Below are 71271 nucleotides of genomic sequence, written 5' to 3'. Positions count from 1 at the left end.
AAATAACAGAAAACGAACCAATTGTATTTTATCTTAACCAACCTCACCCAATCCTAATCACCAAAACCGCCTCACAACAGAATGTTGTTGATTTTGCTAATTAAAAAAATCTAGGGGTAAGAAGTAAAACTTATCTATAATTTCAACCCCCAATTGGAATGGAAAATCCCCAAAATACCCTCATCTTCTTACCATTTCTTATTATATAAGCAAGTACAAGCAGAGCAGTACACAGTCACACACATTCTCATACATCGTCGTCTTCCTCCCAAAGCATCAACCTTTCACTAGAATTAGTACTGCAGAATCCCTACATTCATCTTCTCCATCAAAAGCCATTTCCCAGAAATCAAAACAACCCACTTCCATTCTTCAAGATTTCATCTTTGTCGTATCCAATGGCGACTTCTTCGTCTTCTTCCACCCGCCAAGATAACCCACAAAAGGTCCAATTCCCGTTGGACTCGGCCGCGTATGAAAACCTCCAAGAAATTGGCTCTGGCGACAAGGCTGTCGTCTACAAGGCCGTCTGCATCCCCATGAACTCTGCAGTCGTCGCAATAAAGTCCGTCGACCTCGACCAATCCACGGCCGATTTCGAGAGCAAGCTCCGCGACACCAAGACTCTGTCTCTTTCCCACCCCAACATTCTCAGCAACCATTGCTCCTTCACCACCGCCGAGCGCCGTCTCTGGGTGGTCATGCCATTCATGGCCTTCGGCTCTCTGCAGTCCATAATAATCTCCTCCCCTGCTTTCCCTCAAGGATTACCAGAGCCCTGCATTGCTGTCTTCCTGAAAGAGACGCTAAACGCCATGTCGTATCTCCATGGCCAGGGACACACCCACGGCGACATCAAGCCCGGAAACATCTTGGTTGACTCTGATGGGTCCGTTAAGCTCGCCGATTTCGGGGTCTCTGCTTCTTTCTACGGCGCCGATCATTCAACTGGGACAAACGACACTTCGGCAACGCCAACTGGGACAAACGACACTTCGGCAATGCCAGATAGGGTGGCGCCCTACGGAGATGGATGCAAGGTGGATATCTGGGCATTTGGGATCATGGCACTGGAATTGGCTCGCGGCTGTCCTCCCCTGTCTGGCCTGCCACCGTTATTGGAATCTCAGATTCTAAAGGTCAAGAACAGGTACCAGTTTTCTGACTACGAAAACATCATCAAAGATTTCAAGAACAAGGAGTACTCTGTGGCTTTCAAGGACTTGGTGGGTTCTTGCCTTGATCAAGACCCAGCGAAGAGGCCGGCGTCAGAGACACTGCTGAAGCACTTGTTTTTCGATAACTGCAGGGGCAAGGATTTTCTGGTGGAGACTGTGCTTCGGCGTTTGGAGAGCGTTGAGGAGAGGTTCAAGAAAAGAAATAGGGGTTTGGGTGACTTGTTGGGCAAGGAAGAATATGGAGGTGATCAAGCTAAAGTTGGACCCTAATGAAAGTGATCAGCAGGATTTTTTTTCAGGAAATTGCATTTGCAGAGAGTTTGCTTTTTGAAAAAATTGGTGAACTTTTTGGATGCTCTTTTCATGGTTTAGGAGAGAGAGTTGAATTTTAGAGCATTAACTTTCATGTATGAGATGTGCTATAAAGTGTTTAGACTCTGATTACATCATTTGGAATTTGTCATTTGTAAAGAAGCAAAGAATTAATGATCATTTGATGTTGGATTGATAGTTCTGTGTTTTGTATATCGTTTCGTCCAGCAAGAGAAAATCCTAAAATTTTCGGTGTAGGTCTTCATCTGTAGTTCTAGTGTATTTCTTGAAGTCCAGTTAATGCCAGGCCTTGAACTGGTTTGACATTCTTGCTAGCTGTTAGTGATCAAGCTTATTAGCCAAAACTTTATGCATAAATGATAGAGTTGAAACAATTCGTATCAAATCTGTACTCTGTTTTGGACACTTCTTGGCTCTTTCCTGGAAAGTCGTCTCTCTGTCCCGTAAATCAGAGTTTGACAAGTATGCAGAAATAACTCGTTACAAACAAAAAAAGAACAATTTCTGCACACATGAAAATTGTGATTGGATAGGATGCTATTTGCAATTGGAGGAACCAAGTATTTGCCTTCTTTTTTTTTCGTTATGGATACTATGGTAGGCCTAGCTCAATTGCCAATTGGCAATGACTATAGTCAATGTTTGCTACTTTGCCTTGTACACATACGTCCCTATCTAATGTGGTTGTACTATTCTTGGTTCAACTCATAGTTCTGTTCATGTATGCTACAGATGATCCAAAGAAAACAGAACACTTGCTCTCACTAGATGGAGCAAAAGACAGGCTGCATTTGTTCAAAGCAGATTTATTGGAAGAAGGATCTTTCGATGCTGCAGTTGATGGATGTGAAGCCGTTTTTCACACAGCATCACCTGTACTATTCTCGGCTACTGACCCACAGGTTTGTCCGTTCACTTTATGCTTCAAATACTCTATCATATGTTCCTGCGTGCACGTGTAGAATGAATAATTTCAAGACAAATGATGTGGAAACCAGCATGATATTTCTGTCCATATGTCAGGCAGAACTAGTTAACACAGCCGTGAATGGAACGCTTGATGTTCTAAAACCATGTGTGAAATTTCCAACTGTCAAGAGAGGGGTACAGTAATGATGAGCGGAAAACCTCTGACCTCTGATGTAGTTTTGGATGAAACATGGTATTCAGATCCACTTGTTTGCGAGAAGTACAAGGTATGTATGAATTTCCGATTCTTATTATCTTTTTTCATTGTTAATTTGTTATATTTCTGTGTCGCGCTGAAACAAAATCTAATCTAATCTAATCACCAAACAAGGTGTCTGGGTGCAATTATAAAAGAGATGGATAATGCTTAGTATTATCTGCCCCTTTTCTTTTTGTTCTGCAGAAAAAGCTGCCAGGGAATTTGCTAAAGGAAATGAGATTGATTTAGCTACAATACATCCGAGGTTCGTGACTGGTCCACTCTTACAGCTTCCATTTTTATTTTCCACTAATTTTTTTATTGAAGCAGTTGATTGGCTTATGTTTCACTATTGTGCAGGTACCCAATCGACTGTTTCAAACTGCAGATTCATTAATGTTATAGATGTTGCCTCTGCTGACATTCAGGCCTTTGAAGTTCCTTCAGCAAGTTGAAGATATTGTTTAGTTGGACATGTTGCAGACATTTTCGAGGTTCTGAAGATTTTACACGAACTTTACCCCCACTTTGCTTCTTGAAAAGTAAGTTTCATATGCAAAATGCCTCAAATTTGTGCCCGTTTACTTTACCACACATAATGTCATATCGTTCTGTAGAATTAAACACGGTCAAATCTGTTTGAAGGTAAGTTCTTTCAGAGAGTGAAATAAACATAAGATTTGGACTTGGAAACGAAATCTGTACCAGTTAGGAATTTCTTCCAATAATTAAAGATGCTTGTACAAAATAACTCAATTGTGTACACCGAAAGCTCGACATTTCTATTACAAGAATTATTTCTAAGGGATTTATTATTCTATTGTTTTTGGTAATTGTTGGCAGATTTGAGATTGGCAATACTTCAGACCCAAGATATCACGTATCCTCAGAGAAAGCAACAGGTTTGGGACTTAGCTTCCACCCATTGGAAATCACCTCTGAGGGACACTGTTGAAAGCATGAAGGAGAAGGGCTTCCTGCAGATTTGATTTATCCAACTCGGACAACAGTTCAAGTATCTTCGGCAACGGAAGTTTGATTTCTGCTTGAGTACTCCAAAGACATGATGAAAGTCATCTGTTTCCTGTTTCCAATGAAAATAATTTGGCCTAGCTGCCATGCTCGATCCATTGAGATTCAGTTATGCGTCACTTTGATTCATTGCTCTCCCAAAAAATAACAATGTCTTTCCTGTCAAGACTTTCTTAGTTTCTTAGATTGATCGGCAGACAGCCACATAGGTGACTAGATCTCAGTGTCCAAATTCACAACTTTAAAAGAATCTTTGTTAAAGCACCCCTAATTAAGGAGTGTCCAAGGACGTTTCCTCACGTGTTGGGGTTTTATGTTGTCAAATCGATGTGCACTCTAGTTAATTTGTTGCTTCCCCTTACTGTCCTAGAACATGATTGACATCTGTTTGTAGTAATGTTCTTGTGATTTAACAGAATACAGGAGTGTAACATGTTTCGTGGAGATAACGGCGGTGGTGACTGACTTTTGGCGGCTGGAGATTAGGATTTTTATTGTTTTTTTTTTTTGTTGTTGTTGTCAACGGGCCTAAATTTGTATGGGCCTCGCTCTGTAATTGGGGTTGTAGCTCTCCTTTTTGAGCTTGTCTTCTATTTTATGTATTGCTTTGTTGTGTAGGGTATTGTGTTTTGTTTAGGTTTAGGCCTTTCTAGAATTAATTGTAAGTTTTATTCTTGACCAAAATATATATATATATATATATATATATATATATGGACAATTTTCCAAATAAATAAATAAATAATCTTAGAAAGGCATGAAAAAACTGGTTTGTTGAATCATTTCTGATTAGGTGTTGAAATGTTTGCAAAGTGTTTGAATTTGAAATATCCTGCCAATACTAATATTTCTTCTTCCTTCATAATATTTTTCTATTTTGTTTTGTCAACATTCATAATAAACTATAATTTGCCATGACATAAGTTTTAGTGAGAGATTCTCTCTCATAGCCATTTCATGTCCCAGTGGCGTGTATTACCGTATAAGATATTGAAGAAAAAAAGGGAGATGGTGAAATAAATAAGAGTCCTATATACATGGTTCCTAGTCCGTATCCTGTTTTTGCTAGAATAAAACGAGATTCCTACTAAGAAGTTGTTGCTTCACTTCACTACTTTTAAAGAAATATTAGTTAAAGGACTCCTAATATTTCTTGCAACCATTTGGAACAAGTGCTACCCCTAACTTAAGATTAGTTCCTGCCCAACACCTGTTTAGTCAACATTCAAAATAAACAATGGCTTGCCATTACAAAAGTATTCAGAGCTGAAGAAGACAAGTTGGCAACATTGACCTTTAATTTCCAGCTGACCTTTCACCATGAAAAACACAATTCTGAACCAAATTAAGCTTATTAATTCTTAGCTAGAGAGAGAGAGAGAGAGAGAGAGAGAGAGAGAGAGAGAGAGAAATGAGTACCGGAGAATCAAAGACTGTATGTGTAACAGGAGCATCTGGTTACATAGCATCATGGCTGGTGAAGCTCTTACTGCAAAAGGGTTATACCGTCAAAGCCACTGTTCGCGATCCAAGTCAGTATTTCTACACTTGCTCATATATACTGTTCAACTTCAAACAATTCATTCAATAATTTCAGATTCTGGGTTTTGCATACAGATGATGCAAAGAAAACAGAACACTTGCTCTCATTAGATGGAGCAAAGGAGAGGCTTCATTTGTTCAAAGCCGATCTAGTAGAAGAAGGATCATTTGACGGCGTAATTGATGGATGTGTAGGTGTTTTTCATACAGCATCGCCTGCACAATTTTCAGCCACTGACCCACAGGTCTGTCCCTTCAGTTCATGCATCCATCAAAAAGTGTATCGTGTGTGTGCGCTCACGAATGCATTGAAAATCGATACACCTTCAAGAGAAATGATGTAGAAACTAGAATAATATTATTTCGTTTCTATGTTTCAGGTAGAAATAATTGAGCCTGCAGTGAAAGGAACACTTAATGTTCTAAAATCATGCGCAAAATTCCCTGCCGTCAAGAGAGTGGTTTTAACATCTTCTCTGGCTTCAGTAAGGTTGAGTGGAAAACCTCTGACCTCTGATGTGGTTATGGATGAAACATGGTACTCGGATCCACTTTTTTGTGAGACGATCAAGGTACGTGCGTTCCCATACTATTGAATAATTTTAGACAGATGTAAGCTTAACACAATACAAAGCAGTACATGATGAACTACAAACTCATAAGAACTTCCTTCTTTATTTGTTCAGCAATGGTATCCTCTCTCAAAAACTTTAGCTGAGGAGGCCGCCTGGAAATTTGCCAAAGGAAATGGGATTGACTTGGTAACAATACATCCAGGGATTGTGATTGGTCCACTCTTACAGCCAACTCTTAATCTCTCCGTCGAGTTTCTTCTGAATTTAATGAGTGGTACAATTCACCCCCTTTATGTTAAAACACTATTCCTTGTGATACATCCAGGGTTTATTCTGTTTTGTTTCTCTTTTGTGCTCAGGTATCGAAACACCTTTTATAAACTATGCATTTGTGGATGTTAGAGATGTTGCCTTTGCTCATATTCAAGCATTTGAAGTTCCTTCAGCTAGTGGCAGATATTGTTTAGTTGCACAAGTTGCTGATGGTCCCGATACTCTAAAGATTTTACGAGAGCTTTACCCCACACTGAGCCTTTGTGAGCCTGGCAATCCTTCTGGCTCCAAGTTTCAAGTGTCCAGGGAGAAAGCAAAATGTTTGGGAATCACTTTCCTTCCTCTGGAAACGAGTCTCAAGGACACTGTTGAAAGCCTCATGGAGAAGGGCTTCCTCAAGTTTTGAATTCTGCAACCTGCAGCAATTTGTTAATTTAGTGCACGAGGCGATCAAATAACTGGGAAATTAAGTTTGTTATATGCTTAAGTTTTCCAAAGAGATGCTGGACATTATATTTTTCCAGTTAAATCTTTTAATGTAATCTGCAGAGAGCCTCAGAGTTGCCTTTGAATCTTTCATAGATGGCTCATGTGTAATATGTAATGTTTCAAAATAACCCTAAATCAAAAAGTTCAAGTAGAAATTGTTTTACTTTACTGTCTTCAAAGAAATCTTAATTTGCAATTTCATCATTCTTTAACAGGTGCCTATGCGACATGCATTCGTACGAATGCCTGTCAATTCTTATGAACTTCGGGCGATGGCACAGAGCTGGTCCAAGCTCAAGGTTCAAGCTGTCCTTGCTCACTCTCTAGAAGGAAGGACGCAGCAGATTTCTCTGACTATATAAAGCTAGATGTAGTTCAAGACCTTCAACTCTCGCAAAAATTGATAAGTGAATTTTCAGTCGAATTCATTTTTCTCAACGCTTAAGAACGTACACTAGATCCAAACTAGGCAAATACGCCTCTAGTTTACTCTTTTGATGCGGTGTAGTATGATTACCAATTGACGCATCTTCCAACTGTTCATCGTTCTAGCGGAAAACCACACACCTTGAAAGGTACAGATAGCTACAACTTTATTAGTGCCCCAATTGGAGGGGAGTCCCTTGAACTTAGAGGTTGCTGCCAAAGCCAATGGGAGGCCAGGAGAAGTTCGAAGTTGTGTAGTTGGAATCATGGCCAGCCCTGGCTAAATAGGGGCCAACGGGCGAAATGAAATGAGGCCCTTCGATCATCCGCTGACGGCGAATTCTAGTGCCACCAGCTACCATACCTCTTCCTCCTCCATTATGTATCCTAACTCCCTCCCTCATGTAAATAACATGAAGAAAATTGTTAAAATTGTTTGCCAAATCTAAGTTCGTGGGACTGCAAGCAAAAGAGGGGGAGAGAAGGACTAGTTTTACATAACTCCAACAAGCCTTCATCTCCCACTTTATCTCTCTTCGAGTCAGATTCTACACAATTTCACGCCCTCTGAGATTCAACCCCTCTTTTGCTTGCAGGAAGGCAATTTACCCTTGAAAAGGAAGGCAATTTACAGAAAAAAAAAAAAAAAAAAAAAAAAAAAAAAAGCCCATCCCAGCTCATGAAGACTAGAAAACAAGTTAAGGGCTTTTGGATCCAGTTCGAAAAACATTGGTTGGTTTTGGGACAAAGTACAATTATCCAATTACATGTTTTTTTATGCCAATTTTGTCTGTTTAGATAAATACTAAAAAATGTGCCCGCACTTTGCTCCGGAGATTGAATGTATTAGTCAGAATATGCAAGAATAGTTTCTACACAAAGTAACTAAAATGATGGTATAGTACCTAAGAACCAATAAAGTGATATTTTGCTTGCTATACATGGATATGCATGGTATGATAAACATTCATTTGCAGATCGTATTGTTTCATGAATATTATACTCATAGTTTCAAGTAATCAACCCACTCCATGCGGGAAAAACACAGAAAAAGGAAAACAAAAAAGTAGAAGACAATAATTGAGCATCTGGCAGGAATAGCAAGCTTGTGAAAAAATTGCTAAACCGTCTTACAAATTCAATCGTCAAACGTTATACTGTAACCCAAGACAAAGATAAAGCATACAGTTTGTTTACAAATCGAAACGAAGTGCTGCCATAATGTGTGACTGAAAAAATGCTTTTTAATGCGGTCTTGCAAGAAATGAATGCAGTTCAAAAACACCCTAGAAATCTTTACCACCCCAATCTTACTACATAGAAGCATAAATGGACAAGATCCCTCCCTAGTTTTGTAACAGAAATTCTAACAAAGAATATCAGGCTCCAAAGGTCTTGACTTATCTTTGGCATAAATATGTACACTACAAATTTAGTTCGAACGAAACAAATACGCATGTAAAGTAAAAGGCATCAACGCTACATGCACTGCTTTACAACCATCTTAAGTTGCCGACACAATGCTTAAAATATTTGAGACTTAGATTTTCATACAAACATAACACCTCACCTAAACAATAACCGAAGTTGTGGCATCTGAATTAAGCAAGCAGACGCTTTGCATGGCTTTCTTCAATATCATCTCATATTCCCTTTTCATCTTTCCTATATGATACAATAAACCGTTCAAATTCAGACGTAAATAAGAGAATCTGCCACACTGTACTTTTACAGTTGCTAGTCCTGAACAATAACGCAAGTGTAACTGCTCTTAATCAAGAACTTCATCAAATAAAAAATAATAAAATCTAAAATCTAATGTAATATGTCAAAAACCAAAAAACCCTACGCCACACAGAACATTTGTGAAAATAAATAGCATCAAATGACTACATGTCAAAGTAGTGCTACGTCCACACTGGACAGTTCTTTTGTATACCGTATCAATTGTCAATATGATCACCGTCACTATTATTCCGTCATTCTCTTCAGATTGTGACTCACCACTCGCCTTTCATCATTTCCGAGTAATCACAACACACATTTCATAATTTAACCACCATACGCCTCATTATTACGTATAGGAATGGTTATTCAATTCTGAATCTCACCACACATCTATCAAGATAACATTCAGTCATCACACAACCCGAAGTTGTGTAGGAATGACACACCATCATAAATACAATCACGTTTAGGAATGAGATTGATATCTTTTTCATGATTTCATCTCTTCGTTATGAGTAGGAATGAGTCACATCCAAAACCATTCTCTTTTAGGCAACACCATCATGTAAACTATTTGATTCAATCATCATTTCCTAGATTGAGCCATATAGGCTTTCAATCTCATTTTTCATATATGTCGGTCGAAGCCTACAATTGGCAACCGATCAGGATATGGTCCCCCCATTGTAGATTAACCAAGCAGAACCACTCTTGAGAACATCATGTAGGGTAGTGACCCCCCATAACGGATTAACCAAGCAAAGTCACTCCTACAAATACTATAGGTAGTGATCACCCATCGCGGATTAACCAAGCATGATCACCCATAAATATGTATGTATGGCCATACCCAAGTAATAAGGATCACTCATCGCGGATTAACCAAGCACGATCCAAAGTATGGTCCCCCATTGTGGATTAACCAAGCAGGACCATCTATGTACCACTGCTACATGGTGCAGATTCCGATTATATCTCACATTACCCCATGTACTGGGTTAGTGGTCCTCTACTAGCCCTCACATATCACAATCATTTCAAGAATAGCATATATATATATATATATATATATATATATATATATATATATATATATATTTCCAATAGCATCATCAAGTAAGCATAGTAGCACACATTTCCATAAAATCATTTGGAAATCCATGTCATATCCACATAGTATATAACAAGGAATTTCATGGGTAATAACCATATCACATAATATTAATGTCACTCACCTGAATTATTTGCACTTCTAGATTTACCAACTCCGCTCCAAGAGACCTAATACAACACATAAATCCCACTTAGGAAACTTAATAAGATCGACACGTAAAAAGAGGCCAAGTGCCACTTGCACGTAAATCTAGACGCACGTCAACCATGAACAACACATCATCGTGATGAGCCAACTAAGCTCCATCAAGCCTCAACAACATTCTAAAAATAACGACACACTAGAATAGGGTACATTGACTAAAAAGCCAAACGTTGATCAAAGGTCCTCTAAGGTCAACAAACCTAGGTTATTCAATTCAGAAGATCCGCTTATCAAATTCCCAATCCATAAGTTCTCAAAGGTCAAAAAACTAATAACTAGGGTGCTCACAAAATTGCACGACGATCCAACGGTCAGATTGTTGTCAATTATGAAAATCGTACGACGGTACAATTATCCGAAATTTTGAATAATCGAACCATCGTATTGAATTTCAACAAACGGACTTTGGATATGGGCTCATGACATCGAGAACGTCAAGCTATCCAAAATCCATAAATTTTGACTTTTCCCCACGCGTCGCCGCTCGTGGTGGTTTCCAGCGACGGGAAACCCACTTTCTAGACTAACTCCAAATTCTACCAAAATTTATAGGAAGATAGAGCTCAACAAGAGGAACAAGTTTTATACCTGACACGAAGTCCAAAAATGGACGGAAGATGGTCAATTTCGTCAATAAAGCCGGCGGGTGCCTAAAGCTTCCTGGCGTCGATTGGGCGCCTATGGTGGTCCAACGGGGTCAAGTTTGGTTGGAATTTACTCATGGGATGATGGGCTACAAGTTCCAATTTGTGGAATCGGCGATCGCTTTGCCGATTCACCGAAAAAATGACAAGGGTGGTCGGAGCACTGTTGGTTTTCGTAGGTTTTTGTGGCCTTGCACCGCCACATACAATGGTTAATAAAGGTGATTCTTGGGCAGATTTTGGTAGGAGGGAAGTGAGAGCTTCAAGATAGAGGTAGTGGCGTCGAAAAATTCCAATGGAGTTGGCCGAAATCGGCATTGAAAAATGGGAGGTCGCGGGGATCAATTTGGGTGGGTTTTTTTGGCTTTGGATCAGGTTTCCCGAAATGGAAACCTGCTAATTTGGGCAGATAGACTTTGGAAACTTACTACTAATAGTAAGTCCACATGTCAAAAAGATCTCCTTACTTTCGGGGCTTATAACTTCTCCGTTCTAACTCGGAATTCAGATCTGTTTGCGCCTACGCGCTCGTGGAATTAAGCTCTACTTAAACAACTCAAGAGTTGACCAAAAAGGTTGAGAAAATAGAAAATGACTAAAGTACCCTTATTTCGGGAGAAAGGGGATGCAGCGAGGGAGAGAGATGGAGAGAAAGTGAGGAAGAGAGAGAGGGAGATCTGAGAGAAAGATGCCACGTGGCAGGCAAGGAAAGGGGAGAGCCGGGGGAACCAAAATCATGGGTGGGCCCCTTGGGCACATCATTTAACATCACAAATAATATTTTAAACAAATATCCCACAACCCAAATGAATTTACCAAAAATACCCTTTTGTTCTTGTAAAATCCGGGATGGGTTGTCACAAGGAATCTTTGAAAGGGAAGCTTCCAGGTGGCAATACACAGATTTTTATTATAAGAAAAAAGTAACCCCAATCCCAAATTAAGCAGCGAAATCACTTCATAATCCCTAAATACTGAAGAAGGAATTTTTGAAACAGAAGCTCATCACTGCTATCATAGGGCGTGAGCACATACGCCTTCGGAGGCTTCAAACAAAAGCCCCAAAAAACGAAAAATCAGGGTCTCCTAAAACTGAAAACAATACCAAATTAAACCACCACACGTAGAATCGCAGGCTACAAACACAATCCCAAATGGAAGGAAAGTGAAATGGAAGAAGAGTGGTGACAGAGAGGGAGAGATACAATCTCTCGACCCCACCCTCTCTCTGCAGCCAACACACTCATTCTCTCAACCCTACCCTCAAACTGCGCATCCAATCAACTCTCTTAGTCATTCATCGTGCATCGTGCGGTCATCAATCATTTGACTTTTTTTATTTAAAATTAAACACAAATAGTATCTAACAAAAACTGGTCATACAATGTACGATGAATGGTTAGAATGTGAAGATTCTTAGGATCCCAAAAAGTGGATATCCTCTTCCCCGAGCTGAAGAAGACAAGTTGGCACTTGGCAACATTGACCTTTAAATACCAGCTGACTTTTCACCATGAAAAACACAATTCTGAACCAAATTAAGCTTATTTATTCTTAGCTAGAGAGACAGAGAGTGAGACAGAGAGAGAGTGAGAGAGAGAGAGATGAGTACCGGAGAATCAAAGACTGTATGTGTAACAGGAGCTTCTGGTTACATAGCATCATCGCTGGTGAAGCTCTTACTGCAAAAGGGTTATACCGTCAAAGCCACTGTTCGCGATCCAAGTCAGTATTTCTATATTTGCTCATATATGATGTTCAACTTCAAACAATTCATTCAATATTTCAGATTCTGACATCTCCCGTGCATCCAATTATTTTCTTTTTATTGTCCTATTTCTTGTTTTTCGGTGCGAATTAAAACCTCATAGCGAGTTAGTTATTGTTTGCCACTCTTAGTTCAACTCAATAATTGTGTTTACAGATGATGCAAAGAAAACAGAACACTTGCTCTCATTAGATGGAGCCAAGGAGAGGCTTCATTTGTTCAAAGCGGATTTATTAGAAAAAGGATCATTTGACGCCGTAATTGATGGATGTGTAGGTGTTTTTCATACAGCAACGCCTGTACAATTTTCAGCCACTGACCCACAGGTCTGTCCATTCACTTCATGCATACATCAAATAGTGTATCGTGTGTGTGCGCTCGCGAATGCATAGAAAATCGATACACCTTCAAGCGAAATGAGGTAGAAACTAGAATGATATATTTCTTTTCTCTATATTTCAGGTAGAAATAATTGAGCCTGCAGTGAAAGGAACACTTAATGTTTTAAAATCATGCGCAAAATTCCCCGCTGTCAAGAGAGTGGTTTTAACATCTTCTCTGGCTGCAGTAAAGGTGAATGGAAAACCTCTGACCTCTGATGTGGTTATTGATGAAACATGGTACTCGGATCCACTTTTTTGCGAGGAGATCAAGGTACGTGCGTTCCCATACAATTGAATAATTTTGGACAGAGATAAGCTTAACACAATACAAAGCAGTACATGATGATGAACTACAAACTCATAAGAACTTCCTTCTTCATTTGTTCAGCAATGGTATCCTCTCTCAAAAACTTTAGCTGAGGAGGCCGCCTGGAAATTTTCCGAAGGAAATGGGATTGACTTGGTAGCAATACATCCAGGGTTTGCGATTGGTCCACTCTTACGGCCAACTCTTAATCTCTCCGTTGAGTTTCTTCTGAATTTAATGAGTGGTACAATTCACCCCCTTTATGTTAAAACACTATTCCTTGTGATGCAAGCGGTTTATTCTGTTTTGTTTCTCTTTTGTGCTCAGGTATCGAAACACCTTTTATAGACTACGCATTCGTGGACGTTAGAGATGTTGCCTTTGCTCATATTCAAGCATTTGAAGTTCCTTCAGCTAGTGGTAGGTATTGTTTAGTTGCACAAGTTGCTGATGGTCCCGATACTCTAAAGATTTTACAAGAGCTTTACCCCACATTGAGCCTTCCTGAGCCTGGCAATCCCTCTGGCTCCAAGTTTCAAGTGTCCAAGGAGAAAGCAAAATGTTTGGGAATCACTTTCCGTCCTCTGGAAACAAGTCTCAAGGACACTGTTGAAAGCCTCAAGGAGAAGGGCTTCCTCAAGTTTTGAATTTTGCAACCTGCAGCAATTTGTTAATTTAGTGCACGAGGTGATCGAATAAGTGGGAAATGAAGTTTGTTATGTGCTCAAGTATTCCAAAGAGATGCTGGACATTATATTTTTCCGGTTAAATCCTTTAATGTGATCTGCAGAGTGCCTCAGAAGTGTCTTAAGAACATGCTCAGAAGTTGCTTTTGGATCTTTCATATATGGCTCATGTGTAATATGTAATGTTTCGAAATAACTTTAAATAAAAAAGTTCAAGTTGAAATTGTTTTGCTTTACTGTCTTCAAAGAAATCTTAATTTGCAATTTCGTCGTTCTTCAATGTGTCTGCCGTTGCAGACGTCAGGCCACAAGTGCCTATGCGACATGCCTTGGTATACGAATGCACAACTGCATGTCAATTCTTATGAACTTCCGGCGATGGCACAGAGCTGGTCCAAGCTAAATGTTCAAGCTGTCCTTACTCTCTAGAAGGAAGGACGCAGCAGATTTCTCTTACTATATGACCGAGATGTAGTTCAGGACCTTCAACTCTCGCATAAATTGATGAATGCATTTTTCTCAAAGCTTAAGAACACTAGATCCAAACTAGGAAAATACACCTCTAGTTTACTTGTAAAAGTTTGGTTCAAGTTTCTGGTGTATTTCATATCTTGTGTGAATGTACAATAACACATAAAGAAAAAGAGGACTGGTTACAACCAACCATCCTTAGACTAAAACCTACAGACTGGATAAAGCTACATCCTAAAGGAGTAAGATTCTCTCCTCTCTTTTCTTTCTCTTTTCTTCCCTCCCTTCCTATTTGAACGATTACCGTTAAGCTACGTCAACATCTTGTATTACTTTTTTTATAGAAAGATAAAGACAAAATAAAGAATGTGAGAATAAGGGATGAAAGGGGATGGAAAGAAGAGAGAAGAGAATCATAATCCATATCCTAACAAAAACTCTTTAAAGGAAAACTAATGAAAAGAGTTTGAAAACTTTGAGTTTTAATGATAAGGACAAAATAAAGGGTAAAGTGAATAGTATCATGATTGACTTTTTAGTATAAAAATGTGTTTTTTCGTCAAAGTAAACAGTACCGAGAGTTTTTCGTTAAAACTCTCTTAATTTTAGGGATTACATCAAACACAATACTAAAGTAATCTACACGTGTATCCCCCAAAACAAGGGATTAAAGGTGTGCCAAACACAATACTAAAGTAATCTACACGTGTATCCCCCAAAACAAGGGATTAAAGGTGAGCCAAAGTTGGCAAAAGGTGCCAAAGGTGCCAAAGGTTGCATGATTTCTGATTTCATATCCGTCCAAAGTTGACAAAAAGGTGAGAAGCAAAGTTGACAAAAGGTGCCATGACTTCTGATTTCATATCTGTCTTGGATTTGTAAACTCCAACATTACTCCTTCGATGCGCTGTGGTATGATTACCAGTTGACGCATCTCGCAACTGATCATCATTCTAGCGGAAAACCACACATCTTAAAAGGTAAAGATAGCTACCACTATATTAGTGCCTTAAATGGACAGCCATTGGTCTGCTGTCCCCACTTTGTGTTTCCTTTGTGTTTCTTTTTCTAATATTTTGACATGTATCTCTTAACTTAACTCAAATTTAACACTATTAACTTTTTATAAAATTAAATAAAAAAACTAAAAATTAAAGTAATACAAAAATTGTCACGCTCCGATCCCAACATACGTCCCGGATCAACAAGTGATGTCACCAAATATCTGAATCTCTAACATACCCAGCCTCCGGGATATGTACAAAGCATAACTCAATATTCGAATTGCGTTGCAATTTTTGTATATTTCATGGCTGCATCTAACATTCTCGTTAGACTGCCTACGTACCTTAAACAATGATCAAGCCATTCGTAGTCCATCATTTCACTACACTCGAATATTCATCAATTAAATCGCTATGTCTCAATAATATATCACAATGCATAACATGCAATATTATAAGGGACAAATGACGGAGCACAATCATATTCACTAATCATAAAGTTCAACGAGTCTAATCATAATTACCATAACCATAACCAACATCATTCCATAATCACATCAATCAATAATGCCAACCATCACATCATCAATAACACATACAACACGTCGAAATGCGGGGCTAGAGCGACACAGTTCAGCCAAAGACTACATCTCTGGAAAATGGGATTTTGGACCACCCAAAGAAACCAAGGCACCAAAGGGGATTCCAGACCATCACTCAACGGAATCCAAATCAGGATACGATTCCGGACCATCACTCAACGGAATCGCGGAGTAGAAGGAATTCCGGACCACCACTCAACGGAATCCAACAATATCGGGTTCCGGACTACTCAACGAAACCAAAATATCAAACTGTTTCTCATAATTTACCTAGACCTGTCACATGTGAAATAAGTGCCTACATCATGAAAATGGTGCATCGGGCAAACAACAACCCGGATAAGCTGCGATAATACAAAGTATGTGATAATAATGATAAAACCAACCATCAATCACAATTTGTGGACTTAGTGTTACTTAACCCCATGACACTTTGGTAACGATCCTTTACAATCCCTCATGTTTATCAAACCATCAAATATATATTTCAAAACACAATCCATCAACAGTTCAAATATCCAAGTCACATAATGTTTCATAAGTAGATCGATGGCAAACTTTATAACAACAATTATTTAGCATAAGACCTATTTTAAGAATCCATGGTGTAACCACAAAGTATATTAGCACAAAAGATTTCAGAGTAATAACCATATCACATAGATTAAAATCACTCACATGAGGTCCACACCAACGCACTCTAGCATGGAATTCAAGGCGTCAAGCTCTATCACCACCTCAAACAAAGCACAAGTCCACATTTAGATTTCTCTCAATAAATTCACATACCCAAAACTCTCATAAGTCTCCCACAACGACATTTAATGAGAATCAGATCGTCGATCAATGGTATAGTCCATGATCTTACATCACGTGCTCAGTAAGATCCAACCACTAGATTTTCACTAGTAAGTCCCTAAGGTCCTTAAACAATATCTACAATAGCATACTAAAATTTGGTGTCAATTCAATGGTAAGATCGTCAATTGCTAGAATATTCAAGTGGCGGACCTTATCGAAAATATACTCAACCAACAGCATTTCATAAATCGAATGTCACACATCGGAAAATTTGACTTTTTCCAAAAATTCTCAAATTTTACAAGAATGAAGATCTCAACAAGTAGAGTAAACTTTATACATGTGGTCGAGTCCAATTTGGTCGGGAAGGCCCTCAAATTGGCTCACACCCGTCTAAAACCCTAAGGTGGATGTTCTTCAATTCGGCTTCCTTGGTGTTCCAACGCCCCAACCACCAGTTGGGTCTTGTTCCTGAGTCCAAAGGAAGTTGATTAAGGGTGATGGTGAATGGTGATACTCACCGGAACGACGAATCGCCGTCGAAAACCCCCGGGTTCTCCGGTGGAGTTCTACCCGAATTAGACCTTAAAAACCCTTGATTTTTGGTGGAGATGGAAGGAGGAATGTAGTTGAGCAGGTTGCAGGTGAAGGAGATAAGAAAATTAGTTGAGAAATGGTAGAAATTGGTCTGGAGTTGGCCGGTTTTGAAAAATGGCTAGTGGAGTACACGGTTTCAAGAAATGGGGGAAAGAAAATGTCCCCTCCCCTTATTAGTCCTTTCTCATCCTCTAATAATTGGATTGCCCCCTTTCTTACTCCTAATAGCCGGTTCCCTTAACCCACTTATATATTTGGGCCTTTTACCCTCCAATGGAAATTAAATAATTTCCACAACCTAAAGTTTCACAACTTCAAACGTCTGTAACTATACCATTATAATTCAGACTCGCAAAGGGCTTTCGCCTATGCGTTCGTGGTTTCGAGATCTCTCCAAAAATATAAATTGTGACCTCGAAAGGTCTACAAATTTTAGATAATTAATTTCCAAACTTCAACTTCGTAACTAGTTTAATTAAAATCTAAATTCAAATAAATTAATATAATTTCTTGTAAAAAATTATAAAGTCTCAATAATACAAATATGTAGATTATAACAGTGAAATTCAAGAACGGGATTTCCCAAAAACCAAAAATAAACTCCCAAGTTCCACCCACTTCAACCCATTGCCGCGGATCGGCATACTATAGAACTAGCAAACATTCTGTCAAGTTATTAGGATTTGGGGATTGAAGGAAGATATCTAATCAATTGAATATTGTGAAATTTGTAAGGATTGAACCAACGACGAAGGTCGAGATTTAAGCCGACACAAAGACAACTTTAAGATCCAATTCGTCTTTGCCGACAAGAGGAAGGAAGAGAGATAAATGAAAAGAAAGGAAACCCAAGAGATGGTGAAATCTATAAGGATTGAACAAACACCGAGATTTGAACCGACGCAAAGCCGACTCCAAGATCCGATTCGGCTTCGCTGACGAGAGAGAGGAAGAGTGATAAATAGAAAGAAAGGAATGCTTGGACTATAATTAGATCATACATCCCCAACAAAGGAAACCTAGCCGTTGGTGAGAAAATGCAGCTGACAAGCATGGTGGGGAGGAGATTGTGAGATGTTGGTTGGGAAGGGTTGTTGTTGGGCTTTTTGTTTTTTTGTTTTAACTTCAATCTTTAGTTTTTTAATTAAACTTAATTGAAAGTTTAACAGTGTTAGATATTAAGTTAAATAGTGGGACAAGTGTTAAAAAATTAGAAAGAAGACACAAAAGAAACACGAAATAGGAGACAGCAGACCTGAGGCTTAAATGGAGGGAAAAGGATTTTCTCCCTTCTTTTTTTCCCCTTCTCTTTCCTCTTCTCCTATTTGAACGGTCACAGTTAAGTCATGTTAACATCTTATATTTTTATTTTTTTATAGAAAGCAAAAGACAAAATAGAGAATGTGAGAGAAAGGGATGGAATGAGATTGAAAGAGGAGATGACAGAATTCTAGTGCCAAGTGTCCTAAATGGAGGCCAGTCCCTTGTACCCAGAGGTTGCTGCCAAAGCCAATGGGAGGCCAGGAGAAGTCGAAGTTGTGTAGTTGGAATCATGGCCAGCCCTGGCTATAGGGGCCAACGGGCGAAATGAAATGAGGCCCTTTGATCATCCACTGACGGCGAATTCTACCGTACCTCTTCCTCCTTCATTATGTATCGAACTCCCTCTCTCATATAACTAATATGAAAAAAATTGTGGGATGTGCTATCTACACACCCCTTTTTACTTCTCTCACACCCCTTTTTACTTCTCTCACACCCCTTGTTAATTTTTGTCCTTTGATCTTCTTCAATTCATCCGATCCGACGATCGAAAATTAAAAAGGTGTGAGAGAAGTAAAAAGGGGTGTGTGGATATCACATCCCAAAATTGTTTGCTAAATCTAAGTTCGTGGGACTGCAAGCAAAAGAGGGGGAGAAAAGGACTAATTTTACATAACTTTAACAAGCCTTCCTTCATCTCCGACTTTATATCTCTTCGAGTCAGATTCTACACAATTTCACGCCCTTTGAGATTCAACTGCTCTTTTGCTTGCAGGAAGGCAATTTACCCTTGAAAAGGAAGGCAACTTACAAAAATAAATCAAAAATCAAAAATAAAATTCAACCCAGCTCAAAAAGACTACAAAATAAGTTAAGGGCATTTGGATCCAGTTCCAAAAACATAAGTTGGTTTTGGGACAAAGTCCAGTTATCCAATTACATGTTTTTTTTTTATGCTAATTTTGTCATTTTAGATAAAAATATTTAAATTCAGACTGACAGAAAATCATGGGCATTTACTAACAAATTCAGACATACCGTTTCTAGAGTGGACAAGGATTGTCTGCCCTCCCACTTCCGTTGCCCTCCCGTGCCCTCCTGTTTTGTGTGGTCACGGTTAAGCCACGTCAACATTTTATATTATTTTTTTATAGAGATAATAAGACAAAAATGAATAGTAATATAAAATGTTGACGTGGCTAAATCGTGACCACACAAACAGGAGGGCACGGAAGGGCACCGAAAGTGGAAGGGCAGACAATCCTTGTCCTTCTAGAGTTACAACCAGCCAATAATATTGGTAATACCTCTATTTCCCCATTCGCATTTAAAATGGTCCTCTTTAATGGGAGATTGGATGTGAGCAAGGGCGGAGCTACCTAAGGCCAGAGGGGGCATCCGCCCCCACTCAGATTTTTGAGCGATGAAAAAAATTGTCATGACAAATAAAACAACAATTAAATTTTTGATTTTGGTTCCGAATATTCCACGTTTTCTAACCTAAATCAAACTCAATTGAACTGGAGGTTTCATAAATAGATTGGATTCAACTGATGAAGTATCATAACTTGATATAAAAATTTTACTCTGCAAAGTATTTTATATGAATTTCCTTCATACATTCGTTTGTGGCATTACAATTTAAAATTTAACTTTTTAATTTAGAGATTTTTCATTGTGCCTGACCCTCAACAACTTAACACCCATTATTTTACTTGGTTGTTTTAGGACGCCCCCAGTCAAAAACATTTCTAGCTCCGTCCTTGGATGTGAGCCTGCTGAAGGAAATAACAGTGACCATGTGGCTTACGAGGTTGATAGGGATGTCCCACCTGGTTTATTTAACGAAAGAGGTCGGTGTTGTGGATGGATCGAAATGACTTTACTTTAGTTCTAAGTAAATCTCAGCAGAAAAAAAAAACAAAAGAAAAATAATAAAAAGATGATGCAGCTAGGCAAGACCAACCCTATGTCACTAGAGCAAGAAGACAAGTTATTGTTACCTCCAAATGAAGCTAGTTTACTGGAATATTGTAATTTTGACACATGTACAGAGCTTTCCAATGTCTGTCATTCCTATCATCCGGATTTGGTTTGCATTTTTGAACCTATGGTTTCTTTTAATTCTATTCCTTCATTTTATTGGAATTCACTAGGTCTTTCTTTGCTTTGACACACCCCAATCCTAATATCCCCAAATATTAGGACGTGCTGGCCGACACCTAAGGGTGACGAAACCATTTTAAACATGCATACGAATTAAAATAGGTGATTAGAAAGAAATATACTAATGCAGAACTGTGTTCAGAGCATACAACTAATAAAAAACAATTGAAAGAATTATTATAGAAAGGTACGAACAAAGGAATAAGTCCTACACTGAGAAGATTCAAAGATACCTAAGCGGAAGTGCCCTGACGCCAGGATCATGTGCCTCAAACCTAAATCCTGAAGGGGGCGCAAAACCAAAAGAGTGAGTGGACCAAAGTTTATAATAATAGTACTAATAATAACAAAACCATTTTATTTATGAACATACTAACCCCGTGTTTTGAAAACACATATAATACTACATAATAGGTTTTCTAAAAACTCTAGCATGCCATGAAAAACATTCGTAAAATAAGTACGTGTAAAACAATGCTCAATGATGCTGTTATCGTCGCCCGAGGGCAAATCCGTAAATCTCATCAATGTTGTACTCACTAGGGGTATCATAGTGTCCCGAAGGCATAACCATCACCAAAGGTGAAGCTGTATGACATTGGGTTACGCCAGTGAAGAAATCATGGTCCATCACCCGAAAGTGAAGCTATACGACTCTGGGTTACGCCAAAGAAGAGATGTATGTATATATATATATATATATATATATATATATATATATATATATATATATATATATATATATATATATATCTATATATATATATATATATATATATATATATCTATGTACAACTCTGGGTTACGCCAAAGAAGAGATGTACATATATATATATATATGCAATGGGTCCATCACCAGAAGGTGAAGCTATACGACTCTGGGTTACGCCAGAGAAGAAACATATACATATAACATATCACACCGACACTAGCCCCGGGCTAGTGAAGCTGGGGGTATGTCTTAAATATCATCAACTGTGTCCTATGGCCATAGATGTCTACATACTCGGTTGTGTGTATGTGTTGTATGATAACCCACTAGATAAGCACCGAAAACATACATCAAAAGCCTTACATCAAAACCGAATCTTAAAAGCTCAAAGACTCATCTCATAAATCCATGATAACTCATATTCATAAATCCGTAAAATAAATCATATTTGAAAGCCATAGAATTTCATATACAAGAATTCGATAATTCTTAACCTTTAGTAAAACGTAAATTCGATAAATCATAAATATTTTGTAAAAGCAATTTAAATAAATCATAACTATAGAAATCCATAAAACTTAATAAAAAAACATGCTTCATTCATGAAATATGAAATGCATGCAAGCCTAATATTTTATAAAAACATCCAATTTAAGAAAGGGTCCACTTACATATATTTTGTTACCCTGAAGCTGCTCGAACTAGGGAGGATTGAGGTACTTCCCACCGATGCACCTATTGGAGGTCGTGAAAATGGCTCGAAAGCCGCTGGGTTTCTTGCCGGAATCTGGAAATTAACCTCATGAGTTGTTATAGTTATAAACCTTCACCAAAACACCCAAATCGGAGAGACGAGAAATCTCGCTGGAGTTCTTCCTTCGCATCGTAGCTCAGTGATTCATGCCCTTCGTTCGAGTTCGAGGATGTAGGAAAGGGCCAAAGGATGGTGGTGGTTCGTGGTGCTCACCAGAGAGAATAACGAGTAGTGATGGTGTCGTGAATGTGCTCGGGGGAAAAAGGAACTAACAGAGAGAAAGGGAAAGTGTTTACCGAGGAGTGACAAAGATAAAATGAGGGGAAAAGAGAGAGAGAGAGAGAGAGAGAGAGAGTTTTAGAGAGAAAGGGGAATCACGGGAAGATCATCCCCAGAAAATGGGGGCAAAACTGCCACGTGTAAGCCCGGGAGTGATCCAAGGTGGAAAATATCTTTACTTGAAAATTACCAAAATGACCTTAAGTTTTGAATTCCGTAAAACGTTCATCGTAACTCCAAATTAATACTACAAGGAAACGTCAAGGAAATGAATCTTATGTGACACGACAATACAGTTAACAAAAGTCAATGTTTTTGCCTCAAAGGGCATTTTCATAATTTCACGTTTTAAAATTATAAAAGTAGCAATATTTTGGGACGGGTCGTTACATGCTTACTGCTAATATCAGGGATGGTTTACTGCCTAATATTTAAGTTTTGTGTTCTACAGGTTATTGTTCCCCTACTTTGATTTCTTGTTTAGCCCAATAGATTACTTTTCAGGCTTCTTTTGATGATGTTCTTTCTCAGTTTACTATTATTTATATAGCTACTACTGCATGTCTTTGCCGTGCTTTATGGTGTGGTCTTTTAGATATTCGTTTTCATACTACAGTACCAAGGATGGCAATTGGTTACTTTAATTTTATTCTTGGAGCTCATGAACAGATGGGCGGCCATCTACCTTCTTGAGCTTCATGTAAGGACTTTTGTAGCACCACTAAGCTTTGTAATTTTACCCATATGGATACTACTGGTATGGAGCCAAAAATAATCAAGACACGACACGTGGATTTTTGGGCAGAAAGGACAAAATTACCCTTGAGGAGCACCGGAATTCTCACACGCGAGCAGTGGACAATCATCCCACAATTAAGTCAAAAGTGCCCAAAATAGGTATTTACTCAAAACCTATTTCATCCATCTTCTCCACAAGGTAATCCCCAAAACATTCCTTTTAAATTATGTTAATTAGCTAATTAATAGATTATTACCTGATTAATCTATTAATGGCTAATTAAATTACCAATTAACTACAAAATACACTCAAAAACACCACAAAGGGCCGGCCACCTTCTCCCCCAAGGAGGCCCGCCATGCCCTATATATACTACCCCATTTTCTCTAAAAACCTAGGTCTACACTCTTGCTAAATACTCAAAATTCTCCAAGCACTTTTCCCTTAAAATTCTAACTTTGGCATTGGAGGTTCTTTTGCCAAACCCCCCCCACCCCCCAATTCATCGTGGGCACGTGAGGCTATTGGCCTTGACCTAAGGTGTTATTTGTTTTGTAGGTGCAATTTTGTCCAAGAATAAGGAGGAAGAAATTTGCATCCACAAATTGGTGCTTTCATTGAGAGCTGAGTCCCACACTCGAAGAAGACTCTCGCGTCCAAGGTTTTTCTATTTTTCTTGTCCATTTGTAGATTTTTCGTACGTTTTTATTATTAGAATTTTTTATTTGCAAAAATTCTTTGATAAAACGTAAAAAAGAACTACAATGACTAGAAATTTAGAAAATTCAAAAAGTGAAAATTCCAATATTCAAGAAATTGGACCACGGCGATCCACGAGGTTAAATGTGACAATAAGTGGAGACAAACCACAACCACGAGTTTCCACCACGGGAACCACCATGGTGGCTACTACAGTAGCCACCTGCAGCGAGGTCCATTGTGTCACCACCACGACCCGAGTCATGTCATCTAAGGCCCATGACACCAAGGTCACGGTCCAAGCCAAGTCACTCAACGCCCAACGCGTTGCCAAGCCAAGCCTAAGCCTCACACCTGCATGCGCCACACGCCGAGCAGCCTACTCCGGCGGCCCAGCCTGCTCCTGTGGCCCAGCCTGTTCCCATCGAGCAGCCCATTCATGCGGCCCAGCCTGCTCCCGCCGAGCAGCCCACTCCAGTGGCCCAGCCTGCTCCAATTGCCTTCCAAGCAGCCCAAATTGATTCAAGATTAGTTCAACCATCTCGACTCTAAATTTCCAGACTGACGATCGAACCGGGAGCATTTTCACCACATTTTTCTGCAGATTTGACATTTCTCAACTCAAATCTCACGTCAGGAGTCTACCACAATTCCAATGCTCAATGGGATACATTCCTTCCAAGCTCTTCCAACCTAAATGGAGAACAATACTTGTCTCGACAAGTTATAGAGTTGACGAGCGCCCTTGCATAGTAGACGACCTTAGTGAATCAGCTCTTGCAGCGCACCGAAATGCAATATGCCCCTGACGAGGTGTCCCGCAGTAAGACAAGGGCAAACGAAGAATCTCTTCAGCAGCGTCCCAGCAGGCAGCCACTTGACCAGTCACGAACCGAGCGTTCTAACGGAGTACATTCCCGACTAGGCCCTCGAGATAGCGTATACTTCCGTCTTAGAGCTTGGAGGAGCATGCATTTTCAGTTAGGCCCACGGATAAACATACACTCACGGTTGGGGCCACACTCAGATAATCAACATGAGCAACCTTCCAAGCGAAGTGTTCATTTGCGGCAATGCCCGCAAAGAGCATTTTTCACCTTACATCAAAGTAGGCAGCACAGCAGACGGAAAGAAGCAGTCTCTCAATCTGGCTCAAGTTCAGCCAACAGCCTGCGAGTTACCTACTCGCCAGTTAGGAACATACCACATGCATCGCAGCCGAGCCGTAGACAAGCCAAACACATGGATGAGCAGCCTATACCAGCAGGTAACGACCGGGGGCAGCCGAGAGCTCTGCCACCCCCAATAAAGGAAAATTCAAGAAGAAGTATAAAGGCTTCTGACCAAGCGATTACGCGATTTCCCGTGTAACGAAGCTATTGACAAGGCACTTCGATGAGACATGACCAACATAAGTGAGTCATATTTCAATGACAAGATCGAGCAGACGGGACTACCCCATATAGATTGTCGGATACAAAGACTACTTATGTTCCGACAAACGCAGCAGCTCAGCCTAATGGCAAACCGGGGGCAGATGAGTACTTGAATGACACACCAGCCCAACTACCAAGAATCGAGGGCATGTCTTGTTCTCAACACTCCAGACGATTTAATATTGAAGCAGCACATCATCAATAGCCGATCATCACGGACCTAGTGGTCCAATTCCTTTTGATGCGCAACCTGGCCCAAGCCCTTCTTTCACATCCATGTCTACCTGCTCCACGGCTCCTGGCAGCCATTGAATTATCACATGGCTCATAACTGTGCCAATCTTGCACCACGACTCACAGCCGTGTCGATTTTACCATGGTGCTTGCGTTAACCAAGCCTCAAAAGGGCACACGACGAAACACCTAATGATGGCGCAATAATTCTAGGAGCAGCTCACTGCGATTACACCTTTACGTGGGTTCCACAAGTAGTTCGAAGTCTCAAGCAGTTCACCAAACAAGACCTCGCAGGCTGAGGATTATTTCAGTTGTCCAGCAGTCCAGTTTTCCTCAACTGCTATCCACAACAACTGCTAAAAACCCTTTCTGGGTCTGCTCTCCAGTGCGAGAGGATAAACTAATTGCTCTCCAGTGCAAGAGGGTAAACCAATTACCCGACACCCATATGGGTATGCTCTCCAGTGCGAGAGTATAAACTAATTGCTCTCCAATGCAAGAGGGTAAACCAATTCCCTGACACCCATATAGGTCTGTTATCTAGTGCGAGAGGATAAACTAATTGCTCTCCAGTGCGAGAGGGTAAACCAATTCCTCGACACCTATATGGGTCTGCTCTCTAGTGCGAGAGGATAAACTAATTGCTCTCCAGTGCGAGAGGGTAAACCAATTTCCCGACACCCATATGGGTCTGCTCTCCAGTGAGAGAGGATAAACTAATTGCTCTCCAGTGCGAGAGGGTAAACTAATTGCTCTCAAGTGCGAGATGGTAAACTAATTCCCCGACACCCATATGGGTAAGCTCTCCAGTGCGAGAAGGCAACATAGCTCAAAAGATCGAATGCTTGAAGATTAACTAGGCATCAAATGGTCAGGGGGCAGCAGCCATTTTTGCACTTAACAGTCGCTCATCCGACACTTCATCTTCAACAGCTCCGATCTTGGCAGCTCTACCCTTGACTATTCTATCTATGGCAGCTGATAAATCAAACTTAAGCAATTTCCTCATTTTTAGCAAGCAGCCCAAACCGTTACCCATGCCACGCCACTTCCTCGGCCCATGCCGAGCCAATCCTTGGCTTTAATTAAGCCAAACAGCACAAGCAATGGCCCATGCCACACCACCTCATTGGCTTATGCCAAGCCGACTCTTGGCCCCTGCCAGCCGACGTGCCGCACCACCCTGATGGCTGCCCCGTGGCAGCACCTCCCAAGAAGAAGACAATAAGAATTAAGTTTTTCTTACATCAATGTGGCGCGACGAAGAAAAAGAAATCAACGGAAGACGGTTCTTTGCACGGGCAAGCAAAGAAAAGTGCTAGGGGAGGGGGAACAAATATCGTTTTCTCTCTTTCTTGTAGGGATAAATAATTGCCCTCCGAAGTTGATTTAATCCCCTACTTAAGGTAGGCTTAAATAAGCTTTGGAGGCGATTTATTTCTCTTTCCTAGAAGAATCTAATTCCAAGTCCAACAGAGAATCTGCATCAAAGTTGGAGATCTCTGCACCTGCTACCCTTTCCTACGAACAGCCCAATAGGTGTGGGGGCATTTGTGGAGCCAAAAATAATCAAGAGACAACACGTGGATTTTTGGGTAGAAATGACAAAATTACCCTTGAGAAGCACCGAAATTCCCACGAGCGAGCAGTGGACAATCATCCCATAATCAATTCAAAAGTGCCCAAAATAGGTATTTATTCAAAACCTATTTCATCCATGTTCTCCACAAGGTAACCCCCAAAACATTACTTTTAAATTATGTTAATTAGCTAATTAATAGATTTATTACCTAATTAATCTATTAATGGCTAATCAAACTACCAATTAACTACAAAATACACTCAAAAACACCACAAAGGGCCAACCACCTTCTCCCATTTTCTCTAAAAACCTAGGTCTACACTCTTACTAAATACTCAAAAATTTCCAAACATTTTTCCCTTAAAATTCTAACTTTTGCATCGGAGGTTCTTCGGCCAAGCCCCCCCCCCAATTCATCGTGGGCGCATGATGCTATTGGCCTTAACCTAAGGTGTTATTTGTTTTGTAGGTGCAATTTTGTCCAAGAACAAAGAGGAAGAAATTTGCATCCACAAATGGTACTTTTTATACTTGAGCTAATGGTTGGAGTGTCCGTGTGTATATGGAGAGGTGTCTTGACTGCTCTCTTTGTGACACACGTTGGTTATAGTCTTGGCTTCATACTAGTTGTTCAGCTTTACCCAAGGTAGTTTCTGATAATAATTGTCTTGTTTTCTCAGCTTCTGCTAAGGTTCTTAGAGGGCCCCTACCGTTTCGATTTCAATCCATGTGGACTTTACATTCAGGCTTTTTGGATTTGGTTGTAAAGTGCTGGCAGTCAACTATTGCCTATGGGTGTCCCATGTTTATTATGTTGGAAAAGCTCAAGGTTCTTAAGCACTGCCTTTGAGATTGGAACTCTAATCTTTTTGGTAATGTTCATAGAAATGTTACTTTTGCTAATTAAAGACTTCATAACATCCAAAATATTATTTCTTCTAATGGGAAGTCTGAAAAGAGGTTTAATGAGGAAGTTGTTGCTAAGACAACTGTCCTCAATGCTCTTCATATGCAAGAAGCTTTCTGGAGTGATCATCTTCCAAGATTGTTACTCTTTTGGATGGTGATAATGTACTTTCTTCCCTTATTGATATTGTTGGTCATGTGTTAAACTATTATCAATCTTTATATAACTTATTGTTCATTCCAAGTGGAATTGAAGATATTTGTGGTGTAATTCCACCTATGGTTAATGAAAAGGAAAATCTCGCCTTTTATTATTTACCTTCAGCTGATGAGATTAAAAATGCAGTTTTTTCTATGGATCATTCGAGTGCTCCAGGACCTGATGGTTTTCCTGGTTTTTTCTATCAGTCATGCTGGGATATTATTGGTTTTGATGTTATTGCTTTTGTTCAAGATTTTTTTAAGCGTGACTGGCTTTATCCTAATGCTAATTGCAACTTTGTGGTGCTTATCCTTAAAGTTGATGGGGCTGCCATTCGCATAATTTCTCCTCAGCAAATGGCATTTTTTAAGGGTAGACGTATTTCTGACTGCATTGGGCTAGTTTCAGAAGGCTTCAATTTTATGGACAAAGTGGTAATGTGGGCATAAAAGTTGATATTGCTAATGCTTTTGATACTTTAAACTGGAATTTTCTTCTCCACGTGCTTTCTAGCTTTGGATTTTCTCATATTTTTGTGGATTGGGTGCATGTTTTGTTACAGTCACCTCGTCTTTCAATTTTGATAAATGGCACACCTCATGGAATTTTCTCTTACTCTCAAGGTGTACATCAAAGAGATCCTCTTTCTCCACTTCTTTTCTGTCTAGCAGAGGTTTATCTGTGCTTTTCTTTACTGAATAGATCACTACTATTTCAACTCCATGGGGTTGTTGACCTCCAACTCATATGATATATGCTAATGATCTTTTTACTTTTTTGTCGTGGGAATGATCGATCTCTTCGTTCTCTTCGAAAGTTTTTGGATGAGTCTGGTTGTGCATCAGGATAACTTGTTAATGCAACTAAGGATACTTTTTATCTCGACTCTACCTCTGCCCATCGTAGAGTGCATGTCTTGAGATATCTTGGCTTTCGTATAGGTGTTGTTCCTTTCACTTATCTTGAGGTACCCATTTTTCGTGGTAAGCCAAGTAGAATTCACTTCCAAGCTTTGGTAGATAAGGTTAAAACTTGACTTTCAGGTTGAAAAGGTAAACTTCTCTCAATGGCTGGACAACTCCAGTTGGTACAATCTATTTATCAAAGCTTGTTTCTTCATAGCTTCTCAGTTTATCAATGGTCAGCTTGCTTTTTAAAGCATATTTCTGCTTGTGCAAGGAATTTTATTTGGTCAGGGGACTTGGCAACACGAAAGTTAGTAACTGTTGATTAGAGTATGGTATGTGGACCTAAGCATGAAGGGGGGGCTTGGTCTTTATGATTTGGTTGTTTTAAACTTGACGGCTTTGCTTAGTTTTGGCTAGGATGCTTTACAATCCTCTTCTTTGTAGGGTTCTTTTGCTCGCCAATGTTTTCCTCTTGCACCTTACAAAAAGCAAGATATCTATTTACGATCTTCTGTATGGCATGGTTTGAAGCGCACTTTGCCTATTCTAAATAACAATAGTCGCTGGATTATTGGTGATGGGAGATCAGTTTCTTTTTGGTTCGACAAATGGTTGGATGGCCCGATTATTGGCCCTTCATTCGCTTTGGTCATTTCACCTACAGTTCCTCCTAGGGTTTTAAATGTTATTGAAGCTCAAAGTTGGTCTTTGCCAGATTATTTTGGAGATTTATTCCCTTATGTGGTGCAACAGATTCTACGTTTACCTTTGCCTTTAAATGTAGAAGATGACAAATTGATTTAGGAACCTACGTCTACTAGGAAATTTTCCTTTTCTTCTAGCTGTCATATTATTCGCCGAAAACATACGGATTGTACTTAGGCTAAAGTTATTTGGCGACATTTTATTCCGCCTCAACTATCTATTTTGGCTTGGCATCTTTTTCAGGACAACTTCCTATCGAAGGTGCACTACAATGACGTGGAATTTCTTTGGTGTCCATTTGTTGTTTATGTCATAATTCTGAGAACCTCCTGTTCATCTTTTCTTCGGTTGTCGAATATCAAGCAACTTCAAAGGTGGTTAGCATGTCAATTTGGTACCTATTTGCCTTTATCTGATTCTTTGGCTATCTTTTGGGATGCTTATATACATAAGCCTTTTTCCAAATAGTTGCATAATCTCTGGATTTTTGTGGGTCTTTCTACTATTTCAGCTATTTAGAAAGCTCGAAATAAGTCTATTTTTTAGGGTCGCCCAATATATTTTCATCGCCTTTGCATGTCTATATACTCTGGGATCGTGCATGGTGGGAAGTTTATTCCTGGTTACTCTCAGAGTTTTGACACACGTATCATTTCTTCTTTGTGAATCCAACCTATTCCTCGCAAGGTGTCGGCTATTCGTCCTGTGCTTTAGTCTTTTCCTTGTTTTCCTTGTATTAAACTTAATACAGATGGTTTGTGTAAAGGAAATCTTGGTCCCGCTGCCTGTGGAGGAGTTTTCAGGGATTGTCATGGTCAATTTCTTGGTGGTTTCTACCAAGGGATCGGTCTTCGTAACTCTTTCTTTACATAATTATCAGCAATTATTATTGGTATAGAGTTTGCATATCAGTTGGGTTGACATTGTCTTTGGTTGGCAAGTGACTCTTCTAGTGTTATTTATGCTCTCCAATTAATTGATTTTGTTCCTCCTTGGCCTCTTTGTACACAATGGTCTATTTGTTTGGACTATATTCGGAAGACGAGTTTCTACGCCTCTCATATATATCACAAGGGAAACGTTGTTGCAGACAATTTTGCTAACATAGGCTTGTCTTCACCAACTTTGGTATTGCATGATTCCCCTCCAATGGCGGCTCGTGCTGCTTTGTTTTCAAACTATGTTGGGTTTCCTAGCTTCCGCTTCTCAACTTAATGTGCATCTCGGCATACATGTTTGTCTGACTTTCTTATGTTCTTTTCTTAACATGTGATGTTGCTTGATTTGTTTTGCAAGTTTAGACCTTTTTAGGTTTGCTTTTAGAGGGGTTAGGTTTCATGCCCCCCCCCCTTTTTCCCTGTACCATTATTGTTTTTGTTTCTAGAAGGGTAAGGTTTTATGTCCTCCTTTCTTTTTCATGTTTTTTTCTTTCTTTTTTTTTTTTTTTTTTTTTTTTTTTTGCTTTTTTTTTTCCTTGTACTATGAGGGATTAGGTTTATGTCTCCCGTGACTAAGTGTAACTTAATTTTATTTTATCAATAAAATTTCCCTCGTACCATAGAGGTTTTCCAAATTTATTTTTTTAAAAAAAAAAAGGCTTTTGGATTTTGAATATTTAAATACTCAAACTAAAGTATTGTTTAGTACCTACTATATATGAAGAAAATTTGTGTGTAACTACAAAACCTATACAATCTAGTAACATACACAAGCTAAGTCCTCTAATTAGTTGACTAAAAAACTGACTACAACAACGAAAACTTCCTTTACAATTGGCAATACAAATTACAGCAACATACCCTCTGATCCTTCTATGCACATGAATATTATTACCTCTCCAAAATTCCAAAAACTTGTTTCTGAAACAGTTTATGTGCCTGTTCTTCTTTGCAAGTTCAAAGAGTAGTCCATCCGTAGCCCCAACCGATGCTCCATTCTCTTCACACTTCTCCACCGGCGTTGACAGGCCACATTAGATCCAGAAAGATTGGGAGTCTAGTCTGCTTGACCTCCAAGTCTGCTAGCAGCTCCCTCTCTTCCTCTTATGATGAGGAAGACGAAGAAGAAGAGGATGAAAGAGATTCTTTGGTGGTTACCTACAACCACTAAACTACAGAATAGTAATTATAAAACATTTAGAATGGACAATAAAAAGAACTTTTAAAGTAATTATAAAGGAGATGTATTAGTCATATCCTAAACTGGGCAGAACGTATTCATATAATCTGGTAATTCATCGATTCGATTGAACATGAACTTCATCATTCTTGGTATGCATATTCAAAGATATACAACTTGAAATGATATAGATTTGTAGGACTAAAGAAACTTAACAACACCAATAGCTAGTTTGATTGTGTTATGAAAATAATTCTCTTGTTCTAAACCTTTTTGAGTGACTCGTTAGTTGCTATGAAATCACGAATTTCTAATGTTTTCTCGAGAAGAGTATTCGGGTTTATTTATAGTGAAAAATGACGAATTTTGTTGTGAAGTTATGGAAACATATATAATTCCGTATCTACTATTGAGATATTATTCACCCTCGCATTTATAAATTTGATAAAACTAGCCATATTCGAATTTATCATGTTGAAAACTAAGATTTCTTGAGTACATGAAAATCCATGTGGTTCACCAACCAAAGTAATTCGTAGTTGTCATACCCCGGGCCTAGGATCGGTGAAAACCTCGAATCCGAATTCAGGGTTAAAATTTAATAAATAATTGAAAACTAAATAGGATAAAATATAACTACAATAAAAAAAATCTTATAAAAAATAATAATCTTTACAAGCATACAAGAAATAATAAAATTCCAAGCCTCCTATATAATTCGACCTCATTATGTTTACCCTATTTGATTGCCTAGTTATAAACCTACACAATTTAGTTAGGATGAGCTTTCACGCCCCAATTCGTGAACAAGTCTAAACCCTGAATTAAGCTATGATTCACACTGTAATTACAATAGCTAGTCTAATAAAATTAAAATGTGAGATGCAAGTTGGAGCGGTATTTCCAATTTCCACTCTAAAATTTGTGAATTCGAACCCGAAAATTCTAAATACGAATATTTTTGAAAATTTGGAATAGAAATTGGAATGCATTTAGAGATTTCAAATTTTTTGAATTTCTGACTGAAACATTACATAAGTTCGTAACTTATGTTGTTCAGCTAACTTTCCACCATAAGAAACCACCAACTCTACCATTAAATTACATACCTAAACTTGTTAGAGATATACAAAGATGAGAGATTTTTTAGTAACCAGAAACATGGTTTGATATATCAATTATCACAATACAAGTGATTGGATACTTGAAAATAAAATTCAACCACTTATATTGTTATACTTGATGTACCACACTATGTTCCCGACACATTTGGTCATGTTCATAGCACATTTAGTGTACCTCATTTGGAACTACCCAAACCATGTCTTGGTCATTCATTCTTTCTTTTTCACATAAATTGTGCAGAGAAAAAAGGATAGAATTGTTTTGAATGGTTTGAAGAGATGCACATGTAACAAAAACTTCAAAACCCGTTCAATGTAAAATGCCAAAATATCGTTATATATATCAAAATAAAAATTTAGAAACTTAAAAATAGCGGAGTGGGACAACTGACAAACACATGCAACAGAACAAAATCATCAATGCTAAAACATTAGGGCTTGTTTCGTATTCTATTTGAAATTTTTTATAATTTCTCAAAACATTTCTTAAGAATTTTTCTTGAAAACAATTTTTTTTAAGACTCGAAAACTTGTTTGGTATTCAATTTAAAATTTTTAAATCTTACAACTTAAATTGGACAAAAAGATCCAAAAAGAGAGGGTCGGGAGAGAAAGAGGAGTGAGGAGGAAAGAAAGTAAGAGATGATTGGAAGAAAGAGAAAGAAGTGAGATGATCGGAGGAGATAGAGAGGAAGAGGAGTGAGAGAAAAAATCGAGAGAATGAAAAGAGCAGATTGGAGGAGAGACTAAAAATGTTAAAAAAAAAGAGAAGGGGGAGGAAAAGAAGAAAAGAGATAGATTTGGAGTGAGATGGGGAGGGGGGGGGGAAAGAAAGGAGTGAGTTTAAGTTTAAAAACTCACTTTTTGTGTTTTTAGATAATAGACTATATTTTTTAGTTAGTGTTGAGTTCAGTTTTTTAAAATAGTCCTACCAAACAAATTTTTAAGGCCTAAAACTTGAAAATTGTTTTTTAGTTTAAAAAGTTGGATTCAAGTAGAGTACCAAACAGGCTCTTAGATATATCCATTAACTCATAATTCAATTCACCTACCTTTTCCTGTGATTTCTCGCATTTTTACTGGAGAGTTTATAGAGTTTTGGCTCGGATGTTCACACCACCGCCCTTGTTGACCTTTGTTGGTCCTTCCTGATGTTCGCCTTGGTTGGTGATGTCAGATCTCACTTCCGGTTGGATTCCTTTGTTTCTTGTTGGCGTTCATTTTGGTGGTCCATGGAGGATGGAGCAGCAATTTCTTCTTTAAATTTGAGAATCTGGATGGTTTGATGTCTGGTGGCGGAGGCACTACATAGGCCTACCCTCACTTTTTCATCCTTTCTAAATAATTTGTAATATGTTTCTTCTTCTTTTTTTTTGGTAAATTTAGTATTATCTTTCTTTTAGTCTATACAAAATTCTTAAATTCTATTTACCAATAATTAAAATAATAGGTCTCTTATTATTTTCAATTCCAACACCACTCATCTTAAAACTAAATTTAACATCTTATTTTATAAAAAAAAAATCAAATCTTAAAATCAAAATGTAAAGTCTTATTTAGTTTTATCAAAAAATATTTTTTTCACATTGTCCAACACGAAGAATAATAAACTTTGAGTTTTTCTCCTCTCCTTCGTGAAATTTCATATATTTGTCCTCCAAATTCCAACCCAAAACAATATTAATGTTTATAAATCTATATGTTCTCTTTAACTTTTTACTAAATTTATAAAATTTCATATATTTTTTTCTTTAAATTCTCAATCCATTTTTCTCTTTTTTTTGTTCGAAAAATCTCAATTAATTACTCTCTATATTGACTTGATATTAGAAGGCTAATTTCTGAAAAATTTAGCGCCTAAAAAATTTTAATTAGCTAACAATTCAAGCATGTATTCTACTCTCTTAACAATATTATCTCTTTGTTTTATTTTTTGGACATGTATGTGAGGCCCCTCCTCACATAAAATTCTAGTTCTGCCACTGTGTGCTCCATTTTGGGAAGCATTAGCGGTGGGGAATGCAGCTCCAGTAGCTGTGGGTGCTTAGGGTTTTTCCTATTTTTATGGTTTGCAAGTGATGGGCTCCAAGTAGACTTTGGGCTTTTTTGTGTGTTTTTGGGTCCATGTTTCTTTGTATTTAGTGTATTTTTAGGCTCTTTGAGTGTAATGTATTGTTGTTGGTAATAAAATTACTTCTTGACTAAAAAATATAAAAAAATTGATATATCCAATATGAGATCTTTAATCCAACTTTGTTTTATAAAATATGGTAAGAATATTAGATACTATGAAATCTTGTATTGGTCGTTTTCACTTTTATTTAATAGAGCGAAATATTTACAAAAAAGGGTCAGTTTTTATAAATATTAAAATATTATAACTAGTGCTAAGAAGACTAAATATGTAAACTAATTTTGCAACCTAAATTATGTATCACCAATAAAAATAAACACATTGCTCAGTAATTAAGTAATAATCTAAGCATTAATATTTATGTTATTTGATTTACAAAATTTAGTTTACCCATTTAATTTCCTTAAGTAGTAACACTATATATAATAACATATTTTACAAAAGACGACTATGATTTATTTTATTGTGTTAATAATAGTTTCTCAAGATATTATTTTTTATGTAATACAGGATAAACGAGTATTTGTTTCCATTTTTGTTACGAATTAGAATAAACGACTGCTGTGTTTAGCTGCCGCTGCCTTCATTGACATTTCTGATCTCTCACCGCACCATAAAAGCACCAACTCTGGCAACTATATGTCTAAGATAAACCTTCTTTCTGAGTTTCACACACATAGAGAGAGACAGAGAGAGAGAGAGAGATTTAAAGAGAGAAGATGAGGAAGGTGGTGTGCGTAACAGGAGCCTCCGGTTACATAGCATCATGGCTGGTGAAGCTCTTACTGCAACGAGGTTATATTGTCAAAGCCACTGTTCGTGAACCAAGTCAGTATATATATCTCCCTCCCTACCATTTTCTTAGTTTCTTGCTTAATAATCTTGCTCATCTTATATATACATTGTTTCAGTAAATTTCATTATTTAAAGTCTGGGTTTTTATTGATTAACAATTCATGGCCTAGAGGCTAGGGCTGTAAGAGATGAATACTGCACCTATGACAATGTTTGGTAACGAAAAATGGAACTGGATCCTCTCCTCAGCTCAGGATGGAGATCCTCATGAGCAACCTATCCAGGCTATTTAAACTTGATTCAACGGCTGCAATTATTATAACTTTTAGAGGGGCTCCTTATTTAGAGTCGTTGGATCAAATTTCAACGGTCCAGATGGGCTACTCAAGAGAATCCTCATCCTGAGCTCAAGAGAGGATCCAATTCCACGAAAAATTACTGGTCTCTATGCAGTATAAAAGCACTTTTCAGTTATTTCTCATCCAAAGACTCCTTTTGAATGCTTTTCGAAGGAAAATTCAGATTTTTGTAAACAAAATTTCGATGTAACTTTTAACACAAGCGATTAACGCAGTAAAATAAATGTTTTTTTTTTTGGTAAACAAATAAATGTTTGTTTCAATTTTGCATGCATATACGTATATATAGTAGTAAGTGTAGAATATTACAAACTTAAGTCTTAGTGTAAGTGGAATTATTGCTTCTTTACATCGGCCTAGGGGATGGGGATGGGTTCGAAACTCATCTCCATCATTTTGTTAGTTTATATTTTTATTAAATGCATAAACTTCCATAAAATAATATAAAAATTCCACACAATAACATGAAAATTCAAAACCTGATCCTCTAAATAGTTAAGGAAAAACAATACGCCACCTTTCTGCCTGTTAATTTGTTAAATTTGTTTGTGCTATTAGAATTTATAGAAGCTCAATTAAAAACTAAAATTATTATTTTGACAAAAAAAATTAAATTCTTAGTATTTTTTAGGGCCTTCAATTCACTTTGGCACGGGCCCCTAAAGTCTCAAGACCGACTCTGCAAGTTACAAGTTACAACAATGAACTCTTATGCTCATTTTACTCTGGACTTGAAGATGAATTGTAGACTTGTAGTTTCAACTAAAAATCGATCCGCATTTTTTTGAGTTTTGGATATAACATATATAAGATAAGAAATTTCAAATTCTGAAGAAAATAATTAGATATGGATTGAATTTTGCAGTGAGCCAACTAGCCAAGTGGGCAATATAGTCAAGGAAAATGACTTTCACACGCTTCTAGTTCTTGTCTTTTGATATATATATATATATATATATATATATATATTAGTTTTTACATTGAATATAGCGAGACAAAATTCAGGACAAAATTAAAATGAATATGCAAAATATGAAAAATATGTGCAGAAATAATTTCCCTCGTGTAAAGGCGAAGATGTAGCAAGGGAAGAGGTAGAAATTGTGCTATCTATGGGTAGAGCACAAAACACTTTCTTTTCGTTTTTTTTTTTTTTTTTTTTTGAATCACAAAATACTTCTATTACAAGGATATTAATTACAAGTTCTTTGAGTATTCTTTTCGGATAGAGTATTTTAGTGCTGAATGGCAATTGGGATTATTTCAAGGACATATTATGAATGTTTTGTGTATGCATGCAGATGATTCAAGGAAAACAGAACACCTGCTCGCACTTGATGGAGCAAAAGAAAGGCTTCAGTTGTTCAAAGCAAATTTATTAGAAGAAGGATCTTTCGACCCTGCAGTCGATGGATGTGAAGGTGTTTTTCATACAGCATCGCCTGTACAACTTTCAGCCGCTGATCCGCAGGTACTTCATCCTTTTACTTACATATATAGTTGAACTTTGATCAGATTGGGAACCCTATCAAATTACGAGGACTAAGGGCTGGTTTGGTATTGCTGTGTTTTGAAAAAAAAGCTGATGTGAGAATAAGCGGCTGTGAAATAAATCAGCATAGTGTTTTGTAAACTTTTTTGTAAAAGTTTTTTTTATTAAAAAAAGCAGTCTGATAGTGGGTCTTTTCATTAAAGGAGCACTGTAGCTCCGTGTGCTTTGAAAAAAAAACAGTTTTCCAAAGCTGCAAATAGCAGCTTCAGCTTTTCCTTTGATTTCAGCTTATTCTCACAGCAGCTTCTAAAATAAGCCTTTTTTTTTCAGTTTACCAAACACCTAAAACTCTCACAGCTTTTTTTCATGAGTGTTTTTTTTTTTTAAGCACCTCACTCTCAAACCATCTCTAAGTGTGCTTTCGCCATGAAAGTCTTGTTAAGTTTCTAGGTTACCCAATGGTACGGACTCTTTCTCTCTTTTCAGTATACATATTCTTTATGTAAACACTGAATGATTCTTTCGTTCTGCGTCCCAGACAGAACTAACTGACCCTGCAGTGAAGGGCACACTCAATGTCCTAAAATCGTGCGTAAAATTTCCTACTGTCAAGAGAGTGATTTTAACATCTTCCATGGCGGCAGTCATGGTGAATGGAAGACCTTTGAACCCTGATGTGGTAATTGACGAAACATGGTATTCGGATCAAGCAATTTGTGAGCAGTTGAAGGTACGTTTTGTGTGTTCCCATACATACGTATTATTTTCTTCCAAGTTTTCACCTTTTATTCTTTAATGAATTTGTGAAATTTCCATGTCTAATTATGTGCAGGAATGGTATTTTCTTTCAAAAACTTTAGCTGAGGAGGCTGCTTGGAAATTTTCCAAAGAAAATGGGATTGACTTGGTTACAATCAATCCATCATATGTGATTGGTCCGCTCCTACAGCCAACTCTTAATCTCTCTGTGGAGATGATTCTGAATCTCAAAAATGGTACACTTCTACAACCGGATTATTTCTCTCTTTCTTGGTTAGGGCAGAACATGATTGTTTGTAGATGCTCGCAGGCCGTTTCCTAGCAAATTAGATGATTCGATGCAAGTTTCAAGTATTTCTTGCGATTCAAGTTTTAAATGTTTCGTTTCTATGCAGATATCCCAAGTATAATCAGTTCAAATTATCCATCTAGTGATGTCAGAGATGTTGCCTTTGCTCATGTTCAAGCATTTGAAGTCCCTTCGGCTAGTGGCAGATATTGTTTCGTTGGCCATGTTACACCCATGTCCAAGGCTCTGAGTATTTTACATGAACTCCATCCCACTTTTTTCCCACCTGAAAAGTAAGTTTTCATTTTCAAAATCCCACAAATTTGTATTTTGTTTCTTCAAGTTTATGCGGATCGATCTTCAAAAGATTGCTGTCGATCAAATTCCCAGTTTTCTTATTCATTAAATACGCCATTGATCAAAGCTCGCCGAATGAGGTAAATTTTTAAGGAATATCTGTTTCTTGCATTGTTTGGCAGATGTGATGATGACAAACCTTGTGAACCAGGCTATCAAATATCAAAGGAAAAAGCAAAAAGTTTGGGAGTTAATTTTCTTCCATTGGAAGTAAGTCTTAGGGACACTATTGAAAGCCTCAAAGAGAAGGGCTTCCTCAAGCTTTGAATTCAAGTGTTTGTTTCTGCACAATCTCTCAAGAGACGGTGAACATTACATTGTTCATGTTCAGATTTTCTAAATTTATCCGCAATGGCGCACGAATGTTCAGAAGTTGCTATCAACTATTGATGCCTGAATTTAAGAAAAGTTGTTTGAATATGTTTTTTCTTTCTTTGTACAAGCGATATTGGGGGAAGGAAGAATCGAACTCAGGAGTCGGGACCTTCCAGGGGTGAAAACTCTGTATCAGAGCAACATACCCCTTGTTTGAAGAAAAAGTTTACCAATTGAGCTACGTACCCTTTGGTTTTATAATAAATGGAGCACTTAGTGGGCTTGCTATCGCTAATTGAACCATATTATGCATATGTCAACAAATATCAACATTTGCCGAAGCAATTTCATGAGTGCTATCGAGGGCATTTATTGAATGTTGTCAACACAACCTGCCAAGTGCTACCGTGAATATGCCTAACAGGCATTACATCACACTTGGTAAAAAAGAAACTTGTACCAAATATTCGGAGGATCTCCGTAGGACCGTCACATGCTTCTTTCCCAGCCTTGAGTGGTCCTCGGACCACCTTCGTTCCATTGTACATCCACCATGAAAAGAATGCACATGTAATCTGTGTTTACGGATCAATCATTTAATTTATGGATGTCAATCCAATTGAGTACAAAGAAGAGAAGAGAGTTACAAGATCACAAACCAACATATGAATCATAAAATATCAAATTTTTTTATTAATTCTTAACGGTGTTCCTAGTATACACTATACACCTTTAAGATCTCTATAAACCTCGAAAGTCTCCCCTTTATATATTAGGAAAAAATATCTACCTGGAACTACCAATAATCTCCACATGAACAAACCCCGTCACGGAAATGGTGAAACCGATTCACATCTCGAACCAGAATCTCTCTATTGGCGAATTTAGAAATGAACTCTGTAACGGGGTGACAATCTTCACATAACCTTAAGTTCTTGGAAATCCTAATAGTTTCCCCTCTTTTGGAATTTATGAGTCCAAATGCAACTGCTAATTTTTCACTATGGCCTAATACTATTCGTTCCTTCTCTTCCTCATCGAGACCATACAGGACAACTTTAGTTTGCGGCTTATATCCCTGGTCTTTCATCTCTGCCGACAATTCAGCCAACAATGCATGGAGCTGCTCCATCTGTGGGTTAAACTTGTCAATGGAAATGAATGAGTATATCTTCCTTTTAACTTCAATCCAACTCCGACCTGGGACCTTTTGGAGTTCTCGAGCTTCTAAATGCTTCTTCACTCTTTTTACATCGTCCCACAACTTGGCTTCAGCATAAATATCAGCTAGAAGTACATAGTTCCCAGCATTCCTAGGCTCAAGCTCAAATAGCCTTCTACTTGCTCTCTCGCTAGCTCAACGTTTCAATGTATTCTACATGATCCAAGAAGAGCGCCCCAAACTTTAGCTCCTGGCTCAATCCGCATATTATCTATGACTTTGGCTGCTTCATCTAACCGATTGGCACGACCAAGAAGATCCACCATACAAGCATAGTGCTCAACACTGGGATATAATCCATGTTCTTTAACCATAGAATCAAACAATATTTCCCCCTCTTCAACAAGATCTGCGTGACTACAAGCCCCCAAGACACTAACAAATGAAATGTGACTCGGTGAAACTCCATGATTGATCATGTCTTCAAAAATTTGTATTGCCTTTTTCCCATATCTATGAATGCCATAACTTGAGATCAAGGAACTCCATGAAACAACATGCTTCTTATTCATCATACTGAAAACCTGTTCCCCCAAGTCAAGCTTACCGCATCTCGCATACATTGTTACAAGATAGCCCACAAATAACAATTCAATCAGTACCCAATTCAAAAAATTATCAAAACAAACAGAGAGAAATTAAAGATAATCAATTTATCAGTGGAATGAAGCAGTGACCTGGTAACAGGCAACGGGGATTTCGACAGTGGTGTGAGCCGGAGCACTGTGGATAACGATGAGGGCGTCAGCTGCATTCAGTGCCCATGGGCCGGAGAGATTACCAACCTCCTTCTTCCTCGTAGGAACCTGGAAGTGGGATGGACAATGGTTACGAGGGACAGGTAACCGCGATTATTTATCCTTAATCGTTTATGCTCATACCTGCATAACCGTTTACCCATTGGGTAATTGCCTAAACGATTATACCCATACCCATACCCGTTTATAAACAGTTAACCATACCCATAACCGCATACACATTTAACCGTAACTGTTTAATACCCATTTACCTATTTACCTTTTTTAACTCGTTTATCTTTATTTTATTTTTTACTATTTCCCCTTTTTCACCCGTCTACATTTAACAACTTGAAAATTAAAAAAAAAATTGTCATAATTTTTTTTTTTGACAATTAAACACCATTATACATTTCCGTATTTTAATTTTTTTTTAAATCCTTATATCATTTCAATAATTGAAATAATAATTTACGAACGATATTTCTAACTGTTACCAATGAATGTAATATAATATTTGCTAAGTTTTCTTGGGTTATGAAAACTGTTTAGAAGACAATATTCTTGGGTTATTTAACTCATAATGTTAATATGTAAAGTATTAACATAATAAATATAATGAGCTACATTATATTATAATTAGCTATATAAACCATGCACTATAGTCAATAGCATTGATTTAAATTTTGTCCGTTAGACAACATGGTTTGTGTTAATTTTACATATATAAACTAAATGGGTAAACGGTTACCCGTTTATAACCGCGGTTAATACCCATAATCACCCATTTAAATTTCACGGGTAAACGGTTATACCCATAACCGTTTATGTATCTCAACGGTTACCCATAACCGTAACCCATGAAGTTTAAATGGGCGGGTAACTGTTGTTATCCATAACTGCGAGTTTTTGCCTATCTCTAGTAGTATGTTTCTAAATAAAATTATATGACTAATAATTTGTACATATAAATATATCATGTAAAACCGTGATGGCTATGTCTCGGCACATAAGCATATATATGTTACCGACATAATCAATATGCACTTGTAATTAGCATAGTGTAAAAAAATAAAACAATGCATGTTGGCTAGCGCCAAACAGTGTGTGGCTTGCCGAAAAGGTTTTATGCTTGGTATGTAGGCTTGTATTAAAAAGTAGAGTAATAGAAATATAAGTTATTGAGCACATCATATAGGTTTTATGCTACAGAAATCATGTACTATAGTCAATAGCATTGATTTAAGTTTTGTTTGATAGGGAACATGATTTGTGTTAATTTTACATATATAAAATAAATAGGTAAACGGTTACCCATTTATAACTACGGTTAATACCCTTAACCGTCCATTTAAATTTCGCGGGTAAACGATTATATTCATAACCGTTTATTTATCTAAACGGTTACCCATAACCATAATTATTTAATTTAAATGAGTGGGTAACCGCGGTTACCCATAACCAATGGGTATTTGCCCATCCCTACCTGGAAGTGAAGATTCTGTAGCCAGCAATTGCTCTAGAAAACCCTAAACACATAGTTTGTAATTGTCCTTGGGATTAACGGCCCGGCAAAGACCACAGTGCGATGGAATGCCGAGCAGGGCGTGAGCCAGAGTAGCCATGACCCTTTCCCTTTCCCTTTATTGGTGACGAAGAATCAACATTGGAATTGGGATTGGAATTGGGATTGGAATTGGAATTGGGGATTTCAGAGACTACATTCAAATGGCAAGGGATTCTGTGAAGCACTTGCGACTACGTGGACTTTGGTAGTCCCAAGCTGGGTGCCCACGCTACATCTCTCACCCAATCACCGTGCATTTGAAGGTTGTCAGACTTTATTGCTGACCTGCACATAAGGTGAAGTTGGATTCAGCTGGTTCTTTGTAAAAGGGAATCTTCTACTCACCTGCTTGTCCACTAAGCCGTCTAAGTCCACTAGCTGTCCTTTCATGATTGCTTCCATTAGCCATGAATGATTGATTGTTGTCTGGCTCCTATAAAGAGCACTTGTAAATCATTTGTAATGTAACTGAATATACATTCATACTCACCTTAATTTGGTATCAAGAGCAACAAAACTCCATCGAGCACCTTAATTTGGTATCAAGAGCAACAAAACTCCATCGAGCATTTTTTTCTTTCCAATCCTCATGGCTGAATCCACCAACTCACTTCCCTTGCCCACACCTGTCACCATTAGCGCTGCTGCTCAGTTACCTCTAAAACTCACACCCACCAACTTTCCTTCCTGGTGAGCTCAATTCAATGCCCTGCTTCTTGGATATAACCTGATGGGTTACATTGATGGATCAAAACCATGTTTTGTTGCCTCATCTGCCGTGTCCTACACCTTTTGGATTTTTCAAGATCAGCTCCTACTACATGCTATCTTAGCTTCTGTCTCTGAACAGATTATATCTCTCATTTCCTCCTCTAAAACCTCCAAGGAGGCTTGGGACAAGCTCACCAAGCTCTACGCCAATAAAACACGCTTTCGGGTTCTCAACCTCAAATAGCGTCTTACGCTTATGCGTCATGATACACAACCTGTGTCAGTTTTTCTACAAGCTATCAAAGTTATCATCAATGAGCTTGCCATCATTGATTCTCCACTATCCGACGATGATGTTGTTCTACGCGTCCTCAATGGTGTTGGACCTGCCTTCAAAGAAATAGCTGTCGTTGTTCGGACTAGCGATACCTCCATCTCCTTTGAGAATCTGTATGACAAACTCATTGAACATGAAACTTTCCTCCAACGGGATGCACCACTAGCTGTTGTTACTCCTATGACTGCCCTTGTTGCTCAAGCTCCCCGCTCCTCCCAGTGTGACTTCAGGTCCACACAAGCCTCCCAACAACATTCAACGAATACCACCTACAACTCTCACCGTGCTAACAATCACAACTCCAATAATCGTTGTTCCGGTACGGGGTATCGTGGTTTCTGTCAATGGTGTGGTACTCAAGGGCATAGTGCAAAACGTTGCCCTCAACTTTCTTCCGCTCCACCTATGGTCAATCACACCACTATCCGCTCCTCAACATCATCTCCTTGGCTGCTCGACTCGGGTGCCTCTCACCATGTCACCTTTGACTCCAAGAACATCCCGGACTCCACTACCTATGATGGTCCTGATCAGATTATTATTGGAAATGGAACAAGTTTGAGTATTACACATGTTGGTTCCACATCACTCTCTTCTTCCTCTACCACCCCATTTCACTTAAATAATGTCTTGTGTGTTCCTTCCATTTCTCGTAGTATTATTTCCATTGCCAAAATTAATAGACAAAATGCAACCTCTATTGATTTTTTCCTGATTTCTTTCTTGTCAAGGATCTCAACACGGGAGCGGCACTTTTTCGAGGCCCGAATAAGGACGATACATATGAGTGGCCGTGCTTGATGCCTCAAAAACAAGTTATGAGCAGTGTGATGGACTCCTCCAATGTGTGGCACCGTCGACTCGGTCACCCCAACCATCGAACCTTCCTTCAAATCCAACGTACCTCCTCCATTCCTATGTCTTCAACTCCTTCTGTTTGCACTTCTTGTCATTGCAATAAGAGCCACAAGCTCCCGTTTGGTCATTCTACGCTTGTTAGTAAGCGTCCCCCTTGAACTAATTTATAGTGATGTATGGGGTCCTGCTCCCTATTTATCTACTGATGGTTTTTCATACTATGTTATCTTTGTGGATCATTTCACGAAATATATTTGGTTTTATCCCATGAAACACAAATCCGATGTTTTTTCAATCTTCACAACCTTTAAAGCTCTTGTAGAAAACTACTTCCACACCAAAATAATCACCTTTTACTCTGACGGAGGGGGAGAATATGTTAAACTCAAGAATTTTCTTTCCACAAATGGCATCACTCACCTCACCACTCCTTCACACACTCCCGAACACAATGGTGTTACTGAACGCCGCCACCGTCATGTTGTCGAAACAGGGTTAACACTTCTCCACCAAGCATCCTTACCCCTAACTTATTGGTCATATGCTTTCAAAATTGCTGTGTATCTTATTAATAGGATGCCCACTCATGTTCTCAATAATATCTCTCCATACAAAGCTCTCTTTGGTGATCTTCCTAACTACATTACGCTTCGTGTGTTTGGTTGCTTATGTTTCCCTTGGTTAAGACCCTACAATTCCAACAAGTTTCTTCCTCGATCTCGTCCATGTCTCTTTCTTGGTTACTCCTCTACTCAAAGTGCTTATCTATGTCTTGATCTCCCTTCCCGTCATATGTTTGTTTCCCGTCACGATCGATTTGACGAAAACACTTTTCCTTTTTCTTCTCGTGACTCCGTAGTTCCTTCCCTCAACTCCACTGCATGGTCTATTGTCACTACAGCAGCCATCTCCATTCCTGCTCACATTCCCGAGGTACCACCGGTTCCATCACACACCTCATCTTCTCAGCATGCTGACACTCAAACGTCTTCGGAGGTCTCGGAGTTGTGTCTTTCCCCTGCACCATCACCATCTGCGACTGCTCACCCCCCATCACCACATCATCTCATACCCACATATATCATTCCCTTACCCCCACCACTACCACCAAATAATTTCAACCATCACCCCATGACCACCCGAGCCAAAAACATTATCTTTAAACCTAAACAACTTTGCACTGCCACCAAATACCCACTTCATTCTCCCATTGAACCAACATGTGTTTCTCAGGTTATCAAAGATCCTCTTTGGCGTGCAACCATGTCCGACGAGTTCAATACGTTAATCCGCAATGGCACTTGGGAGCTTGTTTCTCCTCAACCTTCACAGAATCTTATGGGGTGCAAATGGGTCTTCCGCATCAAAAGACATTATGATGGCAGCATTAATAGGTACAAAGCACGCCTTGTTGCTAAAGGCTTTCACCAACGTCCTGGCGTGGATTTCTTAAACACCTTCAGTCCAATTGTCAAACCCACCACCATCCGTATTGTTCTTCATTTGGCTCTCACTCATGGTTGGCCTCTTCGTCAATTAGACGTGAATAATGTTTTTTTGCATGGATCACTCTCTAAGGATGTTTACATGGTGCAACCCCCAGGGTTCGGTGAATCTACTGTTCCAACACATGTCTGCAAACTCCACAAAGCTTTATATGGCCTCAAGCAGGCACCCCGATCATGGTACAAGGAGTTGAGCGCCTTTTTGCTCAATCAAGGATTTGTCAATGCCATCTCAGATACCTTTCTCTTTATTTTTCGTCAGGCTAATGATGTGATCTTCCTTCTAGTTTATGTTGATGATCTTGTTCTTACAGGAAATAATACCAGGCTCATCTCTACATTCATTCAAGCCTTGGCAAATCGTTTTTCTGTCAAAGATTTGGGGAACCTTCATTATTTCCTTGGGGTTGAAGTGATACCCACCACCATGGGTTTGTTTCTTTCTCAACATAAATACATCCATGATCTTCTAGCTAAAGCTAAAATGGATGGTGCTAAGGATGTGACCACACCAATGGTTACCTCTACTCCTTTGATTCTTTCTGATGGCTCTCCTCTCACTGATGCTACTACCTTTCGACAACTTGTTGGAGGTCTCCAATACCTCAGTCTTACCCGCCCTGACATCTCATTTACCGTCAATAAACTCTCACAGTTCATGCATCGACCAACTGAGTCTCATTGGCAGGCCTTGAAATGTCTCCTCCGCTATCTGAAAGGCACTATTTTTCATGGCATTCTCTTCCGCCGCACTACCTCATCTCGTCTATATGCTTTCTCAGACGCTGACTGGGCTGGTGATCGTGATGATCGTAAGTCTACCACGGGTTATGTCATTTATTTGGGTGGCAACTTAATCTCTTAGAGCTCTAGCAAACAACGTTCTGTCGCTAGATCGTCCACGGAAGCAGAATATCGCGCCATAGCCTCTACTACTGTTGAACTAGCTTGGCTTCATTCCCTTCTCCATGAGCTTGGTGTCTCCTCAATGGATAAGCCAACCATTTCCTGCGACAATATTGGGGCAACTTTTTATAGTGTCAATCCTGTTCTTCACTGTCGCATGAAGCACATTGAACTTGATTTTCAATTTGTTCGTGATCGAGTCAATCGTGGGCTTCTTCAAGTGTCACATGTTTCTACTCAGGATCAGCTTGCAGACGTCCTCACAAAAGCCCTTCCTCGTCCACGCTTCCAATTGTTACGATCCAAGATTGGTGTCTTTGACGGGACCACCGTCTTGCGAGGGCGTAAAAGGGAATCTTCTACTCACCTGCTTGTCCACTAAGCCGTCTAAGTCCACTATCTGTCCTTTCATGATTGCTTCCATTAGCTATTCATGATTGTGTCTAGTCCGCTAGCTGTCCATTAACCTTTCATGACTCATTGCTTGTCAACTAAGCCGTCTAAGTCCACTAGTTGTCCTTTCATGACTGCTTCCATTAGCCATGAATGATCGATTGTTGTCTGGCTCCTATAAAGAGCACTTGTAAATCATTTGTAATGTAACTGAATATACATTCATACTCACCTTAATTCTTTGCTTATACTGCTGTCCATAAAACAGGATGATGTCTCAGTTAGGGCTGGGCACGGGCCGGGCCGGGCCCAATTTTGGAGGAACCGGACCTTACCCGTTTTAAATAGTAACGGGCCGGGTAAAGAGATTTTGAGTTTTGGAACCGGACCTAACCCGGCCCGTTTCAAACGGGCCGATTCGGGGCGGGTCCACGGGTCCAACTTTTTTTTTTTTTTAATACATTATTTTATAAAATGGAGCTGCAGCCTGCCGCTGCACTGCAGTGCACAACAGCACATATTACACTTACACTCACAGAAATATTGAAGCACAGATTGTTGAAGCACAAATGCACATCAGCACATATTAATATGATCTCATTTTAACAATGGTTCACAAACTGATACCAGCTAATGCTTAATCCCAGATTTCGACCCCTTCCACCCAAATCATTTGAACAAAAGATTTGAAATTGGAACATAACAGAGGTCAAGATTTCAAAACCCAACAAAATCTCTAAATCTAGAAAACCTTAATTTAATTTTAAATCCTAAATCCCTAAAACATATTACCTTAACTGAAGATGACTGTTAACAGAGCTCGACTGCGCTGCAAATATGAGTCTGAGTCAGGTGGAGGAGATGATTGATTCGTCGTTTTGAGTTGTTTGACTTCGTCGTTCGTCCATTCGAGTTCGACAGAGAGAGACTGATTTCGAGAGAGTGAGTGAGAGAGATACACAGCAGCAGCGGTTTAAGATTACATTAGAAAACAAGGAGCTCCAGATCATCGACCATGATTGCATTCCCCATCCCAATTCCTTGCATGCATTCAAAAATTAAAGCCACATAAAACAAAGAAATTCGCTATAAATTGAATGAAAAAAAAACGAAGAGACGATTTCAGCTTCCCTGGATCGAGGTCTGATATGGCGGCGACGGACGGAGCTGATGATGGCAGCGGCGGACGGAGCTGATGATGGCGGCGGCAGACAAAGCTGGGACAGTGAGAGCGAGTCGGGATGAGAGATTGAGTTGGGAAAAAGGAAAAGTGAGTGACTCTGAGTATATGAGAACTGAGAAGACTGAAATGAGGATAAAACCAATTATTCTTGCTAGAAACGGGCCGGGCCGGGGGCCCGTTCCCTCTTATTTCTAGAACCGCCCCGCCCCGCTAATTTCTTGTACCCGCCCCGCCCCGCCCCGTTTTGTGTTTTGAAATTTAGGACCCGCCCCTTACCCGCCCCAAATCGCGGGTACCCGCCCCGACCCGCGGGTCCAGGACCCGTTTGCCCACCCCTAGTCTCAGTGAAGCCGTGGCCATGTTTATATCAGCACACCCTGATACCATATTGTACTGTAACTTATTGGCAGTGGTAAATGAGACTGAACTTAGTCAAACTGAACGTTTAAGGCGTGTGGTAGGTTCAATAAATATAAAAATTTGAAAAGAAAAAAAAAAGTTGTATGGTAGAACCGAAGGAGGTCATCAGAGTTGCACATTGATGATCTTCCCTTCATTGATGATTTTCAGTAAAAAATGCCGTGTGCTTCACTTCTGCTTAGTTATGCAGGATATTTTTGCAACAAGGAACACATGCGCAGCTCTCATGCTGGTTTTTTCAATTGCAAGTGGAATACTCGAGTGGTTGGCAAGGTGAGGTTCTGGCACTTTGGTTTTTTAAAGGATAATTTTACCTGCAGTATACATTTCCCTTAATGATATTGGAGGTATGAATTTTTTTTCTTATTCATACATTCATTTGAACTTAATTGTCGCTCTTTTGGAACATGAGGCTGAAAACAAACCTTGTATTATCTGAGTTACTTCCTAATACTGATTTTACACTGAACATGGATTTGAAAGCTGGTCTGATTGGATATGAAAGTTAGGTCTCATTAGATCCGAAAGTGTTGTATATGTATATATAAGACGGAAATGTAACTACTGTTGGATTTTTCTTTGATTCTTGACGCAGAATTGGTTGCTGGATGGCGATCGAGTTGGGCGAGAGAAGACATGCTCGGTTGTCGTGAACTACATGTAACAGAATTCTAAATAAAGTTATTGTGGAGTGGAGTGTATGTTGAGGATTTTGACAATTATACAATGTGCCCGTCTGTGGATGAATGTCTACAGATAAGGACGTTGAAACTGAATAAAGGATAGGACGTCCGGAGATTATCAAAACTGGATGGGGGCTGTGTGTACATTGCATATATAGAAATGGAATGGATATTCTTTAATGGAGTGTTTACCAATCGGGAGTGGAATGGGGAGAAACGGAATTGAATTCCTCCCCAAGCATTCTACAGTTTACTAGCAACTGGGGAATCAGATTTTATGTAGGGTCCAGCCAATTTCAGGAGTTCAATTCCGGATTTTCCCGGATTTGGATTCCCTCTATTGAGGTGGTAATTGAATTCCGGGTAGAGAGCTCCATCACGAATCAAAGTTTTTTACCCAAAATACCCATGTATATTTCCTAAAACAACTTCTACCTTCATCAATCACTCTCCTTTGTATTTGTTTCTCTCACAGCACATACCACCCCACCTTCGCAATCCGAAACGCAGTAGCACTGGACGACGAACGCCTGCAATTTGGAACAACGATCGACCGGGGTTTGAAACGACAGCACAACGATGAACATGATCTGGAACAACGAACGCCCAAATCCTCAAGGGAATTGCGATTTGCAGACTCAAACAGAAGAGAAGGAAAGAACTTTTATCACTCTCACCCTAAAAATTGGATTTTTTATTTTTGTTGGTGGGGTGGGTCGTGGCTTCGTAGTTCCTCCTGAGATTGGATGGTGGGGTGTGGATACTGCGTACTGGTGAAAGAAAGGGGAAAGAAAGGGTTGCAGAAAAAGAATGGGAAAGAAAGGGGGAAGAGAAAGAAGGAAGTAAATGTTATACTGCGTACTGGGGAAAGAAAGGGGAAAGGGTTGCAGAAAAAGAATGCAGAAAGAAAGGGGGAAGAGAGAAGGAAGTAAAATGTTATTTTAGTTTATTTTATGTAGGTATTTCTAATAGGATTTAGGGTGATTAAGAGTTAGAAGCAAATAAAAAATGATTCTTTCATATCAAATTTGAAGTAATTTATGCGATTAGGAAAATTTAAAAGTTATATAAAAGATAAAAAATTATTCTCTCTAGTAAAAAATTTAAAAAAATAAAAGAATAAAAGTTTTACTAAAAATAATTAGCATATAAAATAAATTAGTTAAAATAGGGGTACTTTATTAATCACATTAGTTATCATTCCGATTCATGTGAATTAATAAACAGTTTATATACATCAATGTCAATTCTACTCCGATTCCAGACAGTTTTGGTAAATAACTTCAACAGGAATCTAATTCTGATTCCATCTCATTCTAATTCCTCCTCAATCCAATTCATCTTAATCTGATTACGGATTAGTTAACACGCCTAAAGGATTCTATTCATCTTATTGACGACCGCGGTAGACATTTTGAATAATTGAAGACATCTCTATACACTAAAACCCAACCACGCTGGTACTATGGATGACCAGTGGGTGGACGAATTTGCCCCTGGATTTTTCCTCCGGTTGTTCTTCTCTTCGGTTTTTGGGGTGCAAAAATCTTTATTTTGTCCATGCTGGACGCGTGTTGGTAAAGTAAGGATGCTAAATTTACACGTGTTAGAGCAAATCCATCGGAGGACTTTTTGCCCAGCACCTAGCCGAAAAAATAGGCCAGGACCCAGTGAATTTGCTCCAGCAGACCCAATTGACGGGCACCCAGCCCATGCCAGTCCACAGGCCAGCTTAAAATCAACAGACCTTAGGATCGGCCTATCTGATGCCACGGTGACGCCAGCTTGGCGTTCGAAGGAAGTTTGAACTGGAGGCCGTCTCCCGTCGACCTCGTGAAGGCCACCGGCCGCTTCGTCTTCCTGTACTCCATCCACAGCAGCGAGTCTGTGTGCTCTTGCGTCATCCGGATCTTGTCCGGGTCCCGCTTCAGAAACCCGACGGCCACGAACACCTTGTTGAGGTGGTCCAGGTTGAGCCCCGCGATCGTGCGGTGAAGGTTGAAGCCCTGGGTGTCGAGGTCTTGGTCGGAGGTTGAGTATTGATTGGTACTGACATGGTGAGGGAAAGGAAGAAAAAAGAAAAAGAAAAAAGAAATGATAAAGAAATGACCGGAAAGGGAAAGGAAGAAAGAAGAAAAAATAAATTAAATGATAAAATATTAATTGATATGAATAAAATAATATAATATTAGATAGGCTGGGTGCCAGTGTATTTTTAGGGATGGAGATGTTTTGGTTACTGAGGTCTATTACTGTTCACTTGAGTAGATAAATGCGCTGGGTGCTGGCACAAAGTCTTCAAGTGGACTTGCTCTTAGTCATCTGAGAAAGGAAGAAAGGTGGAAAAGCAGAGCTCTTCCATTTGCTTCCACAGATTTCTCGAGCTCTCTCTCTCGTAAGCCCGGAACCCTAGCCTCCTCAAGCAAATCAGGTTTGTCTCTTGCTCTCTCTCTCTCACATAATTTTTTTTTTCAATTCGGGACTGAATTTCGATCATCGTTGGAACTCCTGCTTCCACTTCTTTTCCGCTTTTCTTTTCCTTTCGTTTATCTCTGTCGCTCTCTGTCACGATTCTCACCTTTTTCAAATTTTCAGTTTAATTTGAAAAGCTAGGGTTTCCTGAGTCTTATCTCGAGAGTATACTTTATTTGAATGTTTGATTTGAGTTGTTTGAATGTTTTATTTTACTTGAACTATAGTCTCTGTGGTTCCTTTTGCTGATCGTTGTTTCTTTCGAGCAAAGGCTGGGTGGATTTTGGGAAAATAATCTCTTATGTTCGTCTTTTTTTTTTCCGTGTGGGATTTTCAATTTCTGTCCGAATTTTTGGTTGATTTCCAGCCCAGTTTGGGGTACCTGCCTACTCCTTTATTAATTTTTTTTTAATATCACTTTAAGCACTAATTATTACAATTCTTCCATTTTTGCTGGTGAAGGTACATAGAATGGTGTGGACTATGAAGGAAGCTTGCTTTGTGTTGGAAGTATTGTTTCTTGCTATTTCCATTCTTATTTTTGCGTTATTTGAGGCTAAGCTATACATATTTCTTAATAACACCAGCAATTACGGTTTTGATTTTGGAATCACTGCTTCTGATTAAGCCTTTGTGTGGAGCAGGATGGAAAGGCTCGAGATGTTGGTGTCAATAGAAATGTGCTTTCCCCAAAGTTTCAGATGCTTTGACTCTTACTCTCCTGCTTTTCCTCAACTATTCTGCGGTGTGATTGAATTTTTGGATGGCTTTTCTGGTTTGTTCTTAACTTTATGTTTTGCTGTTTGCATTTGATTTGGTTCAATGGAGTTAATATGTAATTATGGTTTGTTAATCATGTTGTATTTGGGCCCTTGGGTTAGCATGTAGTTTTTTCTTCAAACATATGAAGAATTGTTAATTTCCTCTTCCACCCTTGGAAAATCAACATGCACAGACATTTATTGGGAACCGGAAGACCATGGGGGTAGCTACCTGCAATTTTGAGTCTCAATCAAAATTACAAACAAATAAATGAAGAAACAAGAGAAATAGAGACAAGGAAGATTGTAATCAACAGCTGTGGGGCACAATTGTTCCTGATACCTTGAAAAGAATGAAAAACAGAACTCAAAGTGTTTGGATATAAAGAAATTAAGAAGTGAGACAGATGTTAACGTAATGAAAATAATTCCACCGCTTCCCTTCTCTAACTTGATGACCATCCTTTTGGAACAATGTTTGATGAGTTTCTTATTTTGAATGTGTTTGCCTTACCATTGGAAATTGTTGGAGCTCCTTTTGTTCCTTATCTTGCTCACAAGCGTATTGATACGTAAATGTATTTTAGAATATGTGTACTGATAGGATATATGCATTACACATGTTTTGTTTGTTAGTGTTTTAAAGCATTATTAGATAGCATGTTGCATATTCTTTTAACACTTACTTGATTATTGCAAATTTGTGAATCTTATACCATAGCAAATCTTATGAATTCTCTTTTTCCAGTGTATCCAATGTTTGGCAGAGAGTGTGCTTCGGTGTATCATTTTGATAGCGTTTGGTGATCTTCAGGTATGAAATCCTAACATGAGTTGGAATGTTAACGTTTTCAATTTAAATTTGTGTACTAAATTAAAGTCATTGTACTACAACAGTGATCAATGTAGAAGAAAAAGGTTGGCTTCTTCCAGTGACCAAAATTTGTTGTCAAATTGATAGTTAGCTTTCATATATCGATTTGTACAATTCAAACTGTTACGTAGATGCGAATATAAATCTTGATTTGTTTTGGGTTAATTATATTCTTCATATATCTCCATAACGGGGCAATGGTCCTCCACCCATTATGTGGTCCCATTATACAGCTTACTTTAATGGGAAAATAGCACTTAATTAGTTTCTAATCAAAATGGATTAGTTCTGGAAGTATGAAAGAAACGTATAGTTCAATGTGACAGCATTTTAGTGCTTTGAGTGATTCAGTAGAGTTCAATGTGACAACATTTCAATGCTTGAGTGATTCAATGTTTAAATTTAATCTTTCAAGCAGTATCTGAATTTATGAGTGCTTGAGTCTTTTTATATTTGAGTTTGATCTTTTAAATTGTACCTAAATTGCATTCTTATCATTTTTTTTCATAGCTCTTCCTTTTTATTCTTCCCTACTATATTAATTGAGTGTCTTAGAATTGTCTTATTTTTTTCACTGCAAGTTTGTAAAAATTTGCATATTACCAATCTGTATATTTTGTCGGCAGATTTACAAGACAATGAGCATCGTACCAATATGTGAATTAAAGCCTCTTAGAAATGATATGGAGATCAAAGTAAGAATTTGCCGGATGTGGAGACCCAAAATGTTTGGACATCAGAACCAATTCAATGGCTAACAATGTGTACTGGTTGATGAACTGGTAAGAAAACCATTTTGTTTAAATGTAATATAGTTAAAACTATAATTTGAAAAACAAAGACAAAGCTATAATTAACTCTATAATTTTTATAATTCACAATGATGCCATTGAAGCATCGGTCTTAGAAGCAGACTATGAGATAGTAGCTCCAAAGATACAAGTTGGTTGTATATATGATATCACACGGTTGCACAGTCGTTCCAGTAAACAAACGTTCAAGGTCGTACCACACACTGCACAACTTTATCAGCATTCAACATTTATGATTGTGAACTATCTTTGTATGTTTATTGTGACAGCCCGTCCCGGATTATCGTTCTCGAAAATGTGAAGTTACTAAATTGCCCTTGAGCTTTAGTGGGTGTGTGGGTGTATTGGACAAAGGGATTGAACCAATACAAAATTTTCCCCAAGTTTTGGGGACCCAATAGGAAGTAAGAAACTAATTGGGTTTGATTGGTGGCTTTTGGACCACACAAAAACACCCAAAAAGTCCTCTCTCTTCTCCCCCGTACTTTTCTCGGTTTCATTCTCTCTCTCTCTCTCCTTCGAACACGTATGGATGAACACAAAACCTTCCATTTCTTCACAGATCAAAGGTAAAGAGGTATTATTCTTGTTCCCCTTAAACTCCTGAGTTCATTGGTACAAGTTTTAGAGCGTGAGACCTTCGAAAACCCCGAGAACCCTAACCCCAGTTTTTATGCACTGTTTATGTGCACGTAAAATGTTGATTTTTAGGAGATTTCAAGCTTATAGGAAGCTTACGGAGGTCCTAAGGAAGCTCGGAGTAGTTCGTTTGAAGATTTTGGACATCGGGATCGTGAGTTTCAAGCTTGGTCGGTTTCCCTCGAAATTTCACGGCGAGATCCCGTGAGATTTAGATCCCAAAACAGGTATAACGTTGTTCTACTCATCTCCAGCTTCCCTTTGGTGTAAATTTCATGGAATTTTGGTTAAAATCGAAGAAGTTAGTGTCGAAAATAGGATTTTCCCGGTTTTCCGGTAACCGAAGACTTGCCGGAGTCCCAAGGTAGGAGATGACGGAATATTCCAACGCCGTCAGTCATCTTTAACAGTTACCATTAGGACTTAACGGAATATTCCTTGGTATATACCTGACAGCCTTAACTCAGTGTGACTGTCACGTGGCCACTCGTGGGGGTGCGTAGGTCCGTGCATTCGTCGGCGCATGAGACGTCAGAAAAATATTCTAAAAATATGGGAATGATCCTAAGGTTGTGTGGGTCACTGTGGTATATTCATATACCCAAATTGAGCAATATATGAGAAGTTATTAGCAAGAGTTGGTTATGTGCTATTAATTAACGTTTATACAGTTACTTCTCATATAGACGAAACTTATCCGGAGGACGAGCGTAACCAGGCTAGACATGGGGTTACGACCCGGCTACATACCAGTGAGTGGGTGGTTATTTTCAGTATATATATATATATATACTTGACGTTTTTTCCAGAAAACGTATTTAAAGGATTGTGATTTAAATGCCATGTTATGCCTACATTTTATTTTAAGCATATGCATTGTCATAATTATGCATATTGTTGCATGGTGCTGCAGAGGCCCAGGTAATCTACCGGTGAGTATATTTATGCTGGTAATGGTTATGAGATATGATGTTGATGATGATGAGATATATTATAGCTCATAATTCGCACAGCCTCACGTGATTGTAACACTATAGCGTATTGTTATACACCCAGCCTGTTGTATAGACCATTATAAGTGGGTTCGACTTGTGTGCAGATATGTATATACATGATGAGATATGAGATTGAGATACGTATATACATGATAAGATATGTGATTGAGATGAGCTCTAGATTCTGTCGGACAGACCACATGAAATGGTTTCGACTCATGTACAAATGATTTATATTGAATTGCATCACTTGGCTTACGTTTATTATATTGTGATATTGGGCATGTGGATTTGGATATATTGAGCATGGTTTTGAGATATGTACATATGTATACTATTTTCTGGGAAATTATACAGGTTTTACCGTGAGGGGTTAGCGTTTTAATAATGAGTTAACTTTGTTTTACTAAGTCACTCAACCTTGTTTTGCACCTCTCCAGGTTCTAGGTAGCAGTACTTTGGTGGTCATGAGGAATCCAACGGTGTTCTGACAGAATTCACAAAAGTAGGATTCACATTCGGGTGTTATATCTTAGTAATTGTCCTAATTGATTGCAACGAGACGTTCTTATTGCTCTGAATGTGTATTTATACACTTAGACTCGCACTAGCATTCCTTCTTAGCTAGAATTGCTAGTGATTTGGTTTTTATTCATTCGTATTTCTATGTATCTTTTTAGCTTCCTTACTGTGCAAAGAGTTACGTCACTCTTACGTGACGGCCAGCACGCCCTCCTTCGAGACGGGGTGTGTCATTTATCAATTTATTTTTTATGGTTTTCAGTTTCCTAAATGAAGTTTGACATGTATGAAATTTGACAATTTATCTTCCTTTGCATTCTTGCATTTGAATTGCAAGTTAGTTTATGCTAAATGTTGTTTAATAATTTAGAGAGAAGGTTTCAATTGATTGTCATGCAATGCAGCTGCAAATTTGATGATTTAGAATTAGCTTATCCATCTTCGATATGATTTCTAATCCCGCAACAACGCGCAAGCAGCAATTTCTAGTTATCTCTATACTAAAACCCGATGGGAAAACCAATGTTCATTAACAGTGCCCACCCGGTTTTGCCCCTGATCTAACCCCACTTTTTTGGCATTTTGAAGATGCTACATGAAATGTCGTTTTTGCCCCTTTCCTTTATCTTTTTTTTACCCGCGTGTTGCTCGGCTTTGCCTTTTCTACTTATGACCACGTGTCGATCATCAAATTGACCGTGGCTTTGTCTCTTCTCTCTTATTTTTGCTGATACCTTTCGCTTTCAGTTCATTTCACTTTACTTCAGAACCTTGGTTTAAGCTGGATGTGCGTTTTTCTTCGTTTCAAATTTGCTTAGTTAGCTTTGTTTGCCGTTTCTTTCGTTTTGTTTATGCTTTTTGTTTTCGTTTTGTCTTTTGTTTTTCTTCTTGGTTTCTGCTGTTGCAGGACTTCAGTTTGTGCGATCGATTTTCAGCTTTTGTTTTTCAACGCCTTTGTTTTCGCTTTCCAATTTTTAATTCAGGACAGGGATCTTTCGATTTGTTCTTTTTATTTTACTTACACTCTTGATAGGCTATGACTTTGTGTTTTTTGATGGTTGTTTTTGCAGTGGTTGAACGGCTGTCTGATCGCCATTTGGAGGACCGTGTAGTCGCAATTTCCGCTATCCCCGATTGGGTTCTTTGTCAGGTATTAGTTTTTTGTGTGATGTTTTTATTTTCCGAACTGAAATGGCCATATGATTATTTGTTTTGGTTATTTGAATTTGTAGGGTTGTTTTTTGATTATTTCATGCCATTTGTTGCTTCATTATTTTATTACTAAGCATTCCTATTTTGGGGTATTTCTGTTTTATCGGAGATAGACTGTTTTTTTTAAGTGAAAGTTTTAATCGCTCAGATTTTTAGTTAGGCTATGTTTTGGGTTTTGGCAGATTTGTAGCCTGTTTATGCATGTGGTTTTTATCCTGGACTTCGAAGAAAATGGGATTGAGAGTGAGGAAAAAACAACACAGAAAGCATGGAATAAAGAATTGGGATCAGGGATATGGAAACAGAGAAAAAGAATATGATAGATGAATAGGTTCACTTCGTTTATGTTTGTGTGATGAGAATGTGGTTCAGTTAAGCAGTGGTCATGCTGTGTTTTCTTTTAGCAATCTCATTCTTTTAATCAGTTACGCTTTTAAACAAACTGTTATAGGTCTATAGTTTTGAAAGTGTAATTGTTACATCATCGTTCAGCCTTTTGAAATTTCTTTCTGCATTATTTGTCAAGTCACAAACCTTAAATCTTATTTCAGCAGTTTAAAATGGAAGATCGAGGTCCAACTCCTCTTGATCGATTGGTCCCATATGAAAAAATAGGAAAAATTGAAGTTCGTATCGGCAGAATATGGAGACCAAGATTTTCAGGCATGACTAAAAAATATGCAGGTCTACACTGTGTATTAGTTGATGAAAAGGTAAGTAATCAATCTTTAATAATACTGTTTGATAAGCTCTTCACAACACGTGTTAAGAATTTTGTATTTGTTCTAATACACATCACATGACATTTTTACTCTCTGGGATAAACACAATCTCCAATTCATTTCAAATCTCTGTATTCTTTTATTTTCTATCGGAAAATTGCATATTAGTTATCATCCTGGCTCTGTGATAAAGAAATTTTTTTTGGGTGCATATGCATTGTCTTTAACATGTTAATTACACTAATATATGCACTCTCGATGTTTGCTATCCATCTTATTCTCTAATATTTGTGATTTACATTTATTTTCATATTATTTCAAGTATTAAATATATCAACTCTCATGTTAAGTCTTTGTGACATGTAATTATTTTATGGGTATCCATTGCCTTTAAACTATTAATTATAATGATAACTTGGCTTTCAGTATTTAGTATTCATCTTAGTCTATAATGTTTGTCATTTGCAAATGTTTTCATATTATTTTAAGTTTCAAATTCAGTGTTATTTACCTATTCATGGTATCTTTGACAATTTCTTTTTCTTCCTTTCTCAATGTTTGGTTATCAAGGAACAAGCGATATAAGCGTCTTTTGACGAAATGGACTATGATATAATAGTCCCAAAAATTGAAGCAGGTGCTTGCTACGAGATTATGAATTTTTGTACCAACAAAATGAGAGGCCAGTATCGAGTAGTCCCACATGACACCCATGTCGTGTTAACTGCCAAAACAGTTTTTAACAAGTTGGCAAGTGTGTTTCCGCCTATTCCGCGTCATAGATTTTTTTTTTGCAAGATTATAATAGATTGTATCCTAGGCTGAACAAAACTGATATCCTAACAGGTAATAAATATGTACGCATGTATATATAGCTGTGTGTTACAATGCATTGATACATGTTTTATGAAACATTTTGTCCTCACCTAATTATGTTTTGGTTTTCTTTCTTTTTTCAAATTTGCAGATGTTATTGGTCATGTGGTTGGAGTCCAACATTTGGAGCCCGTAAAAGTGAACCAAAGAATTGATCACAAGTGTGATGTGGTTATTCAAAATATCAGGTTATTTCCTCTGCATAGCACACTTTTTAATTGTTTTTTGTATCAATATTGTGTATATCGTCGATATCCAAACTGTTGTTTTGGCTTCTTATCACATTAGGCAATCATATACTTTTCTTAAAAAAAAAAAAAAAATCTATTTTGGATAAAAAAGTTTGTCACATTTTTATCACTTTTTCATTATCTTTTTTTTTATCATTTTATTTGGCAGAAAAGACGAAGCTAAGATTACATTGTGGTTAGACGTTGCACACAGCTTTACTTCTTTATCGTTTGATTCACTACTTGAAGCAAGAATTATTTTTTTTACGTGCTTGAAAGTCAAGCTATTTGAAGGTATATATTTCAATCAAGAAATCATTTTTTTGCTATTCTTTCTTCCAGATGTTTACATGCCTGATTAGTTTTCAAAGTTTGTTTTCCTGTTTTTCCTAGACAGTGTTAGATGGTTTTATTGAGTTTTCAACTATTTTTAAAAGTAAGTGCAACTATTATGCGAGTTTATAACATAAATATTTTGATCTGTGAAAGTAAAAATTGTTATGTTGTCATGTAGTCTTTGAACAACATAGTGTTCATACATATGCTTTGTTTGATGTCTTTTAATTTTGTTCTTAAAAAATCAGTGTAGGTTTGGATTAGTCATTTTTACGTAACTGCTTACAATGTCAACTGATACGTCTTTTTTCCTTTTTTATATTTTCATTTTTGTTTTTTGTCTTCTTTTTTCTTATTTTTTCCTTTTTTTAATACAAAAAGCATCATCCTCAACAGCACCGGTGCAACACTTTTCTTTGTTGATCCAGAAATTCCAGAATTAAACTCATATAAATCAGTGTAAGTTCATTCATTATCACACAATCAAAATCATAACACACCTACAATTATTAAAAGAAAAATAGCTATTCTTTTCTCAAAAATTGTTGCAGGTTTTCTGGCTTGCCTCACCCTGTTACAATACTCCCTCTAATCAGGCAAGAGAAACTGAAGCTTTACAGACTGGAAAAATGGTCACAATTGAAGAGTTGGGCTACTTAGACCCAGATTTATATAAGGTATACAACATGCTTTTATTTTATCATATTAAATCAAAATAATCTTATTCAATTTTTACTTCTTTTACATAAGCTTTCTATTTCATGATTATTAACTATCTAAACATCTTTCTGGATATTTAACAGGATAATACATTTTTGTGCAAGGCATCAATTAAGCGATTTAACACGTCATATGAATGGTGGTATGCTGCTTGCCCTACATGTGCCAAACAAATGTACAAGGACCCAACAATTGGTCAACTGATGTGCCAAAAACATACAAATCAAATGCCAACTCCTTGGTAATGAGTTAAACACTATATTTCGCGTTTGTCAATTGATCGTTGTCTCATATCCTTAAATTGAAACTTATCCTTTATTATGTTTTTAATTACATATTTTCAATTAATAGTTCATTGATCATGTAACAAAATTACAAGCCATAAATTTAATTAAATTTGAAATCAAACTTTGCATACCTATCCTTGTATTTTTCATATGATTAGTATTAACATTAAACCATACAACAACAACAACAACAACAAAGCTTTTTCCCACTAAGTGGGGTCGGCTATATGAATCCTAGAACGCCATTGCGTTTGGTTTTGTGTCATGTCCTCCGTTAGATCCAAGTACTCTAAGCCTTTTCTTAGAGTCTCTTCCAAAGTTTTCCTAGGTCTTCCTCTACCCCTTCAGCCCTGAACCTCTGTCCCGTAGTCACATCTTCGAACCGGAACGTCAGTCGGCCTTCTTTGCACATGTCCAAATCACCGGAACCGATTTTCTCTCATCTTTCCTTCAATTTCGTCTACTCCTACTTTACCTCGGATATCCTCATTCTCAATCTTATCATTTCTCGTGTGCTCACACATCCCACGAAGCATCCTCATCTCCGCTACACCTATTTTGTGTACGTGTTGATGTTTCACCGCCCAACATTCTGTGTCATACAACATCGCTAGCCTTATTGCCGTCCTATAAAATTTTCCCTTGAGCTTCAGTGGCCTACGACGGTCACACAACACGTCGGATGCACTCTTACACTTCATCCATCCAGCTCGTATTCTATGGTTGAGATCTCCATCTAATTCTCCGTTCTCTTGCAAGATAGATCCTAGGTAGCGAAAACGGTCGCTTTTGTGATCTTCGCTAGATTGCTCCGGTCATTAGTGTGGATAAGTATATAAATGGATAGAGATAGGAAAGCAAACACAAGATGTACGTGGTTCACCCAGATTGGCTACGTCCACGGAATAGAAGAGTTCTCATTAATTGTGAAGGGTTTACACAAGTACATAGGTTCAAGCTCTCCTTTAGTGAGTACCAGTGAATGATTTAGTACAAATGACATTAGAGTACAAATGACATTAGGAAATATTGTGGGAGAATGATCTCGTAATCACGAAACTTCTAAGTATCGGAGTGTGGTATCATCTTGACTTGCCTTATCTGTCTCATAGGTAGATGTGGCAGCTTCTCTGGAAGTACTCTTCCTCCATCCAGGGGTGGTATCTTTAACTGGTGGAGATGCACAAGGTAATGTATCAATTTCACTTGAAGCTTACTTGTAGTTTCAGGCTTGGTCCAGCGCGATACAAACCATGTAGTAGGAGTCCCCCAAGTCGCCGAGCTAGGGGATCTGCTGAAAGAGGTGACAGACAAGGTAAGCAATCAGAGCTCCGGCTGATTGTTCACCTTCTCCCCATCTTGCAGCAGCATGAATGATAAAGAGAAGAAAAATGAGAAGAGATGATATGGGATACTTTTGCTTTTGAAGAAGTAACTTTCCACATGCTTATTCTTGAACTGAGCTGGAGGGTTTTCTGGTTTCCTCCAGAGTATAAGGTCGACTGAAGAATTTGAGGGTCAAAACAAGTCCATCAAATCTAGAGTACGTTCGACCCTGCTGATATGGGATACTTTTGCTTTTGACAGAGTAATGGATGTATCGGCACGTATGCTGTTACGCTTGTCTCCACATGCTTCCTTGTATCCTTCGCACTTGCCCTATCTGTTCCTCAAGCAGATGCGGTATCTTCCCTGGAAACATAAGATGTTGAAGATGAGTACTCGAGAGCAATGCCAGGTAAGTAATCAGGTAAGGGGTTCCAGGCAGTCAGTTCCTGGCTGGGAGCTTGATTTCAAGTGCTGAATGATTGCTCTCTTTCTCCTTGTCTTGCAGGTAAAAACAAGGCCAAAGGAAAAGACAGGGAAAAAGCATGATATGGGATACTCTTGCTTTTAACCCTGATGATATGAGATATTCTTGCTCTAGTATAGCTTGTTTGCAGAGGTATTATCGGGGGGAAAGAAAGCTGAATATTTGGAAAGGTTTCGTTGGGAGTGCCCTCTCAGATATGAGGAAGGGTTGAGCATTTTTGCAGGTCTGCCTGTCCGTTGGGGATGGAGGTCGACATATATAGGAGTCTCCCTAACAAGTAGTAATGCTATTCCTTTACCCTGCTTGGTCATAGCACGGTAGTGGGAGCTGCCAACTTCACATGTTTTAACTCTGTCAGAGCACTTTGAAAAAGTGGTATGTGGTATCTGGCTCTCGAGATTCGGAGAACGATGCTTCTTCGATTTTTGAGAAAGCAATCATGCTGGGGGTCTGGCTCTCGAGATTCGGGGAGCAGTGTCTCTTCGATTTTTGAGAAAGTAATCATGTTGGGAGTCTGGCTCTCGAGATTCGGAGGGCGGTGCCTCTTCGATTTTGGAGTAAGCAATCTTGTTGGGAGTGTTTTCTCGGATGTGAGTAAAGGTTGGGCATGTTTGCTAGTCTACCTTGCCACGAAGCACGGAGGTTGACACACAAGGACTTTCCAATTATCCAGCAGTGGTACTGTTCCTTTACCTTTGTGGGTAATAATATGGTAGCTAGACCTTCAAAATTTATGTGTCTAAACTTTGTTAGTGCTGTTTCTTTGCTATTCTTTTACCTTTCTTGGTCAGAGTGATGTAGTGGGAGCTGCAAGCTTCACGTGCTCAACTTTGGCAGAGACTTTGGCAAAGTTATATGTGGTACCCATGAGCTATTGTTGCGTGTGGGAAGTGGGTGATTGAACAGTAAGATTCATGTGCTTTCTACTTCACCAGAAGTCTTCGACAAAATGCCCATAATTTCCGCAAAGCTGAGTGTGCGTGTGACAGGTTCTGACAAAGCTAGAAAAGTAGGTGCCTCTTCGATTTCTGAGATCGGCCCTCGTGGTCTCTGAGCAGCCCAGCTTTTGAGAAAGCGAGCGCCTCTTCGATTGATTCGGAGAACGATGCCTCTTCGATTTTTGAGAAAGCAATCATGCTGGGGGTCTGGCTCTCGAGATTCGGGGAGCAGTGTCTTTTCGATTTTTGAGAAAGTAATCATGTTGGGAATCTGGCTCTCGAGATTCGGAGGGCGGTGCCTCTTCGATTTTGGAGCAAGCAATCTTGGTGGGAGTGTTTTCTCGAATGTGAGTAAAGGTTGGGCATGTTTGCTAGTCTACCTTGCCACGAAGCACAGAGGTTGACACACAGGGACTTTCCAATTATCCAGCAATGGTACTGTTCCTTTACCCTCTCTTCGATTTTTGAGAAAGTAGTCATGTTGGGAGTCTGGCTCTCGAGATTCGGAGGACGGTGCCTCTTCGATTTTGGAGCAAGCAATCTTATTGGGAGTGTTTTCTCGAATGTGAGTAAAGGTTGGGCATGTTTGCTAGTCTACCTTGCCACGAGGCACAGAGGTTGACACACAAGGACTTTCCAATTATCCAGCAGTGGTACTGTTCCTTTACCCTTGTGGGTAATAATATGGTAGCTAAACCTTCAAAATTTATGGGTCTAAACTTTGTTAGTGCTGTTTCTTTGCTATTCTTTTACCCTTCTTGGTCAGAGCGATGTAGTGGGAGCTGCAAGCTTCACGTGCTCAACTTTGGCAGAGAACTTTGGCAAAGTTATCTGTGGTACCCATGAGCTATTGTTGCGTGTGGGAAGTGGGTGATTGGACAGTAAGATTCATGTGTTTTCTACTTCCCCAGAAATCTTCGACAGAATACCCATAATTTTCGCAAAGCTGAGTGTGCGTGTGACAGGTGCTGACAAGGCTGGAAAAGTAGGTGCCTCTTCGATTTCTGAGATCGGCCCTCGTGGTCTCTGAGGAGCCCAGCTTTTGAGAAAGCGAGCGCCTCTTCGATTTCTAAGATCGGCTTTCGTGGTCTTTGAGCAGCCCAACTTTTGAGAAAGCAAACACCTCTTCGATTTATGAGATCAACCCTCGTGGTCTCTAAGCAGCCCAGCTTTTGAGAAAGCAAACGCCTCTTCGATTTCTGAGCAGGCGCCTCTTCGATGTCTGAAGCCCCGTCGAGTGCAGCTTTTTATAGGGGCTGGCATTAAGTTCAAAAGCACACTTGAATCTCCACCAGTAGAAGCTCCATTCTTACACTTCTAAGATCTTGATTTGTCCGACCTCTTCTCTCTTCAACACCTTTGAAAATGTCTGGCCCCTCCGACCGTCGTTTTGACTTGAACCTTGTTGAAGAGGCAGCCCCGCCTTCTCCAGACAACATATGGCGCCCATCCTTCGTTTCCCCTACTGGTCCTCTTACCGTTGGGGATTCCGTGATGAAGAATGATATGACCGCTGCGGTGGTGGCCAGGAACCTTCTCACTCCCAAAGATAACAGACTACTTTCCAAACGGTCTGATGAGTTAGCTGTTAAGGATTCGCTGGCTCTCAGTGTTCAGTGTGCAGGTTCTGTGTCTAATATGGCCCAACGCCTATTTGCTCGAACCCGCCAAGTTGAATCATTGGCGGCCGAAGTAATGAGTCTCAAACAGGAGATTGGAGGGCTCAAGCATGAGAATAAACAGTTGCACCGGCTCGCACATGACTATACTACAAACATGAAGAGGAAGCTTGACCAGATGAAGGAAACTGATGGTCAGGTTTTACTTGATCATCAGAGATTTGTGGGTTTGTTCCAGAGGCATTTATTGCCTTCGTCTTCTGGGGCTGTACCGCGTAATGAAGCTCCAAATGATCAACCTCTGATGCCTCCTCCTTCTAGGGTTCTGTCCAGTACTGAGGCTCCGAATGATCCCCCTCCGATGCCTTCTCTTTCTGGGGCTCTACCGACTGCTGAGACTTCTCCTAAGCAACCTTTGTGAAGGCTCCATCTTGTTTTTTTATTTTGACTCATGTATATGTACATATTTGTAGCTTATCGGGGATATCAATAAATAAGCTTTCCTTCATTTCAACGTATTGTGTTAAATACACCAAAGCCTTCTTCGCTAAGTTCTTTGAATTTTCTTTTGTTGAAGCTTTCTGAGTGGAGCATGTAGGTTGGGGTAGTGTTCCCTTAATTTTCCGAGTGAGGAAAACTTCTCGGTTAGAGACTTGGAAAATCCAAGTCACTGAGTGGGATCGGCTATATGAATCTTAGAACGCCATTGTGCTCGGTCCTGTGTCATGTCATTCGTTAGATCCAAGTACTCTAAGTCTTTTCTTAAAGTCTCTTCCAAAGTTTTCCTAGGTCTTCCTCTACCCCTTCGGCCCTGAACCTCTGTCCCATAGTCGCATCTTCTAATCGGAGCGTCAGTAGGCCTTCTTTGCACATGTCCAAACCACCGTAACCGATTTTCTCTCATCTTTCCTTCAATTTCGGCTACTCCTACTTTACCCCGGATATCCTCATTCCTAATCTTATCCTTTCTCGTGTGCCCACACATCCAACGAAGCATCCTCATCTCCGCTACACCCATTTTGTGTACGTGTTGATGCTTCACCGCCCAACATTCTGTGTCATACAGCATCCCCGGCCTTATTGCCGTCCTATAAAATTTTTCCTTGAGCTTCAGTGGCATACGGCGGTCACACAACACGCCAGATGCACTCTTCCACTTCATCCATCCAGCTTGTATTCTATGGTTGAGATCTCCATCTAATTCTCCGTTCTTTTGCAAGATAGATCCTAGGTAACGAAAACGGTCGCTCTTTGGTATTTCTTGATCTCCGATCCTCACCCCTAACTCGTTTTGGCCTCCATTTGCACTGAACTTGCACTCCATATATTCTGTCTTTGATCGGCTTAGGCGAAGACCTTTAGATTCCAACACTTCTCTCCAAAGGTTAAGCTTTGCATTTACCCCCTCCTGAGTTTCATCTATCAACACTATATCGTCTGCGAAAAGCATACACCAAGGAATATCATCTTGAACATGTCCTGTTAACTCATCAATTACCAACGCAAAAAGGTAAGGACTTAAGGATGAGCCTTGATGTAATCCTACAGTTATGGGAAAGCTTTCGGTTTGTCCTTCATGAGTTCTTACGGCAGTCTTTGCTCCTTCATACATATCCTTTATAGCTTGGATATATGCTACTCGTACTTCTTTCTTCTCTAAAATCCTCCAAAGAATGTCTCTTGGGACCCTATCATACGCTTTTTTCAAATCTATAAAGACCATGTGTAAATCCTTTTTCCCATCTTTATATCTTTCCATCAATCTTCGTAAGAGATAGATTGCCTCCATGGTTGAGCGCCCTAGCATGAACCCGAATTGGTTGTCCCTCTCTTGCCTCAATCTATGCTCAATGACTCTCTCCCAGAGCTTCATTGTATGACTCATTAACTTAATACCCCTATAGTTCATGCAATTTTGTATGTCGCCCTTATTCTTGTAGATAGGCACCAAAGTGCTCGTTCGCCACTCATTTGGAAAGTAATTAATGTTTTTTCTTGTAGACTTATTACACTATCTATCCTCTGTAATTAATGTTTTTTCTATTTGAATAAAGGTACAAAGTGTTCTTGGTCTTTGAAGACGAAACAAATGAGATCAATGCTCTCATTATCGGCAAATTAGGCGAAAAGGTCTTTGCATGCCATGCAAAGATTTGGTTTACAATCAAAGATCAACATATCATAAGCAATTGCCAAGTGAGTTTCTCAGACTTATAGGCCAAAGGAAAAAAATTTCACCTCCGGTTTCGAAGCCGACGAAATTTGTTGAATTCAATTGATCTCCTTATCTACAATGTTATCGAAGACACAATGATCCAACCAACAACACCACAGTCTAATATGAAAGAAATTACAGTGTCTTCGACAACAGTTTCGTCGTCCACTACACCAGCTAAAAAACCAAAGAAACGCACAAGAGGAAAAGAGATTCAATGAGGAGAGCCTTTTTTTACAGAGGCTGAAAACAGGTTATATTCTGCATCACAACATTTTTTTTCTCATTCTCAAATTATTTTCAATCTGATCTAACTCAATTTTTCCAATCTCTTTAATATCTTTGGCACGGTGAGATAGAGGAAGTCTTTGAAGCAGATGTGCAGGATTTTCATCAGGTTCCAATCAAATTGTTGAAAAAAAACATATTCTCCAACAAGCATGAAAAAAGACCCTCCTCTATCGAAAAAAAAACTAGGTAACTTTGCTCCATTCCTATTTTTTATATGATGTAACCATAGTTGCACACACACTTGATTACAGCTTAGTTAGCATTTACATCTTTTTTTTGTCCATTTGCACATCTTTTATTTGCAGTTACTGCCAGAAGGAACAAATTTTTGCTGCTATAGAAAAGAGTCTGATCATCTTTTGTTAAAACAACAATGCTTCTCCATATTTTTTGCATGTAAATAGGCCACTATAACATTGATACCCCTATTTTTTGTGCATATGAACAATCTGACGTTTTCAAATCTTTCACCTGTAACCATAGTCTGAAATATCGATAATATCGACGAAATATCGATAATATCGACGAAATATCGAGGATATTTCGGTATTTTCGAATCACGGATATTTCGGAACATATCCATGTACATATCATACAAATATCGACAATATCGACGATAATATCGGAAAATATCGATATCGATAATTTCGCACACACTTCAGTAATATTTTGTCAAAATATTGGTGTAATATCGTTAAAATATCGAAAATATCAATGTAAGGAAAAAAAAGAAAAAAAGGGCAAAAAGGGAGGAAAAAAAAACACAAAGAGGATTTGAACCCCTCCCATTTTACTTCTCCAACACCTTAATCATGATATATCACTTATGTTTTAGTGATAATATGCTAAAATATTTATATTTATATGAGTGGCATGTCTGCTTCTACTTGAAATATATATAATTTCATCATAAACTATAAAATCGAATGCATATATATCATGAAGTATTGGAACATAATGAAAACATGTGAAATAAGGATATAATGTTTGTTCATTCAAGTATGCAACAAGTTTCTTACGATTTATTGAAAAAAAACAAAATGCAAAATGAAAGTTATGTATTTTCTGTCTAAGTGAGTTGCAACCTAGGCGGGTGCCTAGGTGGTCTAGGCGGTGGGCTAGGGCCTAGGCATTAATCGGGGCGGTGAGCTGGGGCCTAGGGCCTAGGCGGAGATTTTTAGAACAGTGATTATAAATAGATACTTATTCATATATAATATATTTACTTAAATCTGCCTAGTCCGCCGTCCGATTGACGCTTAGCGTCTTTTTTAACCTTGAATAAAATGGGTGGATGAATAAATTGACATGAAGACCGATGAAATTGTATCAACATTATAAAATATTGTGCAAAAAACATGAGGTGATAAAGAGACCGTAGAGAATCCTCTTTAGCATTTCTCGTCCAATTATATACAATAGGTGGATGAATATTTGACAAAGAAAAAATAGGTGGATGAATAAATTGGGATTGGAGTCTTTGTTTTTATTTTATGCATGGAATGATGATGTATTGAGTTGTTGGATGAAAGCGCAATTAAGTCAAAATATATTGGCAATGCCGTGTATTTGGATTTGGTCAATTTATATTTAAAAAAAATTATCATACCACATATTTGTATCATCTTTTTAATAGATCTATACGTGTTGGTGAGATCTATATTTATTAGAAAGATGATATAAATGATAGTACAAATATATAGTAAGTGTAACTCTTATACTGACATTTAGTTTTCGCCCGATGTTCCAGATACACTAAAAAATCTCTCGAAGAGCTGTGTCGCAATTTTGAGTCGCCTCTGGTTTCAAAAATTATCACGATTGGCCCTGTGTGTGGGGCCTGAAGAGTGGGAGAGGGATTGTGGTGGATAGCTGGATTTAGGATTTGGATCCCATCATGATCCTTTTTGTGAGGATCCCAGGAATTCTCACATTCTTTCCGTTTTGTGATCCTCACATCATATCTGTTCATTGTACATCGTGCAGCCATAAATCATTTTGAATTTTATATGTAAAATTAAATACAAATAGCACCTAATGAAAGCTAATCACAATATGCATGATGAACAGATAAAATGTGAAAATTCCTAAGACTCGTCCCTGAATTTATGGTGTGGCTAGGTTGCATGGGAACACAAAACTAGAGAAAAAGAAAGGGAAAGAGAACCAACGGCTGTAATTTGGTTTGATGAGATGAGAATTTGGAGCGTGGTTTTGGCTTTTTTCATATTTTCAATTTTATATGCCGTTGGTTGACCCACCACTACGCAATTGGCTCTATTCTCATTCAATTTTTAAGGAATTGGATCCTCGCAAAACTTCGGAATCCTCCAGACCTATTAAATCCAACTGCTACAATTATTATAACTTTAAAAAAAAATTCATGTTTGTAGTCGTTAGATCAAAATTCAATAGTTCGTGTTATTGGATCAGGAGGATCCCAAGAATTTGCCTCGGAGAGGATCCAATTCCAATTTTTAATGCCACTGCCTTTGGTTTATATATAAAAAGGTATATAATTACATTAGTGCCATTGCTTTATGCTTTTATGTAAAAAGAATGGATGAATAAATTTGGTATTTGAGACCGATGAAATTGTGTCATTATATTGCATCAAGCAAAAAATATGAGGTGGTAGAGAGTTATGAAGTGTTTCATTTTTTAGGGAGTCCTCTAAGCATATTGGTATTTGGTCCTGTTGGAGACCAATGAAATTGCAAATGGGTTTAAAAAGTTCAACTTTCAATCATACATGTTCTT

General features: G+C 38.6%; 6 protein-coding genes and 1 long non-coding RNA gene across 37 annotated transcripts; 6 read left to right on the top strand and 1 right to left on the bottom strand.

Moving 5' to 3' along the window:
* Positions 1-94: 94 nt before the first annotated feature.
* Positions 95-1688, top strand: LOC103438517 (serine/threonine-protein kinase BLUS1-like). Its single transcript, XM_008377053.3, has one exon. The coding sequence runs from the start codon at positions 399-401 to the stop codon at positions 1446-1448; it is 1050 nt and encodes a 349-aa protein (XP_008375275.2). The 5' UTR covers positions 95-398; the 3' UTR covers positions 1449-1688.
* An 858-nt stretch (positions 1689-2546) lies between these two features.
* On the top strand, positions 2547-4370 carry LOC139197526 (uncharacterized). Its single transcript, XR_011582978.1, has 4 exons — positions 2547-2707; positions 2884-2944; positions 3040-3221; positions 3523-4370. It is a non-coding gene; the product is annotated as an uncharacterized lncRNA (long non-coding RNA).
* Positions 4371-4769: 399 nt separating this feature from the next.
* On the top strand, positions 4770-6753 carry LOC103438438 (phenylacetaldehyde reductase-like). The gene is made up of 5 exons (XM_070825157.1): positions 4770-5243; positions 5329-5498; positions 5634-5825; positions 5940-6102; positions 6188-6753. Exons 1-5 carry the CDS (start codon positions 5123-5125, stop codon positions 6505-6507), a joined length of 966 nt encoding a protein of 321 aa, XP_070681258.1. The 5' UTR covers positions 4770-5122; the 3' UTR covers positions 6508-6753.
* Positions 6754-12188: 5435 nt separating this feature from the next.
* Positions 12189-14073, top strand: LOC139197524 (phenylacetaldehyde reductase-like). Its single transcript, XM_070825158.1, has 5 exons — positions 12189-12431; positions 12631-12800; positions 12937-13128; positions 13246-13408; positions 13492-14073. The coding sequence occupies exons 1-5, from the start codon at positions 12311-12313 to the stop codon at positions 13809-13811; spliced, it is 966 nt and encodes a 321-aa protein (XP_070681259.1). The 5' UTR covers positions 12189-12310; the 3' UTR covers positions 13812-14073.
* A 21794-nt stretch (positions 14074-35867) lies between these two features.
* On the top strand, positions 35868-39950 carry LOC103403531 (phenylacetaldehyde reductase-like). The gene is made up of 6 exons (XM_029105091.2): positions 35868-36117; positions 37745-37914; positions 38474-38665; positions 38768-38930; positions 39090-39276; positions 39463-39950. Exons 1-6 carry the CDS (start codon positions 36009-36011, stop codon positions 39605-39607), a joined length of 966 nt encoding a protein of 321 aa, XP_028960924.1. The 5' UTR covers positions 35868-36008; the 3' UTR covers positions 39608-39950.
* Positions 39951-40402: 452 nt separating this feature from the next.
* Positions 40403-43583, bottom strand: LOC103438515 (pentatricopeptide repeat-containing protein CRR2, chloroplastic-like). Its single transcript, XM_070825069.1, is given in 4 exon segments — positions 40403-41008; positions 41011-41461; positions 41555-41683; positions 43527-43583. Coding segments are annotated over 4 exon segments (1194 nt in total). The 3' UTR covers positions 40403-40451.
* Positions 43584-54926: 11343 nt separating this feature from the next.
* LOC103438434 (uncharacterized) lies at positions 54927-70602 on the top strand. Of its 31 annotated transcripts, none has more exons than XR_011582545.1 (13): positions 55822-55962; positions 56422-56487; positions 57171-57235; positions 58323-58402; positions 59016-59177; positions 60154-60250; positions 60462-60586; positions 61010-61087; positions 61180-61305; positions 61432-61589; positions 68060-68473; positions 68580-68697; positions 68817-68974. XR_011582545.1 is itself a non-coding variant. In XM_070824332.1 (12 exons), exons 7-12 carry the CDS (start codon positions 61258-61260, stop codon positions 70353-70355), a joined length of 672 nt encoding a protein of 223 aa, XP_070680433.1. In that variant the 5' UTR covers positions 58003-58039; positions 58323-58402; positions 59016-59177; positions 60154-60250; positions 60462-60586; positions 61025-61087; positions 61225-61257; the 3' UTR covers positions 70356-70602. The 31 variants fall into 31 exon arrangements, 14 of the variants coding, with proteins under 14 accessions (XP_070680433.1, XP_070680432.1, XP_070680426.1 ...); XR_003774659.2 differs by having other exon boundaries at positions 56407-56487; XR_003774662.2 differs by lacking the exons at positions 55822-55962; positions 56422-56487 and adding an exon at positions 54927-55066.
* Positions 70603-71271: the final 669 nt, after the last annotated feature.

Source organism: Malus domestica, chromosome 07 (assembly GCF_042453785.1).
Source record: "Malus domestica chromosome 07, GDT2T_hap1".
Classification (NCBI taxonomy): domain Eukaryota; kingdom Viridiplantae; phylum Streptophyta; class Magnoliopsida; order Rosales; family Rosaceae; genus Malus; species Malus domestica.
Note: the sequence above shows the minus strand (reverse complement) of the source record. Positions and strands in the feature narration are given on the sequence as shown.

Bases quoted from the DNA above. Each gene is read 5' to 3' on its own strand.
- LOC103438517 (XM_008377053.3), top strand. From the start codon at position 399: ATGGCGACTTCTTCGTCTTCTTCCACCCGCCAAGATAACCCACAAAAG.
- LOC103438438 (XM_070825157.1), top strand. From the start codon at position 5,123: ATGAGTACCGGAGAATCAAAGACTGTATGTGTAACAGGAGCATCTGGT. The intron at 5,244-5,328 runs GTCAGTATTTCT...TTTTGCATACAG, and splicing joins AGCCACTGTTCGCGATCCAA to ATGATGCAAAGAAAACAGAA. The intron at 5,499-5,633 runs GTCTGTCCCTTC...TCTATGTTTCAG, and splicing joins TTTCAGCCACTGACCCACAG to GTAGAAATAATTGAGCCTGC.
- LOC139197524 (XM_070825158.1), top strand. From the start codon at position 12,311: ATGAGTACCGGAGAATCAAAGACTGTATGTGTAACAGGAGCTTCTGGT. The intron at 12,432-12,630 runs GTCAGTATTTCT...TTGTGTTTACAG, and splicing joins AGCCACTGTTCGCGATCCAA to ATGATGCAAAGAAAACAGAA. The intron at 13,409-13,491 runs GTACAATTCACC...TTTTGTGCTCAG, and splicing joins TCTTCTGAATTTAATGAGTG to GTATCGAAACACCTTTTATA.
- LOC103403531 (XM_029105091.2), top strand. From the start codon at position 36,009: ATGAGGAAGGTGGTGTGCGTAACAGGAGCCTCCGGTTACATAGCATCA. The intron at 36,118-37,744 runs GTCAGTATATAT...GTATGCATGCAG, and splicing joins AGCCACTGTTCGTGAACCAA to ATGATTCAAGGAAAACAGAA. The intron at 37,915-38,473 runs GTACTTCATCCT...TCTGCGTCCCAG, and splicing joins TTTCAGCCGCTGATCCGCAG to ACAGAACTAACTGACCCTGC.
- LOC103438434 (XM_029105090.2), top strand. From the start codon at position 61,258: ATGGTCACAATTGAAGAGTTGGGCTACTTAGACCCAGATTTATATAAG. The intron at 68,202-68,361 runs GTGAGTTTCTCA...AAGAAATTACAG, and splicing joins ATATCATAAGCAATTGCCAA to TGTCTTCGACAACAGTTTCG. The intron at 68,698-70,261 runs GTAACTTTGCTC...CCGATGTTCCAG, and splicing joins TCTATCGAAAAAAAAACTAG to ATACACTAAAAAATCTCTCG.